Below are 72,089 nucleotides of genomic sequence, written 5' to 3' on the forward strand. Positions count from 1 at the left end.
CAGCAGCACTGAAGGGAGTTCAACTACTACTGCTATCACTGAATCCTTCTTCCAACAAACTCTCAACTTCAACTTTATTGTTCAAATTCTAAATAACAGCAGCATTATCAAGTCCAATCCACAAATGATTCACTGTGTCTGCTGGGGGTTGCACATATCTGGCAGACACCAGCTCGGTTTCACAACTGCTGGATGAGTGAAGTGAGTGTGACATATAGAGGGCAGGTGGTGGCAGTCAAGTGAAGTACACAAGCACAGTCCCAATCTGTAGTTCCTGAGCTCCATAATGAGTTATTTTTCTATAGCAATCTCCAAATAATGTCATCAGGCTTTACGGAGAACTCATTATTCACTGCAACAAACAAGCTGGAAATAACATTCAATCCTATGGAGACCAAAGGACTGCGTTCCTGGGAGGGACTCGAGTCGCCGTGTGAAACCAACAAGAACCAACACGACACCTGGCATTTTGCAGCTAAAGTGGGCTGTTGCACACTGCTGAGCACAATGGAAAGACATGCCTCTTAATTGTGCAGGTTTGAAAGTACTGACGGGGGAAGAAAATCACACATATGGTTGTACAAATAAAGGGTTTTTTTTTCAATAAATGCGTATTTATGAGGAAACAGACATGCTCATTGTTTGGACATCTTAAAGAAATATCTACCATATGTACTGTCTTAGCCTCAGTTCAAGGGTATATACTACACTTGAGTATCACTATGTTGTGTTTTGTTAAACCATACCTGTTCTCAAAAACACTGACTCAATTTTAAATTAATAGTCACCTGAATAACATTTTTTTTTTACTGATAACAGACAAGATAGCTCCTTTGAGTGTTATGTTACAGTTGATAACTACAAATGCAGATCCAACAGTTGTGATTCATAAAAAAGCAAACTGTATTAACTAGGGATAGACCGATTATCGGCGCCAATATTCGGCATTTTGACGCATATCGGCATCGGCCTTTTATTTTTTATTTTTTTTATTTTTTTAATCCGAAGGCCGATAAGAGATCAATTTAAAACGGGGTTATTTTGGCTCTGATGCATATGCTTAAAGGCATTTAAACAAAGTTAAGTGTTGGAGTTTGTATTATTCAAAATTTTGACGCCAATATTTTCACTTTTACTGCAAATGAATATCGGCTTCAAATATCGGTTATCGGCCTCCTTGACTACTAATAATCGGTATCGGTATCGGCCCTGAAAAAAACCATATCGGTCTATCTCTAGTATAAACTTTGTTTTATGCATATGTTGGTGTGATCTTTCTACACTGCCAGTTTGTTTAAAAATATTTTTAAAAAATTGCAACACATCACCTTGCTTACACTATGGCAATATATTGAATCATCGTATTAGTAGTAGAGTATTGCAATATTCTTGCAAACACACACAGCCCAAATATCTCACATGTGAATCATGCCCATTTACAGCAGCCACCTAGTCATTGTATGCAGTCTTAACAGTAATTACTCAATTAAAAAGGCAACGCCCCGCAGCACCGTGTAGCATCAAAACCGTTTCAAAATCAGAAAAAAAGGAACAATTATCCTAAATATCAGATGCTGAGGAGGCGTCAAACTGGAATGCAAACTCAGACGTTAAACCACTTAGTGTAACGATGACATAGAGGGAGGGGAGCTCAAACAATCAGCAGTCCTTTGCAGAATACAAGACATTCAAATATTTTCAACATAAGTTAAATAAAAAAGACTTGTTGAACTTGTTATTTATTCGTGTATTTTATCCTTTATTCTACCAGATATGCCCCACTGAGATAAAAAATAAAGGGGTTTGATATAAATAAATTAAAGGGTTTTATGTAGCAGGTATACCGATGGCACGTTTGACCTCAGTATAGTCATCTTTTTAAGACTGAAACTGACTCAGCAGCACCAACTTATTGTGAAGTTAATGATTTCCTGTTGAATCTATACGCGTCTTTTAAAGTAAGTTGTTTCTCTTACACTAAAAGATCAGAGGTTCAAGCTCACACATTGTGTCTGGCTGAGTCCTAATACTTAAAACAATCTACATTTCTATGTAACTTTAAACAAATATGAGAAGTTTCTTAATGCTAAAGTATTTTAGAATAGAATTTGTTTCAGGCACTTAATGATGATGGAGCTTGTTAAAAATTAAGGTGTAGATGTAGAAGTAAAGCAACGCAGACGTGAGGGTAACCAAGCACAAGTATAGATGTTACATATAGCAGAGGTCTGTGGTTTAGTGACTTCTAATTGCCAGAGTGAAACATTGCTAATGAAGGGTCAGCTATATGAAGCAGCGAAAAGGTTTCATTAGTGCCTGTCTGTAAACACAAGTTAATTAACATTGCTAATTAAATAAAGGGCTATGGAGTGAGCTGTATGAAGATCAGAGGATGTAAACGGACATAAGTTACTCAGGTAAAGCTCTTGGGAACTGGTGCAACACCTCCACTTTGGAAATCATGCAGTGGCCGCACTTCCATAAAAGTGACACAGGCCCTGACTTAAAGTCAGTGCAAACATTTTAAAGAGGGTAATTAGCTCACAGTTAAAGGCAGTAATCACCTAGTGATGGAGATGAAAGGAGCCAGAGGAAAACAAACTGGAAATGGGCTGGGACCATTCACATCACAGTCGGATTCTAGAGGTCATGTGCTAAGTCCTGTTAAGAGCCTCAAAGGGCAAAAGCTGAACGTTGAGCACTTTTGTGTGAGTGTTTAGATACACGGGCAGATTTTAAGCACACAAACATGAAAAATATCAATTTCACATTTGGTTTAACGCTTTCACACTTTGTGTCACTGACACCCAGAGAGAAGGGCTGTGGAAGACAAAACACAGCTCCTGGATAAGGATCATGTTAATGCCTATCAATTAGGATCAAAAAGGGATTAACTGGCATGGTTGCAGCGGTAGGATGGAGGCCCATGCAAAGTCACTGAATACTTGGGGTCACACCCCCGACTTCATTAGGCCTGACCTTTCAACGCCATTGTGTGACAGGAAAGAGACCCAGCAGTCTGTGTTTCCCCTTTACCCATCTTAGATGGCTTATGGAGAGTCAAGTATGAGACATGCAGGAAAGCTGTTAGAGATCAGTGAAAAATGAAATATTCACTTTCAAAGTCCAGAGAGACTTATTAGGTTACTGCAACTTGGTGCAGGTGGGTATTTACTCATCAGCCCCCAAACTCCCTGCAAAGGAAATCAGTTTTTTCACCTTAGAGAGGAGTGAGATTTACTAATTAGTCATGGTACAGCCTCCCTGCGCTATGATGTACCGCGGGGTTGACGAGCTCAAACTCTGGCTTGCCGTCTTAATTCACAAAAAGGTCAAATGGCAAAGTGAAAGCAGGTATTCCAGGTGTGTTAAAAAATAAGCCCCAATTAGGGAAAAATGCATGCACACCCTCAAGTCTCACATATCCAACTTGGAAGGAAAGTTTCAGTAAAGCTCTTGAACTGGGGGAACTTTAAAGGCTGCGTAATGTTAGAGGAGTTACTTTACATAAAGGGAGAGAAATAGCTTTAACATACAAACCCCTTGTGCAGATATCATGTATACACACACGCAAATATTGGTCACATTTACCCTGGGTTGTCAGCATTGACCACCTCTGTAAATTGTAGCTCTTAGTGCAGTATTATTTTTACACCTGAGTCTCAACAAGGCTTGCGGTTAGGCAGAACTGTTAAGTTCTCTTAATGTAATCTATCATCAAGATCATGAAACATGTTTTAGGGGTGTAAAGAGTCAAATCTATAATTGAACAGACTAGACTAGCTGTCTGTCCAGGTGTTTGTACTCACATGTGGTTGGAACCTTTTCTTTATAGTTCATTTGTACCACAGATAACCAAACTTGTTTAATCCTTCATTAAAATGATTTTAAAAAATGATTTAATGTGAGCGTATTTATCACAATCAGGCTCCTAAATCCAGTAGGGGTCACGCTCACTAAAGTGCCTATAGGGTTACAAGGACACGATGTACTTTATGTTCATCCTTTAATACCAAAGCTCAATAGGGTTTGGTCTGTATAAACCGTGGCTAGGAGAAAGGTAGAGCAGGCTGAGATAACTGATCCATTCTCACCAAGAGCAACAACACACATTTTTTATCTGCTTTATCGACAAAAAAATAAAAAAAAATAAAAAATCTTTACATCTTTTAGTCAAAGTCAGAACATGCATGTATTAAATGATTTAGCTTTGGACAGGGGACTTCTAATAATCAGTGCAATCTTAAAAGAAGCACCGCAGTATGTTTAATATGTAACTTGGAAAACGGCAACTTAAACTGCACTCTCCCTCTTCATCTGCAGGCCTCAATCCAGCGGTATGTGCTCAGGACTGAAGACTAAAGTAAAACAGCAGAAGTTCATCTCAGGCCAAAAGTTTCCTTCCAGAAAAGTAAGCACTTGTTCAGGCTGCTGTCGAGTTTAAGCAGGCATGCAGCCTTGCACTGCAGTCAAACAGTGGTCACCCAGGCCTACGGTCTTCTTTGTAGCGTTTATGAGGGTGTTATAGACGAGCACGCTCCATTGAAAAGTCAGTGGTGGATTTACAGTGAAATTAAAACAGGAAGTATTGCTGGAGCTGTCAACTGAGTGGGAACGGACATGCTGCATGTGCACATCTTATGATTGGCTGAGTCACAAACAGTGAAAAACAAATACAACATTCTCACAACACTGCAGCCAAAGAAATCAAGTTATTTACTTACCTTTCACAAAGCGCCAAAACAGTCATTTAAAAAAATGACATTTAAGGTATCACTGTGCAATTTCACGATGGTTACCCTCCTCTAAAGAGGATCTAATATTCACGTGACGTAGGTATTGATGTCGTGGCTGCACCTTAGATTCTAAATCTCTGCTCAGTCAGTGAGAGGTGTGCTGTGGTTGTGTTAATGATAAACAAAGGTTTGCTATCTGCAGGCAAAGATCTCACTGTTCACCCGAGATCAATTTCATCCCTCAGAAATTGTGTTTGAGCAGAAAACAAGATAGTTTGCAAAATCCACCCGATAAACAAGTCACTCATGTCGTTATTGTAATATTAGGGCATTATGAATACGGTAATAAAGGGAACATGCTCAGCTGTAACTGATCGGCACAAGTGCTAGGTCTTAACAAGAATAAACAGCATCTTATCACAGCGTTTGTGGTCGGCTGAAGTTTCAAAATGAATATCTACTTAATGCAATCAGGATGTTAATTGTAAATCAGCTGAAACAGTTTAGTTTAAATCACAGTAAAACGTCCATGCATAGTTATCTTAAGTTATTCTTGTGTGCCATCTACAAAAAGGTCAACAAGTTTAAGTGTGCAAAGAAATCAATTTAATTAAAAAAAACAAAAAAGGTTTTGCAGCTCCATCCTGCCTCTGCAACAGATGGGCAAACTCAAAGTGGCTTTCCTCTATTTTCATGGCAACGGAGCCCAGGCCCAGCTTAATATGTTACTGACAGCCACTGTTGTGTTACGTGGCATCAGAACACAGTCGGGCTTTCACACAAGGCCTGAACAGTAGACGAAAACAAGCATTCAAGAGGGTAAAGGTCACCTAAACCTCTCAATAGGTCAAGTTCTACATCACAATATACACTACTTTTAAATAAAGGTTGTAATGGGCGGCTTTTATATCCTATGTTACTTTATAATTTAGAGACAAAGATCACTTTTAAGTACATGCAGGATAATGACAATTAATACAGCAGTATATACGGCTGTAATTACTTTAATTCTCATTAAGCGTAATAAACAAAAAGAATAAAACATGTTCTTAAATTAATTAGATTTTAATAACATATTTATGTATCGATTTAATCAAAATGGCATTGTGAGTAATTCGGCGTTATATACAAGATGAAATCATTTCAAAATATATATTTAATTTGATCGTACATATCAGAGAAAAATAGCTTCCTTACATTATTATGTCATTTATTACCCTGGTGAAATACCGAAAAATATTGTGGTAAATAATGTTTAAATCTTCAGGCTCACTTTTTATTTAATGTGAATATATTATTTCGATGCGTTTTTCAAAGAAATACTGTAAAACACAATTAAACTACGTTGAGAACTTATGATGTGTAATTTATTCAACTTCTGAAAATTTCAAATTACAAAATAAAACGTATCAAAATGTTATTTCTTTATTGCTACTGAACATATTTCTATTCAAGTACGTGACTGAGTCACTCTTCACATTATGTTTTGGTTTAAGTTTGGATCATTTTTGAGTGAGAAATACAAAATAAAAGCACAAACTGCATTGCAAACGTCCTTTTCACAGTAAATAATTTCACTTCATATAATGTTATTGCACAATATTTTATATGAATGAAATTTAATTATTGCTTTAACGTTTAAATCTTTTTCAATGTGCTTTTTTTTTTACTAAATCGTATTTAATATTCCTTCAAAAGTATTTGTAAGATCTTTTCAAAAATTATAAAAAATTAAATACGAACGCGATAAAATCTAAATGTTCGCCAAAATAAAATTTAATCGCGCTGCGTTTCACAAACACTTTAAAATCATAAACTGCGATTCAATAGGAGTATTTTCACATGAACCCGTGTGTTCGGTTCATTCATTTATCATTTTCAAATCTGCACCTAAAAGTTTGTTTACTCTACAAAAGTCGTGCCGTTTCCTGGCAGGATTTTTCGCTGCGAGTTCAGATTTCCTTTTCTGCATTATAGGTCATCTCTTTCGCCACTGCCTAAACCTAAAATGGACGCTGCTGCCTTTGAGTTATCGATGCTAGGACCGGTTAAGGGTCACAGCTGTGCAGTTGTGCTCTTAGGAGGGAACGGGCAAATGGATCCATGTTTTGGCAGACTGCCAGGAGACTCCTTAAAATACAGTGAAGGCCTTCATTTAAAATATGCCACAGCAATGTCAAAGGAAACTGCGTCATTACGCAGCAGAGGCTGCTGAGATAAACAGCCCACCGTTTACGACAGACAATAGCAGGTGCTGCTGCTGTACAGAACAATGCTTTGAAACATGCTCAAATTTTACTCTGTATGTGCACAGAAATAACCCACAAATCTTTTCATTACAGCTCAAGCAGCATTAGAGCCTAGATGAAAGCCTGTTTTCTCCAGACATCATCATGATGTTAGACCTCGTGACTGCACTGTGGGTGGAGACAATGAGCCAATAGAAACACAGGATGAAGATTCAGAGCCCTTCTTGCATCAGCATTTTCCGGCTAAGCCTCAAGTGAAAGTTACGAGATCCATATCCATGATTATCTTATGAAGAGATCACAAATGTGCGTTAATAAAAAATGATTGCGGCTGACGAGTGAATGACAGCGTTGAATTTGATTAGCCATTTCTCACCATCATATTATGTAGAATTGGCGTTGCAAGCCAGAGCTCAACCTCTGTAAATACTGGTGAGTGCAGAGGGCTGATATTTCCCTCAGGCAATCACATTCTCTCACCGCAGCACCTTAAAGCATTCCTCAAATTGCTTTCCTCAACTTTTAACATGCCCAAATGTGCTTTAATGAACAGGTCAACGCTGATCTTACCATTTGGGCAGACACAATGATGCGTCGAAGACATGAAGGCATGACAGGATGCAAGAATCCAACGATCACCTGTGAGGAAGAGGAGAAAAAAAAACTATGATCAGACTGTGCAGCTTGATAACATATTGTGCTTTCAAAAACAGAAAGAAAACAACAACAAATGTACAATTAAAATGATTTTGGTTTAGTTTATAAAATTGATATTTTTTACGCGATAAAGCTTAATTTTTAGGTTAAAAAGTTAAAACAATATACATAATAAAATATGTTGCTTAGGTAAGTATCGCTGAAACAATTCAAAAGATATTGGTTGTCATAGTAATTGTTCACAGTAGTTTGAATAATACACAAGATGAGCTTGTTTGGTATAAAAATGTATTTTAAACACAATTTGTCTTATTCAAGCAGCATAAATAATAATCCTGATTTGTTTCAAGGTAGTTCTGAAGAAGCTTCACTTAATTTCTAATCTTTCTTCGGCATTCACACTCAGTAATGTGGTCATTGCTACTATAAACAAATGATCACCAACATTAAATAAGCTGCTAAAACTCTGATTTTGTGACAAATAATTATCATTTTATTTTTTGGAATACGATATCGTCCAAAAATGCCGATTAAAAACTACGATTAGAAATTGCAACAAGTTACCCTGAGAATAATCTAAGGTCATGAAACTCTGCTTTCTACTTTTTCTTACCTCTCTGATTGTAATTTTGATCTTTTTTTTCAGGCACTGGATCGGGTTTGGGACGAGCCTGCAAAGACACTTCATGTGTTAAGTTTGGCTGTTGCACTGAAATACTATTACGAAAATAACATAATCAAGCGGCACTAAAAAACAATTAAGCAATATGACAAGACGACACTGAAGGAGCTGCCTGAGAGCAGACAAGTATGCACTAAGTAGGTGATAATGAAGAGATCTGTCCAGGCTGGTCACTGATACAGCAAACAGATAAACATCACAGACTCACTGAGTGAAAGTAACTTGTAAAGTCAGGATGAGGCCAGGGGCACTTTGAGAGGCCAAAGCTAATATTGCCTGTACCCTCCCTCGCTGAAACAGTGGACTAGTGCAGCTTGTTTCACTTTTTAAAAACACATTTTACTGCGCGGTGCAAAACATGATTTTAAAGCTTTAAAAATACTAACATCAACTCTGTGTGTTACTTTTAGTAGTGCTTCAACAACTCCTGAATATCCCATGAAAATAAGACGCTTATTATCTTCCACACCACCATAAAAGTGATGAATGTAAGATAAGTTTCACAGGCCATTTTGCATCACTGAACTGAGTCTAAAGCAACAAGGCCATGATACTTGATAGTCTTAAATGTACTATTGCAATTACGTTCATGCAATTGTGACATAACGTAATGCAACCTCCTAGTTTTTGCAGATTTAATATACGGTAATTCGTCCAAAATCCACGTAACTAGATCATGTATACATATAATACATATAATTAGAAATTTAAAAATACTGCGCAACCCAGGGCGATTTTTTTGTCTTTCAACCTTCCAGCGAAATAGTATAACTATCTCAGAGATATCTTCTGTAAGATACTGTACGTGTATTCAACAGATAAAGTCTAATCTTGACAGGAAGATTACGTACTCTATATAGCAGATATAAAAGGGCAAATATTTCAGAAGCCACAGCTACTACTGACATATATTTAGAGACAGTATGGTTGCTCACAACGATTTTTGGGATAGCCTCAGAGTGATGAATCAGACAAAATGGCTACCAACTGAACAGTAACAAACGGGTACACATCGGCAGACACATGAGTCAGAAATTAACTTCCATCAAGTCAAGAATTACATGATAGCATTGGAAGTTTGCACTTTCTGGGACGCGTTGACCAAACGATGGCAACTATTAAAGTAGTAAATAATTATCACATCATATAAAAACATACATTTAGGCCGAAAAAACAAAACAACAGTTAATACTCCTCGTCCCTTTCATGTGCAATATACGCTTGAGCAGCTGTGGCCTGTTTCATTGAAGTACTATGCATCGCCATGCTTCACATGTTTTTTTCTACCCACATCAACTCATATACGTCATGGGTTACAACAACAATGCTATAGCAGCCATCTTGGCCAAAAAGAGCAGACACTGGGAGGAGGGAGGAAGGCTTCCCCCAAGTCATATGACTGCACTGTCTGCAGACTACTGCAGTGACAGGGCAAAAGCGTCTAGACAGGTCTGAGGCAGCGGCCGATCAGGTAAACATGCACTGTTGAACAGAACTTCCACATTTTTTTAAAGTTAAATTTATATTTAACCTCCTGTTATTTCTGTACAATGAGAAGCAAAAGCTGCGCAAATAGGTTGGGAAATAGAATGTTGATTAAACTCTTAGAAAGTCCGGACAAGCATGATTCGAAATGAAATCTATAAATCGCAGCACTTCAAAATAAATCAAATATGCTCAAACACAGATGAGTAAAAAACAACAATCAAAAGAAATACCTAGGAATTTCCATTTAAGTGATAATGAAGCCGGGTTTTTAAATACCTTAAATTATTTGTAGTAAAGCTTTTCTTTTAAATATAGCGGGAGAAAAAGTACAGACTTTGTTTTGATATCACGTCTTTATAAAAAAAAAGCTTTCCTATGCTATGAAGAATCTTGTGGAACAGTTAGAGTAATTACTGTACATATTTAAAGTCCAAGTGGCTAAAATGTTTAAAATTCTTGTTGAGCAATGAAATCATGAGCAAAGATAAACGCAATGATCTGATAGAGTCTATTGAATACATGCAGCATCCATATACGCTCCTTCCTACATGAGTCTAACCTTTAAAAAATGAAAACACAACCCCTGTCTGAACCTACAAAGTGTACAGCAACTAACCTTTCTGAGCTGGTGCAGGCTGCTTTCTGAATGGTGCACTCCTCCTGAACTCCAGGGCTGATGACTGCTCCCCTGCAGAGCTTTAACAAGGACAGGAAAAGGCACATAAACATATCAGACAGGGTTCATTTTGGCCTACCTCAGGGCCACATACATTTGATTAATTAGCTGCACGTGCGCCTAAAAATATACTGTTCTGTGTTTGTAACAATAAAGTGTTATGGTAAGATTGCTAAAAGGGTTAAACATATAATGTATGAGTCTACAGAAGACAGGTTTCCCCCTCAGGTGTCTGCTGAGTAACAGGTAGCTTTAGCGCGCGTGGGGTTAATCAACAACCTCACGTCAGCAAAGGTGCGTCACCTGCGCAACCTCCTGAAGTAGTGTGAATGAGGTCAAGCCTCCAAAACAAGATGTGTGAAATTCCCATTATGAGAACACACAGGCTCTCGTACGCATTATTTTTACGGCACATATTAACTGAGTAACTTACAGTTTGTCACCTTAGAGCAGCATAATTAAAATTTTAAGCTAGCAAACCGCCTTTTTCAACAAAAAACGCACGGCTAACGTTTAAAAAATACACATCTTTTTTGCTAATCCGTAACGCTGCAGTATCAACTGTATGCTAGCCAACTTGCACTCTGGCGTCTGCCTTACCTACCTGTGCATAAAGAGATGTCTGCTCGCTCACAGACTGCAGAAGAAAAAACTTTCACAGCGTTTATCTAAAAATATTTTTGGCTGAGCCTGGCGACTCGTGGGCGAAGGCGTTTGAGGAGGTGAGCAAAAAAATCCCATTTCCAACCGGCGTTTTTCCCCGTAAACGAGCAAACAGATGTAAAACTCCATCCCCAATTTTATCAATTTCAGACAGACTCCAGACAGTCTCCCAACGGTTACGTGCCTGCTTGTCCTGCGCGTGCACGTCGAATGGCGCGGGAAGCAGCGATAACAGATCATGAGTGACAGCGCGAACAGCCAATGGGGAAGAGGAGCTGAATCTAGCATCCAATCACAGTGGCCGATAAGTCTAATCCCCACCCCTCCTCCTCTTCCTCACCCGTCTGTTGACAGTGCACTGAATAAAACAACAGCCTGAGTTAAGCAGTTCATTGCACTGAGATGTGGGTCACTGACTGCAGACTATTCACTCTGGGAAAATTGTATGGTATCACTTATTACAAGGAAATAGTATTACCTCACACATGTACATATGTTATACAGTTAATTGTACATGAAATTACCTAGATGCATAAAAAAAAAATCTCAACCCCCCTTTTTATATGCATTATAAAAACACAGTTTATAAAATCAAAGTATAATCATATTAATACATTGTATGTTATTAGATTAGCAGAAAGATTTTCCTTTGACTCTGTGATTTGTGCCTTTGATTTACATTAACAGACATAAATTGCAATTGCCAGGGATATGTGCAGAAGCCATTGTGACAATATATGCAATACTTAGTTGCACATGATACAGTTGACTGAAATAGTCCTAGCAATATAGCTGGGCTGCATAATGAAAGTATTATTTATTTATATGCATATTTTTAGTTTATAAGATAGATAGATAGATAGATAGATAGATAGATAGATAGATAAACTTGAAGCACAATCCTGTTAACTGTATTATATATTGAAAATGCACAATCAATAATGCTATACAGTGCACATATGCTGTACAGCATGGTATGGGGTTGTCCTTGGATATTGTTATAGAATAACTGGATTTTCTGCATAAAAGATGTCTAAAATGAAAGCCCAAATCCCTGACCAGCGTCCAGTGTAAGATATGAGATTCAAACCCCAGTCTCCCATGTGGGATTGAAACAGATATCTGCCAAAAGCAAATCTTCCTGTTGGAGTGTATTAAGCTAATAGCCAGGTGGTGACACTTTCCTCATTACTACAACTGCTGAAACACTGACAATTAGTCTCAGGCAGCATAAGTCTGCAGCTAAAGACAATAAGTATTGTTTTAAAAAATGAACTTATTACATTTCCTTCTTTTACAAGTAACATATTGCATGTCTGGACCCTCCCACTTCACATTTCAAGTATCACGTTCTCAAGACAGTTGCTGATCCTCATGAACTGACAGCTAGAACGTATTGTCTCGCACAAAACAACTTCCAAGTTGGATTTAAATTCTGTCAAACAATACACAAGGCATACAGACAAGTTTGTTGTAAAGAACCTCTGTCCTTTGGATGGAAAATAACAAGTCTTGTCTCCTTCGGCTTTGCACCCTTTAATTTGCATTGTTATGGAAAACCGCTGGATTTGGATAGGGCACAGAATCATTGAGGTCACCATAATAGAGTGTGACAGCTCCTCTTTTCACATCTATTTGGAAGTAAAATCAAAATTCCTGGGAAAGTGAATCCAGTGAGACTAGAAATATCTCATACAGCTTTGGAAACAGCTGTTTAGTGTCTAATAGTCTGATATGGTGTGCAATAAATATTGATATGAATCACACACAAATTCAATTCAAGGAGAATAACTGAATGTTTGAGGTTGTGTTTTTTGGTTTTCAAATACAGTAATATATATATTTAACTGATTACCTTGAATGCAGCTTTAACTGCACATGACATACAAGGAAATGTCTGGGAGCTTGTTTTACTGTGGATAAATTGCATTTCATGTTACTTCTAAAGAGAAGAGAAAAACATTTGCCAACTCAACATCTTGTCTGTACAATCCATGCAGTCCATTAGAATTCACAGACTGTCTTCCACCAGGAAAGCCCCTTTACGCTTTCTCAAATTAAAAATCTCAGGGCTGATCCCCTCCATCGCCCTGGCTTTCAGATATTGACCTTGTGGTGCTACAAAATAGCTTCTTCCTCACTGCGGGACCCCATAATGAGCCAATACAATGAGGCTTCAGTTCACTGCTCACCTCTCTTTGGTGTTTCTCGGGGTCTTTGTTGACGTTTGTCAGCCCAGGAGGAATTTGGGGGTTAGAATTCTGCTGTAGTCTAGCTGGAGACTCAGAAAACAACTTTGACTCCCAGACTTAAGCAAGAAAGAGGACAAAACTTGGTCCGAGATAAACCTTACAGGGAAGAAAAATCAAAGGAGGGAAGTGAAAAAAGATTAAGCACCATGTTGAAATTCAGCCAATTTGACCAAGATTTGAAAAGGACAAGTGTTAATACATGTGGCATCTTTCCTGTAGCACTAAATACACCAAGTATGGGCATATTTTTAAACCTGTAACAATTTTCAGGGTCTGCTATGCTTTTAAACTTGCCTCCAATGGTAAAGACAGGCAGGCTGGTTAGAGAGAGTTAAGTTGTGTCCATACAGTTATGTCAAACCCATTGTATACTGTATTTCTCATCTATAAACTGTAGCTATTGCCTGTCAACCCTGCATTGTGATGATTACAACCTCAGACTGTACAATGCTGAATGAAAGAGCTACATGAGTTTGTGCATGTGGGATAAAGATATCTCTCCAAAGATGTGTATGCAGCATGCATCTATAAATGAGGTTATAATATTGTTTTGTATTGGAATAATATCATATTATTTATCATATTAGAATCATTGGTCTGTTTCTGTATGACCCAACTTCTCGGTTTGAATATCTAGTGATTCCATTTATATTCTGTTTTTATAAGAATTGCCATTTAATATTACTTAAAGCAAATCTGACTACCTTTCAACACAAACACACTCTGTAACATTAATGGTGATAAGCATTTATGATTTTTGTCGTCTAAAGTCACTTTACTCACATATACAAGTTACATGCCAGACTTGACTGTGGGGCATTTACTGTAGGCTGTGTATAAAAAAAACAACATTTTATCAAGTTGTTAAAAAATAAACTCATGAGGATATTTATGCATAAGCAACATGTAGATTTAGTAGTACTTATTAGCTTATAAGATCATTTAAAGGTGCCATCTCCTAGGTGTTAATATTGCGAAATCAATTCATAACATACACTTTTGTACAACAAGCATGGTATATTCGGCAAAAGAAACACTGGTTATGTACGGCATGCAGTTGTGGAGGACAAGTACAAGTCATATATATATATATATATAATGCTAAACCAGCCAGTGTGTTTACTTGTCAGGCAACTCGCTTTTGTGCAGCAAACCGATGCAGGGGGAGCTGGTGTTTCCCTCCCACAATGCATCACCGCTGCCATGTTTGTACACTGGTCGTGGATGGAAATCGTTGCTGAATAGACACTGCTCCCTTGAAAGTCTATCGCGTTGTACCATCATTATGGTGAAATACTAAAGATTAAATGCGCTCTCCCGTTTTATAGTCAGAGTCTAAGCGGGACGCGTCTTGCACCATGTCAGCCAACGCTCAGGGTGAGTAACATCAGCGGCTGTTGTCGTCAGTACTCTGTTAGCAATGAAGCTAAGTTAGCTAACTTGCTAGTATAAACGGCAGGCCCCATATTAGGGCTCAACTACGGTTAGCTTGAACCAGTGATTGTTGCTCTTTGTTGTAAATATAAATGAGTCAAAGCGAACCGTAGTAGCAACATTAGCTTGAAGGCTAAGATAGGATCAAGATGTTTCCGAGTTTATGGTCGCCGAATGAAATTAGCAGCAAGCTAAGTGAGTGAATTTAGGTCAAGTCGGAGGCTAACGCTAGCTCGAAGTTGTTAGCTTTGTTGTTATCAGCTGCGTGAGCCATTTAGCTTGTTAGCCAGTTTGCATGTAATTGGTGGCAACGTTTCACATTTGAATAACTGGTAGAGAGTAATGCTAGAGTAATGTTTCTTTTGAATTTCAACGTTTCTTATATGCTTTTAGAGTAGCTAAATAATGGCCCCATAACGTGTTGGGTGTTTGAGCTCAAATGTAAGCTAACGTTAGCCACCACATCATTGCTGATAGGAGCCATCCTTGAAGCGAATTTTGCGCAATCTATACGAGGAAGACGCAGCTGGCCCGTGCTTTAAATGAACCAACTGTTATTTTTACTGGCAGTGTTGTTTTTATTGCTTGGATTTGTGCCTAAGGTTTGGACTGAAATCACGACTGCACGCGGGAAGCAGTATATGACGCAGTTTACGTGGTGTTTGTAATTACACATTTGATTGAATTGGTATTAGGGCTGGAGTAGCTATCAAAATTACTAGGCATGTCAGATATAATCAGTTTCTAAAGTTGACTTTAAGACTAAAATCTATGTTACAGGCATGTGAACATATAAAGCTCCCCGTAGTCACACTGCTGGGCTAGAATTATAAGCATGATTATTTTGAGGACACTCTCACTGAGACAAAAATCTAGTTTTGTATACTGTTGAGTGCTGCCTAACAGATAAACTGAGTCTTGGAAATTCTTCCAACAAAAGGCTGCATTTCTTACACCTTTCTCTAATGCGGAAGCTTTAACAGGAAGAGTACATGGATTACTAAATATATTTCGGATAAGATTTATTTGAGTCATGGATCTGAGTATTTCTTAGGTCTGGAAAAAAAATAGCTATAGGCTTTAGCCATTTGGCTTTCATTACATGTGATGTTCAAGTTCTCCTGCTTGATCCCTAGCATGACTGTCACTGTGCATCTCATGGTGCATCTTCACAACAATGATTTCTCGATGTAGCCCGTCCCCATTTTTCTTTATTACCTTACATGGCTACTATTTCCATCAGTAGTAACAAACGTTTTTAAAACAAAACAAAAATTCTTATCATCTTTGTCGCACATTACAAGAGTGCTGTAATCTACACAAATGATCAAATTACAGCTTTTGCTACATTTAATAGGTAACATATGAGGTTAGTTTGTATAGTGGATATGTGTGTATTTTTGTACTGGCTGCACTTGCTGCATGCGTGTTGTGAGTCTGAGGCAGAATAGAAAATTGAGCTTTCATTTTTTTATTTTATTTTATTTTGTTATTTGCTGAGATCCATTTTACACCCTAAAAGCAATCACTCAAATGCTCTGAAACAAAAAAAAACATTGATATGTGGCTGTTGCAGGCCTGTAATAAATGATTGCATAGCTTACCTGCCTGTCTACGTACCTCTCTACCTGTCCTGCCTAAGAGCCTAAGATCAAGTGTTTTAGGGGAGGGCTTTGATATATCTCTTGTTGCTTACTTTCAAAATCTAATTTACCCTTGCTGGTTTCTCAAAAGTTGCCTACCCCAGCTTTAAGAACAACCAACAGGGGCAGGAGAACTTTATTTGAACATAATAGTTACATTTCGCAATTAACCTTTTTTCACATGCCTGCCCAACCTGGGTTGTGAAGCCGTAAGGATCAAGACAGAAATGTTAGATAAACAATCCTAATCTTAAAAGGCCCAATATGACCATGTTGGAAATTTTGACATGAAACAACAGCAGCAGAAAAGGTTTATGTGTACTAGTATTGTGCATACTGGCTCACTGTTGCACTGTCACAGCTTAAGTTTTCAGCATGCTTCTTGTGGAAACCTGCACAGCAGTTTGCTTGTGTGTTTTGTATTCTTCTTGTCTTCACAACATTAATTATAAGATTATCAATGTGGTTTTGAAGAGGGCATGATTTTAGAGTGTGCAGCAGATTCTTGGAAGAGTCCCATAGAAATGGTAAATAGGAAGTATTGCCTTACTGACCAGCTCATGACTCCTGATATAGTCTCCAATATATTGACATTGGCACATGTTTTTTCAAATATTCCAAACATGTGAATTTTTCACAGGTCATATAATGCAGAAACAATGCCCTGGACACGAATGGTGTCATCACATCGCTTCTCTAGTGTTTACAATTCTTTCAGCACTGTCTGCTGTCACTTGTAGCAGAGTATCACAGAGGGACATTTGTTCACTCACACGAGAACTGGTTGACATTATATAATAATGTTTAATATTCTTTAACAAATTAGCAAATTTGAGAAAGCAGCATTAAGAAACAATTGAATAGTCAGGTCATAACATTATGCACATAGAAAAAGTCTATTTTCTTTCCAGCTCAACAATGTACATTACGAGCCACTTCTTAACCAAGTTGACTATCTCCTCTAGAATCTGTGGTGGTTGAAAGAATATCATATTAATAAGGCTTTGCTCTGCTCTGCGTCTTCGTTGTTTGCTGGAAAATTATGAATTGTGCGTTCTTTTTCCATTATGAGACACTTCAGACATAATTTTGTGTCAACTACTTTATGGCTCCAATATTTTGTATGGACAACTTTTAAATGGGCTGTATCTTTTCTATACTGTTCCCTTTGGTTTCAGCAATGACAGGCCAAAGATGTGTCAAAGATATGTTCACAGGTCACAAATATGTGCTATGCTGTTGGTACATATGGAATTTGTCTAAAGGTTTTGGACTTAGATTAGCTCGAGGGGCATGTGTACTCACTGTGCTGAGTCTCTGTACAGTTCAGATTGTGCACGCCAGTAAGATTGTGAAGATGGTGCATTTATGAACACATCATCCATTGCTATTATTGGAACAAATCTGTAAGCAAACCATCTTTCTGTTGCAGATTATGACTTTGATGAATATGACAAACCCGGTGCCGAACGGTCACGCAGGAGGAGAGGTGAAGACGACCTGGAGAGGTAAATCTTGTCATCTTGTTTCACGTCTCCCTAGGAAGTGTGCTGTAGTGTATTTACTTTACAACCTGCAGTGGTGGCAAAATCAAGACATGTTAAATGCAGAATAATGTTCGTGTATATCTATTAACAAAACACCAATAATCTGCAGAAAAATAAAAACATGTAGCTACAAAACAGCTTCTCATTAGCTTAGTTATAATACATGTTTTTACAATGCATGATTCAATGCATGGTTGGACAGTGTATTTTGGTAATGCTCTCAATGGATAAAGGAAGGAACACTTAACATTCAGTTTATCCCTATAATGAAAAGTAATAATTAGTGGTTTACCTCCTAAAGTCATTTGGTTGTAGAAAAATGTACCCAGATAATCCGTTTACCTTTAGACTTAAAGGAAAAAGCCACTGTCAGTCAAAGCTGGTGTTTCTGTAATCGATAGAAGAAATAATATTTGAAATTGGCGCCGTATCTGTAGAGAAAGTTGTACAACCAGCTCGTGGTTTAGCCCATTCTACATTCTTACAACACCCAGCGTTCATTGGGCCCGTCCTGAAACGAGCGGCCGAGCGAGTGATGCTGGAGTGAAATCCGAGCGGTACAGAATCCGAAATACGCTGAGAATCGGAGGCGGGCGTCCTAGTTTGAGGAAGTGTAGTTTAGCGAGCTCCCTGGCCTCCGCCAGATGACGTGCCCCAGAGCCCATTGGAGAAGCAGATAGCGTCCTCCAAAGGCACAGAGTGAAATAGCTTTTTCCCCCCTACCATAATGGCATTCGCTCCCCATAATAGCATGATAGGACTGAGGTTGAAAATCGTGGAACTGGCCCTTTAAGTGGTCTGTAGGTGTGATGGTCAGATGGAGGGATTTTACAGGCTTGGGACTGCTCACACATAAAGAAAACACTTGACATACCACACTGAGACATGCAATAAAAACAAGCACTTTATTATTGCAGGAGAGCATCATTATTACTCTTTAAATATGGTAATAACTTCTGAATATTATAAATGATTTACCTAAAAAAAATCTCTCAGTGTTTAGACTTGATTAAAGGACTTAACCAGCTTTCAAGAGATATGACCTGATATTCGAACAGGGAAAGTGACAGTATCATAAAAGGCAGCATTCAATCATGTATTGACATTCGACTCTGTAATACTATCTGACTCAGCTTACCTGTTACTGTTTTCTTTTGTCCTTTAAAGTGATTTGGAAGAGGAGCTGTTGGAGGAGGATTGGCTGTCAGGTAAAAAGGTAAGAAAACAAACCTCACCCTGTCTCACTGCTTTGTTTACTTATATTTTCTACTTGGTACCACAAAGCACTTGGCTTGCCAGTATGGCTCCTCTGCTTACAGGCAGGAAATAATATCAAAAACATTAGGTGTTAGTGTTGGTAGAACATTTAGAAAATAGAAGTGGACTTGTAGCAGGTGGCTCCTCCACAGGGGGAAGTGTTGATGTGAACCAGGAGGAAGTACAGTGGACAAAAAAGAGCTGTGTTGACCTGCCCAGATTGCCTTCACCACATGGGAATAGAGCATCCCTTGGGGTTGGAGGTGGTCCCCTGCCCCCACGCCTAACACACTGACAAACAACTGAGGAAGTGTAGTATATGATTTTAAAGCAGCACACCATAATGTTGCTTTATTTTTGTTTTTAGAACCCATCAGAAGTGTCAGATGAGGAGCTGAATGATGACCTTCTGCAAAGTGATGATGAAGACGTACATATGAGGTAAGAAAAGCACAAAGTGTTCCAGTTTTTAATGTTTTTAGTTGTTAAATTGATAAAGTTCAGCACACAGCAACCATATATTTTTAACGTCATGCTAAATACCTGTTTACTGTGTTTATTTTCAGTGCTCAGGATGTGAGCCTCAATGCCACATACAGCTTAGGCGCATCCTATGACCAGCAGGACAACTCGCAGGAAGCAGACTACACAGATGACGTTGTGAACCTGGGTGCAGAGGGCTGTGAAGAAGGGGATGTAGAGGAGGGGGGTTACCAGCAAGAGGGGGAAGAGGAGTACACAGAGGAATACAGCCAGGACGAAAACACAGGGATGCAAGAGGACCAAATGGATTACACTGGAGATCAGGCTGAGGGTGACGACAGTTACCAGGATGAAGTGCTAGACATCCAAATCAATGAGCCAATAGATGGCGAATTTCAAGTGAGTTCTCACGTTTGCTTACCCACACGTAAAAGATGCACACACACACACACGTCCTCCACTCCCTTTCTGTCTGACTCTATTGTGTCCAAGAGATAATGTCAGTTTTCTTGTCTCCGTTAGGGGACAGTCAGGATTGAAAATCTATTCAGGTGAAGGAGATGTTGCTTGGCGTTTTTGGGCAGGCGAGGATTAGATTCATTATCGCCTCCTGCCAGTTAATTTCTCCATCTTGCTGACAAAGTTTGTGTTGACAGCTTGTTTGGCGTGAGGTAATGCTCTTCTGTCGCCTCCACATCCCCGTGCCATTGTGACCTTGGGCCTTGTATCTTTGGGGGAGTAAGAAGCCGCTTTGTGCCGGGGAGATGTGCTGCCAATCGGCGGAGGTTAATGTGGGGGGCTTTTATCTCAGGCTTTCGACTGGATCTGATAAAGTCTCATGCAGGTGAAAAGATTATTGACCTTCCCGAGGACACTCCATACAGTTTTCTAATGATTGATGCGAGTTTTCCTTTTATTCGTTCCCCTTCCCCTCTTAGCCGGGACTAAGAGGATCAAAGATAAGACCAGATCCATGTGCAAATGTCCGTTATGGTCCATTTACCAGGGTGTGATGGTGTTTGGCACCTGACAGAGATATATTAGCCTACCTCCTCTCTCCAAACAAAGATAAGAGGTTGACCTTCTTACTGAGGGCGTGCGGCACAAGTGGGGTGCCTGTTTTGGATTTTGGGTCTGCAGGTGTGTGTGTTAGTAGTGTGTGTAGAAACTGTTTACAAGGTCACTAACCTGCCTGGCCTTGACATTTACCCCGCTATGGTATTCATTGAGTACTATGTGGAACAGTTTAAAGGATTAAGCGGTTGCGTTCCCTTGGGGCTGCCTGTCCATCCGTCTGGTTTGCTGAGTGTTTTTTTTTTTTCCTTTTCTGCATTAATATGTGCTGCTGTTTGGCAGGTTAATGGAGCGCAACACCAAACACTATGGTGTGACCTACAGTCTGACCTTATTCAGCAATGAGTTTCTGTTAGCGGGTGTTTATGCTGAGCTACTGAACGTCAGAGAGTTGGGTTGTATGAAATGACGGCATCATTTCCTTCTGTAGTAGTAAAAACTGATTTGTCATCTCCCAGAATGTGTACGTCTGTGTGATGTATTCGGCACGGAGTCGTGAACGTGCGGCGCCGCCAATAACGGAGTGATTTGCGAGGAGTCAGTCAATGATATTTTCACCATCATTGAACTGGGGAGAAGTGTTTTTATCTGCGCCTGCATTTCTGTATATCATGTCAAACATTTACATCTCATTGAATTTCAAATGCTGTCAGGAATAGTAATGAAGCCCGGCTCCCACTGTTATGGTAATTTAGGCTGGGAGGGGGGGCTTACATGGTGTCTCCCCAAAATCCTCTCCATAACATTTTAATGTTTGTCTTTAAGCTCTTTTGGATTTTAGGTTTTTTAGTAAAAAAGTAAAATTTCTATCCATCTAAACTACAAATACTCAGAAGAATGTGTGCATATGTTTATTTACATCTATATTTTACAGCATTTCCTGTTTGATGTCAGTCAATCTCCACGAATGCCTTGTGCATATATGTATCTACTGTACATACAACAGCATAGCTTTGCATAAAAACATGTTTGTATTTTCAAGACACAAAGTCTTTCCATCAATGGCTGAAATACAGTGATTGAAGCGTTGTTACCACTTTAATTAATCCGTATTTTCCATGTGATCTTTAAAGGATGATGAATATCAAACCTCCTATGATGAGCCTCTGGATGAACATGGAGTCCAACAGGAGGAGGCCCCTGAGGAAGAGGAGGTGGTGGTGGAAAGAGAGCAGCAGGAAGAGGAGGATGAAGACACAGCCGAGGGCTCTCGGGGCTTTGACACAGAGGAGGTATGCTGACACCCTCCGTACAACAGCGTACACTTTTAGTTGCGAGGGATTGATTACAATTTGTTAAAGATTTGCTTTCTTTTATTAATATTTCTGTTTCTTCATTGTAGCCAAATTGGACCTTAATACATATTACATACAAGTGGGCTGCGTCCTATATAAAATATACCAGTATAAAATGCAGAGGTATTTTATTGTGTTACGTATTTTACCCAGGCAATAGCGTTATGATCTAGCTAAAGCTTCGACACAGACATGCACCGTCATGATCGCCAGTGCAGCCGCCATTCTCACAACGATCAACGTTACCGTAGGCTGAGCTCAGCCGACACTCTGGTAGCTAGCAGCATTACAAACTCATGTCGAAAACAGATGGTAGGCTGTCATTTGAATGTGTTTTTAAATGAGGTTTAAATGTAAACAAATTGAAATAGTTTTTATTAATAAATATGGAAAACTATTTTCCCCCTCCCGACCGCGTCTTATATTCCGGTGCGACTTATATTACGGAATTTACGGTAAGATAATCCTTTATTAGTCCCATTGCGGCATTATTTTAAATGTTCGAGCAGACTTGTTTTTCAGTTGAATCGTGCTTTCAAAGCATTGTAGTTTCATGGAAGAATTATTTTTAAGTTAAGTTTTAAATTCAAATTTTGTAGTTTTTATGTTTTGTTTCTTTTTTCTGGAAAATTATTGCAGCACGTTTCTAAAATAGATATTTAGTGTTAAGTGTTGACTATAGAGATAGACCGATTATCGTCCGGGCCGATATTCGGCATTTTGACGCATATCGGCATCAGCCTTTTTTTAAAAACAAAATTAAAAAAAAATTTTTTTTTTATTAGTTTTTTGGTTTTTTTTAGCCGACGGCCGATAAGAGATCAATTTAAAACGGGGTTATTTTGGCTCTGATGCATTTGCTTAAAGGCATTTAAACAAAGTTAAGTGTTGGAGTTTGTATTATTTGAAATTTTGACGCCAATATTTTCAGTTTTACTGCAAATGAATATCGGCTTCAAATATCGGTTATCGGCCTCCTTGACAACTAATAATCGGTATCTGCCCTGAAAAAACCATATCGGTCTATCTCTAGTTGACTACCCCTACGATTATTATCACAATTGACCATCGTCTCGTAATTTATAGGTTTGTTTTTGGTCTGTAAAATTCCTAAAAAGTGATGCAGTGATTCCCTAAAACTCAATATAAAATTTTTCAATGTGTTGTTTTTTTTCTGCAACTCATGGTTTAATGTCATGGAGGCAGAAAGCCAGCAAATATTCACTTGGTAGAAGCTGGAGCCAGAGCATTTAGGCATGGTTACTTTATAAAAATAAGTAGCCTAATAAGCTCTAGACAGCTATACAGGAAATAAAGTATTATAATGCACACAAGGAAGAGAAGTGTGTCACCACGTAGCCTAATTTGCACACAGTTTTTGCATTTTAAAGATGGCGCCTGATATGTGTAAAACTGTGTGTTTATCCTCTGAAATTCAGGTTGAAAAGGAAACTGTGGCAAAAGCCGAAACAAAGGAGGAATCAGACGAGGAGGATGAGGAAGACGAAGAGTCTGGACGCATACGTTTCAAATCAGAGAGGAAGGATGGCGCTGTTGCACGGTTGGCTGATGCAGGAAGTAAAAGGAGGAATATTCCCGAAACACTAGGTTTGAACCTTTTCCTGCTGGGCATCATTTATCTTTTTTTTCGCTAACAGCAAGAAATAATCCTCAGATATTTTCTCTCTAGATCTACTTTTACCATTTTATATTCATTTATTCACAAGTTAAAGTTGTTTGTAGAAGGTTATTGAAGAAGTGCTCTCTGTTCTTAGAGCTGTCTGAGAAGGCCAAACAAGATCTGATGGAGTTTGAGGAACAAGAGCGGCTAAAGAGACAAAACCGTTACGGTGGCCGAGGCAGAGGAGGAGGAGGAGGAGGAGGACGCGGAGGCAGAGGAAGAGGAGGCTACCCATCTTTTGGAATGATGGATTTCAGAGGAGGAAACAGAGGGAGAATGAATGACCAGCGGATCCCCCTGATGGGAAACATGGGCATGCAGGTAAGCCATTGTTGTTATCCACCTGAACAACCCTAAAGGGAAAATCTATGTGTCACTATCTACGGCTCGCCTTTTTTTAGTCGCCACAGTCACAACACGGTTTGTCGTCTTTGTACTCCACATGTTTTGTCTGCTGCTGCTCTCTTTACTATCGAAGACCTCCAAAGCTATGGTCGTTTGCACATGCAAAAAGTCAAAACGCTCTCCCGTATCAATGTTGATATATGGATTATAGCAGCATTTGGCAGAAGTCCATTTAGACAGCGTTATAGAAAATTAGATTTGTTCTTTGCCCAGGATTTAGATCATTGTGGGCTTTTATTATTAGATATCTCTCCAAGCATTTAATCCTTTACGTGGCTCATCAGTTGATACAAGACCTTTTGAAGGACTAAGGGAACATGTAACCTAAAAGTGTTGGTGATCTTCAGTGACATAATGGAGGTTATCAAACTAGAAATTCTGTGTATAAGATGAACTTTTAATATATTTTTTTTCATCTAAAAAGTGGGCTGCGTCCTATATAACAGTGCGACCAATATAGCAGTGTAAAATGCAGAGAAAGGTATGTTATTGTGTTACTGAATGTTACTTAGACGACTGTTTCCTGGTCCAAGCCGCTACAACGATTCCTATTTACACCATGCAGCAGTGCTATTTTCCTCGCTGTTTTAAGTGAGGAAAACTACCGTAAAATCCAGAATACAAGTCCCTCCAGAATATAAAACACAGTCTGTTTTTGGGGGTATCCCAGAGGAAAAAAGGTTTTCTGTAGCTACTTATTAATTAAATACAAGTTATGTCAACTCTATTACAATATGTTTTCATTTAAAACACATTCAAAAACACAAATTACAGCCTACCATGTGTTTTCAACATGTCCAGTTTGCATTCCCGCTAGCTACAGCACAGGTAGCTAGCGGTAACTGGCAGCCTACGATAACATTGATTGTTGTGAGGGTGGCGGCTGCACTGCTGTGACGAAGCGTTAGCAACAATCAAGTCAGCTTGAAACAGCGAGAAAAACACAAAACAGCACTGCAGCATATTGTAAATAGGCGACGTTGTAGCGGCTTGGACCCGGAAACAGTTTAATGCGGAGGTGGGATGTCACCACTTAACAACCGACAACTTTAGCTAGATTAGCGTTACCATAGGCTAAGCTACCACTAGCTACCGCATCGGTAGTTAGCAGAATTGCAAACTCGACAGGCTGAAAAACAGATGGTAGACTGTAATTTGTGTGTTTTTAAATGTGTTTTCAATGAAAATATTAATAAATAGTTATAGGAAACCTTTTTCCCTCTGGGATACCCCCAAAAACAGACTGTCTTATATTCCGGTGCAACATATATTCTGGATTTTACAGTAAATCAAGGTAGCCTTGTGTAAGAGTGCACAAAAACAAAAGAAGTGTGCGTACATGTCGAGATACCAATATACTAATTGTTCTCCAGGCTGAAATCTACTCCAGCTCACCGTGATTTTGTTTTATTCTTTATTAATTTATTTCTAATAGGCTGTAAAATTCAAAACAAACACATCAAAACTGGAACTGAAAATGAAATGGCAGATGGACGACGTGCCAACACCACAAACATTCTGCTGACTGCTGTTAATGAGCTCGTACTTTTTCCAACATACTGCATGTTTAACCACTTGACTAATTTGGTCACTGGCATGTTTGTTTGTTTGTTTGGTAGCTGAAACAGAGACCAGCCAATTATCAAGGATCCATTTGAAACATCACCTGACAGTACAATTATTGTTCATTTACAAGTTGTTGCGTCTCTGGTTGATTTATTCAAATGCGGTCAGACGGCTGACTGTTTCTTCTCAAAAATATATGTTATCCTTCAGTTTTATGCCACTGTATGCCAGCAGATGTACTTTTAATCTTCAGGTGAGCCTTGAATACAATTCCTATAGGATCCCATCTTCATATTCTTGCTGTTGAATTGACTTGTTGGTGTGTCATGGCGTTGCTGCGAGCAGTGATATCAGAATCTTCCAATAAAGAAATGTGTTTTGACAGGTTGTCTTGGTTTTTCCCTCCTCTCCATTTCCCCATCTCTTTCCAATTAGCAGCAATCTTCCCGTATGCCTCATCCTCATCAGCTCCATCAGCAGCAACTGCACTCCCAGCAGCACCACCCTTCACGTCCAAGAGGACCCCCTCCCTTCCAAGACCACGGGCGCCCGCTTGCCCAGCAGCCCCTTCAGCCCCTCATCCCCCCGCACATGTCTCACCGCTCCCCGCCCTTGCGGCCGCAGATGGAGCCACCACCACGGATGATGAGCTCTCCGCCACCCAGCTTCCCCCAGCATCACCAGCAGCAGCCCCCGCAGCCCAAAAACATCCACATTAACCCCCATTTCAGAGGGCCCTCGTCCTCCTCTGTACAAGGTAGGTTCATCCAGTGTTTTTATTAGACTTTATGATATATATGCTTGAGAATTGTTGTGTTAATTTTTTGGGGTTCAAAGGTCATGTCCAATCACAATTTATACCAGTGGTTTTTCATGGTTGCTGCTTATGATTAGAAATACAAGATGTGGTAGAGAGTGTCATAGATTCACTGTAGGTTAGCTCTATTAAAATAATCTATAATGTTATAATTAAAAACTACGTATTGAATATATTTTGGTTTTTAACATTTTAAGTCAGTCAGTTGGCGCCACGCTGTCTTTTTAGGACAATGAGTGTCTCTTGCCTTGTGCATGGTTAATGTGAGCGTCCAACACCGCTTACTTCTGTCTGAATGAAGAAAAATAAAGTATGTATAATGTATATATTTGTATTTCACAATCTTAATTCTGACTATAAAAATCATAAGCTTCATTTGATCCACAATTAAGCAGCCCCAGTTTATCAGCTCGATGCTCCGTTGAGGTGCATGATGCCGTCATGGCTGGCAGTTATCCTCACACTGTCCTGAAAGGTGTCTGGATTAGAATGTCATTTTGTTGTTTGGTTGAATGACAAGTGAATAGCTCTCTCAGCCAGTAATGGGTTTATCCTCCATTTTTCTTCTGGCGGCGTCACCATTTCATTCCCTGAGATGGGTTTATCTGGCCTGTCTGTCCAGGCCAAGATTGAAATTTTGTTAGTAAAGCATGTTAGCGTGTGTGTGTGTGTGTGTGTGTGTGTGTGTGTGTGTGCAAGTTGGTTTTGCTCCTGAGAGGAAGCCTGGAAAATCAGGGATTGCCTGTGGTTATGATTAAGTGTGTGTGTGCGTGTGTTTGTATACTGTTATTTTGTTTACATGTTTATTTAAGAGGCAGATTCCAGTTGAGTGTTTTCCATTTGTAAATGCAATAACAGTAACCCTTATTCTGTAGCCTGCATTATAAAATACGGTTCATTAAATTGCACTGCGCCAAATGTTTTCAGAGCAAACGTCCTGTTTATTTTTATTTGTTGAATCTGGGACGTTTTTCACATGTATTTCATATTTTCTTGAGCTCCCTGGTCTGTGTAAAGATGTGAGGCGCAACTGTGATATAAATTTGAACATGTATGCCTGTGTAACAGCCTTTAGCATGGAGATGTCTAATGGGCTCCTCCCTTTCTGCTATCACCACCCTCTTTCTGCCTACTGCCCCTCATTTTCATTTTTCTCCCCCTCTGCCCCCCTCCCTTCCTCTCGCTCGCCCTCCCTCTCTCTCCCCCCTCTCTATCTCATTGCAGTGCCCTTGATGCCTCCTGCTCAGAGCCAGCCCAGACCTGCTGTGGGTCCTCAGAGATTCCCCGTGAGTAGCAGCTGCTCCTCTCCCTCCCATTCGCCTTACTTTCCTCTCCCTCTCCGCACGGTTCGCGTCCCTTTTTGTGAGGGCAATATCATTACGGCAATTAGACCGCCTGCCCTGGCCAAATACTGTTAAAGCAAATCTGTAAACACTGATACGAGTCTGGCTGCACAACTGGAAATGCGTGATAGGGGCTTTAGGCGGTAGACTTTTGGAGGTCGGGGCTGTAGTGGCGGGACTTAGTTAACAACTCTTCATGGATGGGCTGGGGCTCAGACTAGCCAGCTTGGCACGTAATGGAATTGTGAAACCAGGATATACTTCCAGTTAAAATTCACTTTCCACAAGTTTGTGTCCCAAAGGCACCGAGACCTTTTCTGAACGCTATTTGAAGTAATGAAACATGGTGGTGGTTTGATGGGGCTTGGGGTGAGCCTTCTTGCCTTTTAGCACCACATATTCCAAAGGCTGAATTTCACGTCAGAGAAAAGGGATCTTAAGTCAGTTATTTCCTGTAAGAAAAGGTCCTTTATTTCACTCACAAAGAACCCATCCGAGAGATGACGGAAATGCCTTTCAAGTAATTACTGCATTGAGGGAAAAGGCTCGCCAGCAAGTCAGCCAAAGTGCCTTGAGTTACTCCGTCCCTCTTGTTAATGATGCCCAGGCATCAGGTGCTGCTGCTACTGACTGACATCTTCCTGCAAAGTGCATTTTGTATGGATTTATGCAAATTAGCATTTGGAGAATAGCTGCAACCAATTGCATTCATGTGGATTTACAACCCTGTTGCCAAATGAGCCAGGCTCTCACATCGGAGTCAATCTTTGTCCAAAAAAACCAACAAAACCAGTGTTTTTATTTACTTCTTTTCAACCTTCAGTGTCAGTATTGTGCAGCTTCTGTTCCCTGAGGTCTGTGATTGTGCGAGATATCGATAGCACTGTAGCGGAGAGCAGCTTTTGCCTCTTATCAGACAGTAGAAGGTGGGGTTGGAAAGGGTATGCAGACAACGGGGCTGATGAACGGCATAGTGTTGGATTCCCCAGCTGTCAATCGCGTTTAGGCCGCCGTTGCCAAGGACGCAATTTGAAATGCAGGTGACATACCAGCCGGCAACATTCCATTTAGCAGTGGGCACCTGATTACTCATGATTATCATACATTATCATCCCATCAAATTTAATTGTTAAAAGAGCGGGCGAATGGGGGGTCATAGCCTCTAGTATTGCTGCATTAAATTTTTGCTGGTGGAGACCGGTTTTGAAATATTAATCTCAGTGCCAATTAAAGTTATTAGAATATTTAATCTGTTTTAATAATGACGTTCAGTTTAAGCGCGAAATAGAGATGGCACCAGCCACGCTTTTATGTCAGTTATCGCTGGAAATTTCTAGTTGTCGATAACTTTTGTATTTATTTTCACCCATTTTGATCATTGAATTCTTCCTTAAAGCGGCCGTATCTTTTAAATAGATATTCTCCTATTTTCATGGGTTTCACATTTTTTGCGTGTTTATTGTCCACAGTGAAAAAGTGAAAACGGCATAATTCCGTGTTTTTCCAGAGTTACATTTTTAAAAAGGTCGCCTCTGAAATGAGCCGTTCAGAACAGCTGCAGGTTTCTACATAGAACCTTGCTTCCGCTGAAGTCAACCAATCGTCATTCACCTCAGGCTGCCTTCTTGCACAAGCTTGGAGTTGTTGTCAAGATCAACTTACCATTCTGATACCTCCTGGTGATTTTGGCTCGTACACATGAGGCCAAAGAGCCGATCCTAGAGCAGCCATGTTTTCTACAACTTTGGAGCAGAGTTATTATAGTTTTGAAATTTCCATTAGTTTTTATTTTTATTTAGTCTTTCTGTTTGGTTTTTGAATCAGTCTAGTTTTAGTTTGTTTTACGAGTTCATAAGTAGTTTTATTTTTATGAGAAATTGACTTGTTTTAGTTTATTTAGTTTTAGTGTTAGTTTTGGTTTTTCATGTGTTTTGAGGAAAGCTTTGATTTAAAGAAGCTGAAAACGGTGCCGCTTCCTGTCTGCTACTTTAGCCATTTTGACAAAATCTAGTTTGCACGTAAAGTATCGTCTTCTTTGGCGTTTCTACGAGAGCCGACAAGCGTATGTTGCTTTGCTGCCACCTTCTGGAACTAGTTTGTTTCTGTGTCGTCCTCATTCTAGGTTCTTTTTATTAGGCCAGTGTCTCTCGTCAAACGGAATAGGACAAAGTGGTTTCACAACGAAAACAAAGCAAATTTTACAATTCTGTTGAGCTTTCGTTCGTGTGGTTTTTATTTCAGTTAACAAAATTATTTTTTCACTGCTAGTTTTAGTTTGATTCTTATTTTCGTTAACTATAATAACCCTGCTTTGGAGTGGCAGCGCAGTGCGGCCGCTCCCCCATGTGGGGGGAGGGGCTACGCCATCACTCCAAATACTGTCAGCCAATCGTGGCTGAGGTCTAACCTTTGAAAGGCAAGACGGCTTGTTTGTTTCAGGAGGAAGCAGAGGCTCCGAAAAATAATCAAATTAAAATATGTATACCATTTTTAAACAAACTTTACAACATGATTCAAAAACACATCAGAATAATAGAAAATTGTTTGCCATTAAAGTGGACATATTTTAGCTATGCAGTCGGTAGCAGTTACAGCTCTTTAACTCACTGGTGAAATGAACCATGTCCTGAACACAAAGAAAATTCTTCAATGCCAACAGTCTTTGTGGTTTAGCTGCAAAGAATTAATAAGAAATCCAGAAACAAAAACACTTAAATTTCCTTTCTTTATTGAATAATTTGACATTTGGCCCCTCTCAATTATAAATGTCTTGGTTATCCCCTCACTGCCGAGAACTCTCCTCGCATCACTTACATATCGAGTAGCCCGCAGCCTGTTTATCAAGGATTAAAAGCGAGAGGATGAGCTGTTATTTAAGAGGTATTATATGGACACCAGAGTCCTCATTGTGCAAACCTGCCCGTCTGACCTTTTTAGAACAGTACGATTGCGCCCCCATCGTGATCCCCCTGTCTTTGTAAGCCCCTTTGATTAACTTTCTGTTAAGCAAGTTTTTGGGACTCTGGCCTTCTAGCTTTCCAACGCCTCTCCTCTCTAAATACCGCCACGCAGCAGTGGAATAAAGATGGATTAAGCCTTGATAGCATCTTAAGTAATTTACAATAGGCTTGGAGGAGGCAAGAAGCCCATTTGTGGAAGTGCCACGTGTTGAATAGCAGGTTAATTTTTCAACAGAGATGGATGTTTAAAAGAATAAAGGAGACGGTTATGAGGGGGATTCGAATTCCAAGGAGGGATTAAAGGGTTGTTATCTAGTTTTCCTTGGTAGATAGATTGGGAGGAGCGTGCATGCAATGAGTAGAAAGCTGTAGAACATACGAAGTGGTTGAAACAAAGGTGAGGGCACTCATCCCCTCCTGAAATACTCTTTCCTTGTTAGAGACGGGCTTTTAGAAGGTTTATCAACAAAGCCCTGGGTAGCATTAATGCAGGGTTGCTCATGAATTCAGGCTGAAAGGTTTTCTTTAATACTGCCATGCATATTGATGTTTACAACCCAGGATTCTGCGTCTTTTTAATGACCCCAGCCCTTCAATTAGAAGCGAACCCTGCCCGACGCACAACAAATTCCCATTTTTCATTAGTTTAATTTGTTTGTGATTATTAAGTTCCCTGTATACCTTATAATGTATGAGTTCTGTGTTCTTCCAGGGACCGGGAGACTTCCAGCAGCACATGTCTGGTAATTTTGGCCAGCCCCAGCGGCCCCCTCATCACATGGAGCCCTTTAGGAACCAGCCACCTCAAGGCCCCCAAGACAGAGAGCCCCTCTTTATGGGAGGTGAGTCCCACACCCAGCCTTGACGAGGGTTACAAAGCTCTCTTAGCATATTTAATCCTATTCGACATCACCTCTGGCAGTATACCTACAGGGTATGCTGCTAGCTTTCTGCTGCTCTATTAGCAGCTCTCATGTTAAATGCATGTGTATATATATACATCTGAATGAGCCTTGGAAAACTGCATTAAACATCTACATTCTGATTCACTGATTTCACTCACAGTGTGAACACTGAATGAAATAAGCCCCACTTGGTTGTTTACCCTTTAACCTTGATAGAGTTGTCTGTTTTCCCCTGCTATAACATTTTTACACTATACATCTGGAGAGGGAGTTACTGATGGATTGAAATTGGCTCAAAGGCAGAAAACTGACATCTCTGTTGTTGTTTTGGTCTTTCTCTCGTGTGTGCACAGAGCGCACTGAGTCAACACGGTTTCCAGGGCAGCACATGTTTGATCATCAGGGCCCCAGCCCTCTCATGAACAACAGCCACAACCTCCACCATCAGCAGCAGCTGCCCGGCCAGGGCCACATGGGCTTCGGCCCGCCCGGACCAACCTTCAACCAGCAGGGCCAGGCTCCGCTAGGACTTTTTCCGAGAGAACCCCCAAGACCCAACCTCCCTCCCCACCAGGGTCACCAGGGGATGGTCGGCTTGAATCAACAAGGCGGCCCCCCCAACCAGCCAAGACCGTTCATGAGCCCTCGTCAGCCGTTCGGTCAGCAGGGGAACCTTTTCCCCCCTCCGCAAGTCCAGTTCGGGATGCAGGTACGACTAAGAGTAAGTGATTTTTAAAACCAATAGATGTCTGTGTTTTACATGTTGTGTCTTGAGTTCTTCCGTTATTGCTTCTTAATTCTGTTTCCTTAATTTTGTCATTTGTTTAGAGTATCATTTTTTCAGCCTCATCTCTTACCTGGGACATGCAAACAATTCACATTAGTTCTCTGACGTAAATGTATTCATTTTGTCGGCTTTGCTGTAGATGATTAAAACTGGCGTGGCGGGAGCATTGACTAGACTTAGAGTACTGTACACATGAATAAACTAGACTAGATATCACATTCACTGGTGCTGAAGCGTGAAGGAAAAAGACTCATGTCTGTTTGGCACCGCTGCATTTTGTCAAGAGACATAGACAAGAGCTCCCTCTAGTGGACAAACCGCTTTTGTTTTACTACTTTCACTTGAGGACACCAGTTGGAGTTTAATTGTATGCAGGGATTGCTTGAATCAGTGCTGAGAGTATGATTTATATTATTGATGTTGTAAATAAAGGAATAAAATTGACATAACTAAAAGGAAGCTCTGACTTGTGTTTGTCTTCTCTTTGATATTTCAGGGCTTAATGCACGGGCCTCCCGTCTCCCAGCTTTCGCATCACGACCCCATGCCTTCCCATCAGAACATGCATCAGCACCAGCAACACCATAGGCAGGAGCTACCCCATCATCAGCAGCAGCTAAATGTCAATGAGCCTCGCCCCATGATGCACCATGGCCAGAATCCCTTCCACCAACAGCAGGCGCACGGTGGCCCCAGGCAGATGACTCCGCGCCCTCAGAACCCCCAACAGCGAAACATGTCCAACAGGCAGAGGATGGTGAGACATTAACATATTAGCTCGACTGTTTTCTTCTCTCATGAAAGGAAGTAAAATTCAGCCCGTATTTAATCATCGTGTTATTCTTATTCCTGTACATAATTCTGTCAACATCTTCCCCTAAATAAATAACAGCATGTTTAATATATCACGATCACATTGATTTATACTTTGCCCTTTCTTCAGAACACGCCTGTCTCCAAGCAAATGCAGCAGCGCAACAGCAACCTACGGGAGCTCCCCGTAGCACCTGGCAACACAAACATGAACAGTGCCCGCCCCGCCGCCAACGTTAGGCCTGTTGCCAAGGCAACGCAGGGGGTGCGTCCTGGGCCGAACACTCAGCCGGTGCCTGGCAGTGGCAGAGGAAGAGGCCAAGTTGCTGCCAAGATTGAATCTCTGCCTGGGGGAGATGGCAGGACAGTGGTTCGGAAGGAAATCCCAAGAACGCCGCTCAGCAAGGCACCCCTGGTCAGCTCATTAACACTCAAAGCAACAGAAAAACACTCAGTTTGCTCGCAAAATACACAAATTATTTTAGATAATGAGCATTATAGGTTTTCCTTTGTAATGGTACTGTAACATGTTTTTTCCGCTATATACAGTGACCCAGAAATTGTCGGCTCAGTCAAGCTTATTAGTGTGCTAAGAGGCACTCCCATTTATTAAAAGCCCAATCATAAGGCTGTTAATGACTGCAGTCTGATTCCATTGGAGAGAACAGATCAATACTGTTGCATTTTCCTCCTGGGTTTTGCCTTTGATTACATCTGAGTGTCAGGCCAAGTAATATGGTTCAAAACAGGACGCGGTGGCCTTAACTGGAGGCAGGCAGTCATATTGTCAGTTTGTGTTTTGTGCCACAGGACCCTAACGAGGACGAGGAGACGAGGCAGTACCGTCTGAAGATCGAGGAGCAGAAGCGTCTCAGAGAGGAGATCCTGAAGAGAAAGGAGATTCGGCGGCAGATGCAGGCCGGCGTCAGGAAGAAGGAGCTCCTGGACAGGCTCAATTCCGCTCCGAGCCAAGGCCCGGCTCCTTCACAGACTCAACCTCCGCAACAAAATCAGCAAATGCCGCATCCAGCACAACAACAACAACAAACACCACCACAAGCACAGCAGCAGCAGCAGGAACAAAGACAACAGCAGCCACTGCTCCAGCCACAGCAGCAGCAGCAGAGACAGTTTCCCCAGAGAACGCCACAATCATTAAATCAATCATTAAAGAATCCTAATCAAGGCGCCCCCATCCCTCCCAATGGCGCCGCTCAGACACTTTCACCTCGTGCAAACGTCAAGACGCGCCTGCAGATGTTGAAAGGTGGAACCCAGCAGCCACAAACCCCCGGGCCCCGACAGAATCTGCAACAGCTGCAGCAACAGCGAAGGCCTGGCACTCCGATCCAGGCTAATCAGGGCCCCATAAAGAACATACCTGTAACGCCCTCTGTGGGCGCTGGCCAGGCTCCGGCTCCGGCTCAGGCTCCGGCTCCGGCTCAAGGACCTAAACCTGGAGCTAAAAGAACTGTGATGCAGCGAGCCAAGAACGCTGGTGTTCTAGAGCAGCAGGTGCCGCAAAAAGTCAGAGTCGTCAAACTTTCCGGAGCGGTGAGCTTGCGATTTCCTTCTTACCCTCTTTTGTGTTTTGCTCCGACATTTATTTGATACTCTTCAGCAGATTTTACTCACAAGGGAAACGACAGGTTTGAAATGAAATGCCACTGATGTCTATTTTGTAATCTAAAAGATGTCTAACCTATGGGAATGACAGCGTGATGTCTGTGTCATTTCGGCGGAAATTGATCTGTTAAGAGTTTCCCCTCTTAAGCTTTGAGAACTGGTATTTAAGCCACAATGCCTCACGCACATTCTACCTTTAAGAACACAGAAAGGCATTAAAGCGAGCAGGGTGACATTTATCTGTAGAGTTAGGGACGCCTCATCACTGCTCTTAAAGGTTGATATCCTCTTTTAAGGGCAGAAGGGTATTCTTTACGAGAGTGACACCAACAAAGTCTAGAATTGACACTTCCGGCTACTTTATACTCACTCGATAAGTTACTACAGCGGCCTTAATTACACATTAATCTTTATTGAAAAACCACAAAGGCATGCATGTTAAACATTCATACTTGTCACTGATGAGGCATGTTGGTGGGATGTGATAGTATTCGAAATAAGCCGCTTTCCGGCTCCATCCCGGAGGATCAAGCCGCAGAGCCAAAATCGCTGTCTGGCTGCAGATGAAGATAACTGGGTGTCAGTGCGTTAATGGAAACCTGCGCAGAGCTATCTGATGTACCGCATCTTAGAGAGGAAAGGGGGAGTGGGATGTGAGGTGGAGAAAGAGAGATGGAAACAGCCTATAGCTGAGGTGAAAAGAAGATTGCCTAGATGCTCCCTCTTCCACATTGTTCTGCTGTCATCAACGGGCGCTTGACAATGTTATCTCCCCTCCTCTCTTTTTTTTCTTCTTCTTGCTCTCCCTTTCCCTCTCCGTCATCCCTCGGTTGCTTTTCTTCCCCATCATCCCCATCTCTCAGGTGCGAGGCAACAAAAGAATGCCAATCCAAGTCTCTTGTAATTAATCTTTCGTGGTTGAACGAGGGGTGGCGGGGGGGAGAGCATAATACCTGTGTAAGAAAGTTGCCACTTTTGAGGATTTGGATTTGTATGGCTTAGGCGCACAGATAAGAGGCAAATTATATTTTCATCAGGGATAATACAAAGAAATGCAAGACACAAAAGCAGGGGAGGGAGGGAGGGGGTGTGAGGGGGATGGGGTACACATCGAGCTGCTGTCGTTCCAGTGTAATGCAGCTTAGCATTTGATGGGTGCAATCAGGAGCTGTGATTTCTATAGGAGGGATTAATCCATTTACTCTCGACTGGGGACAGGTCAGAGATATCGCCTCTTTTCTTCCCCTGTATTGATCTGTCACATCTCTCCGCAGAGTCGGGGAAAAGACGACCTTCAATTCCTCCCCGCATGTCAACAGAGTTGAGCTGTGACTTTATTTGATAATGAGACCATCACCTTGTTGGGTTGATCTTTATTCCCCGCTGCACGTGCGATAGGGATCCGGCTCCGATGCTGGCACCTTTTCCCTTTGCTCTGTAGATACGGCCTCGCATTTCTTCCTGTTGCACGTGAAACACTTAGGCTAACTGCTTCCTGCTAATGATTTGATTTGACTGTGTCTTGCATTAATTATATTCCCAGCTCTAAACATTATTCTGGAAAGAGACCAGAACAAACACAAATAAACCCAAAAAAAATCATCATTTTTTCTAAGTTTTCCAAGCTTTTAAAACAAAAGAGGAATACTTATACACATTAACATTAAACAACATTTTTGCACCAAGCATCTCAAGATTTCAAGTCTGTGATGCCTTCAAATGTTGGAAGTTTGCCTTACATGCTAAATTAGTGCTCTCCTCCGTCTTTCCCTTCCAGATTGGAAAGGGGCCTGTTCCCACTGACGCCTCAGTGCAGCAACAAGGCACCTGGCCGGCAACCCCGCTCAACCAGGGCGTCCAAAGGAAGGTCACGGTGGCAGGACAGCAGCAGCAGGGACCAGGCGGAACACCGCAGGCTAGCCGAGGGGGAATGGGCAACCCGCAGCAAAACAGGGTACGTCATAATGAACCCTCGCCTTCTTCTGTGCTTTTAGAAAGCAGCAACCGTTTCCCCTAAAAGATGTATATTAAGAGTGCACACTGAAATAAGAGGCTGAAATGTCTCCTGTAAAGTTGTCCTGCGCCTCTGGCGCCAACCTGGCACTCAGTAGACATACCAATCGAGCAGTGGTGGTAATAAGACAGGACAGTATGCCAGGTGCAGGAGTATTGACAAGCTGAAAGCAGTGTAACACGGGGGGCTACACAAGGTCCCCTGGCCTCTCTGCACGCCTGTCACCACCAGGCTGCTGTCACACTTCCCATACTCACTGACGCTGACAGGGTAAGGCAGTCACCATAACGCTTGCATGGCTCCTCTCCCTTTCATGCTCCCCCGCCCCCGACACACACTCACACATACACACACATACATACCCCCTCTGCCTCCTCTCCTATCTTTCCGGGGTCTCCCCCTCCTCCTCCTCCTCCTCCTCCTCCTTCTCCTCCTCTTCCTCCGCAGCTGAAGAAGCATACCTCTCACTCTCAAGCTCAAATGAAGATATGCCACCCTACATGCATCACGTTCTGACGTTGATGCTCTATGTAGAAATATGATAACTCAATCATGTGAATGCTTGGCGTGTCAGAGAGGAAAACACATAGCGTCTTCACATTTTCCTGTGTGCTGAGGAGCAGTATAGCTCCTCTGCACACGCCTGAATGCAGGATTAAAACATCAACATGCCTGTTTGAGGAGCGAAAGCTTCAGTGTGTGTTTTCAAACCCCTTCCCCGCTGTATGTATATTATTTTTTTTACCACATGTGGGCAATTTTTCTCACACCTGGCGTTGGTGTAGGTGGTCGTGTCGGGCCGGGGCCGAGGTAGAGGGGGTGGTCAGATGGGTCGAGGTCGTCCGGTGTCCACCAGACAGAGCCAAAGAGGTGCAGAGAGTGAAGCTTGCACTGTGTCCATAGAGGGGCTCTCCTCATCCACGACGGACATGCAACTGAAGAATCTCCTCAGGTCCATCGGGCCCATAGAGGTAGGTCCTGCTTTCTTTCCAGCTTTAGGGCATGTGTAGTGTATTCTAGTTGCTTTCTTAACACTTAATTTGTTAAGTGTGTAGTTTGTTGTAAAACTAACTCAGAAGTTGAACCTGTTACTAATGATGTGCATGTTTTTGTCATTTTTAAAGTTATGGAATTTATGATAAATACTTTAATGATAGATATTTACAAGTGGAAATTGTTACATTTTTCCTAGTGTGATCCTGTAGCGCCCTCTGTCGTAGTAACTAGGTAGGTAGAGAAAGTATTGATCAATCTCCCTCCACCACCCTCACTCCCTCTGGTGGACGCCGGGAGAATATACTTGTACTCAAACTGTAATTGACTCTCTGTATTGCAGATGTTCAAAATGATGCCCCAGCAGAGAAAAGCAGTCGCCAAATTTTCCAGCCCCGAGCACGCGGCCAGTTTTCAAACGAGCTTCCACCGGTAATCAATACTTCCTTTATCTTCATCTTAAACTAGATACTAATTAATTGTTTACATATTAGCTGCTGTTACATCTTGGTGTTAAACTAATTAGTAACTTTGCCCCTGAGTAAAATGCCTCAAACAATATTATCACAATTACTACGCAGGCACATGATTGATTTGTCCCACATTGATGTATCGCTGATTGACGGATGAGGAGCGCGAGGGGATCCTGTCACACGATGTCACTTCCTCCCAACGAGGGAGCCTCTCGTGCACAGGAATGCTCCTGCAGCCCTCGATGGGGGGTCAAACGCAGTCTCCATCTCTGCTCAGCATCTCTGCATCATTCGAACAGTGACTTCAAAGACCTCGGCTGCGAGCACGCCATCATTTGACTTCGTCTACCACCTGTCCATTGTTGTAAAATGGCACTGGAGAGACGCTGGACTGTTAATCCTACTTTGATGAAGTTTAAGAATGTTTTAAGCATCTTACACGGACACTTAGTAGAGCTTAAAATGGGATAATGGTTGCTCCCCTCTTCAGTTAGATTAATTATTTTAAAGGAACAGTACACAAATTTTGTGACTCTAATGTGAAAACCTCCATTGTAGTTTTTTTTTTATTATTTGTGCTTCGCCGTTTGGTTCGGATGCCGGAGATGTTTGCAGCAGACGGTTCACATTGCAGTGTTTCTCGCCCCCCTGTAGATGGCGGTATTTCATCACTAATGGTGCTTTATTTTCTCCAACTGAAGCCGGCTTTCGGGTACAGATGGCAGTTCATGGGTGAAGGGCACCACCTAGTGGAGAACGTGCGTACAGGCACAGAGGTGCAGGTTTTTATATCTGACATGCAGCAGTGGCTGGGACCAAATTAGCACAGGATTTCACATGAATATAGTTTGCTTTCTAGATTCCCGGTGGTTCGGGGAGTTGTAAATATTGTGAATGTTGTGTAGACTTTGAGGTGCTTCTGGGAACGCTCGTTCAGATTTCATTTAGGTTAGACAGTTTTGGCGTTGCTCCTTGTTCTAACTGTTGTTTGGTCTTTTTAACTATTACCTGGAGTCCATTGTGGATTTTCCCTTCATGCCTTTTGGATGTATTTTTTTAAGTTGTGTGTGAGATTATGGAGTAGTTACATTTAGGTTTCGGTTTGAGTGTGCTTTGAGGAAATGCATGTTAAGTTTTTTAGATATTTTACATTTAAATGTCAATTACTGGATTTATTATTCATCACACGGTTTCTTTGTTAGATCAGAGAGGATCGCTACAATTCTCCTTATGATAAATACACATTATGTAGGCTAACTACACTCTACAATTAAAACGAAGCTGGGTGATTATGAGCTGATCATTTGATGCCTTAGTTGCATTGTTTTCCTGGAATAGCACTACAGTGATATCCTACTCGTACTTTACATTACTTCAGACGTGTGAGAAAATGTTCTCCGACCGTGCTCCCTTGTTTCAGGAGCATCAATGAAAACTCTCTGAATACTTAATTTCTGTGTCTGGCTCCGATTCGGCTTCATATGACATCATTATTAAAGTGAAAATAGCAACATAGGCTGATTTGATTTCTCCACATCCACGTAGTTTTTTTCCTTCATTAAACAGCATTTCTCTTTCTTCGGGGTTTAAAGCAGAAAGCAGTTCTTCTTTTAAACATCCAGACATCGCTACGCAGGTTTGCCCATAATGTGAACGTACACTATCCACAAGAATGTAAAACAGTTATCTGAGGGGGCAACCATTATCGCTGTAGTCATCATGTACATTCGTAGACCAGAACCTTTTGTCAATATTTATCTTGTTAATTTCTTTGAGTTCTTCTTTACTTCCGTTGTATCAAGTTAAACACTTTTATATGTATAGTTAAGCTGATGTGTCCAGACTTAGATCATTTTACGAGTGTTTTGTTTCTAATTTAGATCCAAAATGAAAACTGTCTGGACCACACTTCTGTTTATATGAGACATTTGACAAAAACGTTTAAGGGAAAACAAGAAAATAATAAAAACATGGCCAATATACCGTGAGCATGCAGGTATGTGAAGCCGGTTCAACTTTAGCCCAAAGATGTGTGCTTTGTGTTTGATGTCCATGAGTCTGCTGCCTTTATGACGAATCATCTTTCTTATTTGTGCTGCATTTGATTCAGTTATACTTTAAGTATTCTGTAAGGTCCGGGTATTTAACATGCAACATATCACACATGCTTTAAACCTAGTTTACACACCTTGCACGGCAAGAAAAGCTACCTCTTATAGAGTTTAAGGGGATGCCACTGAATTTTGGTATTTAAATAATTTGTTCCTGAGAATTTTTGTCCCGCCCATTGAACTGTGATGTCATACTGATGTTCAGCTCCCTGACATGTTAGTGGTGACAATAGGCAAAGTAAATGATCAAGCTTTGGTTGAAATAAGCCATTAATCAAAGATGAATTGGAGTGTTGACATTTAGACATCTTTCATCACTGTTGGTAAATCCGCTCCCGGCTGTGCATCTGGATGACGTCACAGATTACGTTCTTGGTTCTCTGGTTTTAAGACTTGAGAAAAAAGGGTTTCAAGCGCCTGTTGGCCTCTCTTGACAGCATGTGTCAATTAAATTCATAAATTTAGTGGTATTACCCTTTAATTAGCCTTCACTTGAAAAACTTCCACAGTCTAATTTTTAAAATAAGATGCACAAACGTGATCTTTGCCAGAAATGGTCACCAGATTTTGAACATGCTTTGAGTATCAAAGGTTTTGCAAATGTCTAAACTTCTAAAATTAATCTTCCGTCTTGTAACACTTGAAGTTTTTTTTGTATGTTGTACGGTTGTTCTTAACTGACCTCTTTATGTTTGATTCCTTTTGTTTTAGTTGAACTTCTGTAGAAGTTTTTGTTCCACAACTCTGTGAATTGAATGTCTTTCATGTCGTGCGTTCGATTGATTTTTAGTGCTGTGGTGAATCCTGTGGATTTGATAAAGTATCAGCAGTGCTGATGGTTGTTATATTGTTATGAGACATCAGGTCTTGTACAGACAGAACAGATTCATATTGAATCTAGTTGTACCTTAATTTTAAGATGTTCTTTGAACTTTTAGAGATGTTCTACTTCTTAAAGTAATTCCCTTGAGGAAAAATGTGCTCTATTACCACCTGCTTTAGAGTAAGCTGTTTAACTAGCAGGGTGTTTTCACCTCATATGGTGTCACTTTGGTATTTAATGTTAATGGGGCTTTCTTGTGTTTTCATAAGAGACCTTCATTATGGCCGCTAATGGCTGGTATCAGACTGTCTGTATTAGCTCCATGCACTTACCAGGTTTGGTTCTATACAACTTAACTTACTTTTCCAACAGGTCCTTTGGGTGATCGATGGTGCGGAAGTTTTTGGCTGAAATAACTATTCCACTTTCTCTCTCTTCAGGTCTTTGCCTACTTTAAGACAATCTGTCGTCAGTGTGTTTGCGAGACCCCAAAAGCAGTCGAAGTATAAGGACCACTCCAAAGGTTTTGCATGTTTCAGCATTGAACAAATTGGGTCGTAAACGGGTTTAATTTACCTCTGGTTTGCTGTATGTTATATTTGCATGATAAAGCAGTTGGATGTTATTGTTTCCTTGATGTGTTCAAAGTTGCAACCTCTGATTTGATCTGATTTAAGTTGTTAGTTTCTTCCTCTTATTTATTAATTTAAAGCTACTTTTAGAAACCCAGCAGGTCATTTGAAACCACTTGCTACTGTTTTGAATATTCTCCTATTTCTTAAAGGCTTTGCTTCCATGCTGGTATGAAAAATAACAACATATCCTTAAAGTGTACTTAAGTTTTGCTAAAGATGATCAGCATCATTTCCCGTTTTTGTCTTTGGTTGATTAGTGAATGAACCGTGTTTATTTAACTTGACTACGTACCAGATGGATACTTTTTTTGTACCAGCAAAAAGCGGCCTTAAGTGTTGTCAAACGACCTGTATTTTTTTAAATCACATTAAGTATTTTATCTTATTTAAAAGCAGAAGTATTGATTGCATACGAGGTACGTCTAGTTTGAGCTAAAGCATGCAAACCCTTTGGCGTGGTCCAACACTTGTGGTGCTTCTGGTTTAAACCCACTGGGCTGCATTTGTTTGGGGTAGCACACTCGAGATTTGTCCTTTGAAAACACACCTGGTGTGACCACCAGTCCTGACAGGAGTCCCAACAACGACCTCTCCTGTTAACATGTTCATTTTCTACAGCGTACCAGTGGAGCGGCGCCAACAACAAAACCCCACTGTGACACTTTTCCTGCCTTAACTCACTCACTTAACGCTTCAGGTTCTTTTACAGCGTCCGGCCGACGGGGTGAAGACTCACTCCCCTCACTGAATAGATTGGCTTCACCACATTTTCTTCCATCACTGCTTTTTCTGCCACCGCTGTTCTTCCAGCCTGCATAACTTGACAGTTTCTCATCCTTTCCGCGATGCTGCCGTTGTTGAATGAACTTTAAGACTTCTGTATCAAGCAGGGGGGGCCGACCCGGATGTTTGTTAGCCCAGTGGATGGAGGTTTCCATCTCTGTGACGGCAGCCGGGTTCACAGAGCAGACTCGTAACTCTAAAGCCGCTTTATGGCTTTCGCTGCACCAAAAGGTCGTCCGAGCTTTCAATTGTTTTGGTTGGATTTTGAGAAAGACACTACGGTGGTTTCCTGATCTCGAACATTACGGTGCAGCGAATTCTGACTGAAAATCCAACCTTGAGTTTTGACTGAAACTGTCGACGGTTCATGCTGTCATGTGTGTTCACATTTCGATGTATGACACGAAGGAATCATGTTTTGTGTTGGAAAATTCTGAACTCACTGTAACTTGAAAAATGTGAAATGTGTGATTTTCTGAAGAGATTCAAAGAGAGAATATTCATCTTCAAAGATGGAGTATGTTAAATTTGATACTAGAAGCTACAGAGAAATAAACTTTTTGATACAAACAGCAGAGGCTTTGAGTTTGTTTATTCTGTGTAACTGGAGGCGTTACTTCTTCCTTATGTCTTAACAAACACACTTTTAGTCAGAGGCAGACGCACTGCCATGGTGTCCTCTTTTTCCAGTCGGTGATCCCATGAAATGAAGCTATGTTGTTCTCTGGTAACCTGCTTAAAACCTTTTTGGTTGCGACTGTTTTAACTCTTCAGGCCTTTAGTTAGTGTTATGAAAAAAAGAGAGCAACGATTAGAGAGGTCAGGGAAAAAGGAAACTCCTGAGTGTTCCTTCTTTCCTGTCCCGCTGATTATTGTGTGACCCCCTCAGATTAATCTGCTGAACCTTTCAAGGTGATACCACTGATCTATTTATTCTGAAACCACTGCCAGTGACAATAATGTCATGGCTTTGACTGCATGTCGTCTTCACGTGAAAGTCAAGACGAATATTTGGCCTGTGGCCTTTAAACTCTTCAACTCCTCCTTCTGACTGTCTGACACTCAGACACCTATTTTAAACTGTAACATTAAGTGTATATACACAATTCATTGTATATATAATATTTACTTGTATATATAAGTCACAACTTTTACATGTTCTGTATTTTGTAATCTGTATATATATATTTCTGTTTATGATTAGAATATTTTACATGTTTTTACTATATAATTTCTATATTTCTTCATACTTCTAGTCTGCATTGAGCAACTGCAACATACAAATTTCCCCGGGGGATAAATAAAGGCTTTCTGATTAAAGATAAAGTTTGATAAGGACTAAAATATTGAGCTTTTGAACGCAGCAGTTTGATAGAATTGACACCGTGTCACTTACTCAACCATCTCGTCTTCTTCATTGGCAGCGCCAGCAGTGAAGGTCGGGAGAAGTCTCCTTAATATTACTAATTAATTTGAATTGAAGAGGTGTTGCTATTGCATACAGTGTATTAAGATCTATCCATGTTGACGACTGTCCATCTACACTATAATCTAGCTAGCTACTTGTCCTTTATCTACCATGCTTTATATTCATAGTTTACTTGTTAGTCATCCTAAATAGCTCAGCCGTCTGTTTCAGACAACTGGGAAGAGGCGGTAGTAAAGGTGTGTTAACAACATTTCCCTTCTCGCCTGTCCCTTTAATTATCTTGCAAACCCCTCAAGGTTCTCCATATTTTAGAGCCAGCAACAACACCGATAATGCTCCCAGCTTTGGTTGGCTGTTGCCTTTATGGATTAAAAGACCAATATCTAAGACATCATTTTCGAGGGTTGTAATGTTCAACTTAACACAGTGCTGCAGGTGAAGACACTGAACACCATTTACACCTGAGCAACCACCAAGTTTTCTTCATTGACTGCCACGACATTGAAGATCATGAGAACTCTGAAATAGAACTTATTTATTGAAATCTAAGAGTGTAATTGTAATTTATTGTTAGCTCATCTCGAAACCCTGAGATTATTTTTATGGGAGGTGAAAAATATAACTGCTATCTATGTATTATGCATTTTAATCAAGGTTAATCGTGTGTAATTACTCTCTCTTTAATAGTGCTAGTATTGGAGGAGGCAGTAGTAAAGGTGTGTTCCATGTTTAGGACCAAAATGTCTTTCCCCAAACTTACCACTTACGTCCTCTCTGCTGGTTTCTGACACAGGAGTAAATGTTGCCGCCATGGAAAGACCAGAGCGCTGCCATTTGCAGAACTCTCTTAGAAACGGGGAGTTTTGTTTTCCAGAATGCCAGACTGTTCATGTTTGCAAATGTCAACATTTGTAAAAGCCGTTGTTGAGCTCCAGCAGACTGAGGGCCCCCGGAGGGATTAGAGGAGGCTCTGTTTACCTGCTCTGAGGAATGCTGCCCTGCACGGACGCTTTTGTATCTGACAGGGACCCAAGGTCACAGCGCCGGCAGAGATGGGCCGCTTTGTCCCTCTCCAAATTTTCCACCTCGCAGTATCAACAACAAAACACAATGTGGGCGACCTGGGAGGAGGAAGTGGAATTCCTGCTCGTGTTGCTACAGTGTTCAGAGACTCAGGTTCAGTGGCCCCTTTTACCTTTGATACGTCTGGGTGATGGATGGGATCATCTTTGTGAATTTGATTTGAAAAATATAGTAAATTCACATTATTTGTATTTTGTATAGCTGATGTATTTTGGTGATGAAGTAACACATTTACTACTAACTACAATCACTTTTTCTTTTAGCTCTTGAATGCTAAAAAGAAAATCAAATGAAACCTACTTCAGTTTGTCTTTCCAGCCGATAAATCTGCCCACAATTCAATTTATTTTGTACATAACTCATAAGTAGCAGTTAATGGCCTTTTTTGCCTGGGATGAGGGTGAGCACTTCCATGCATTGCCACTTTGTCTGCACTACCTGTGTTTGGCCACATGGTGTCGCACTTGCATAACTTAAAACCAGCGGTTACTGGGAGAAACCGATGCTGTAATCAGTTCAGGAAGATGTGTAGCCTTCTCATACCTCAGCAAACCCTAAGAGGACAACTCTAAAATCCCAGTATTAACTTCTACATGCTCACTTTAAGTCCTTGTGGAAATATTGAAGGATTATAGCGATTTGTTAAGATTTACAAATGTTTTACTAAGCTGTTTTTTAAGGCAATGGCTGCGTTTCTTGATTTTTCGACCGTTGTGTCCGTCAGAAAACTGATGAATGTGACCCCAACCCACCAGCAGACACTGAGAAGCACATTCAGGGCCAACAAACACTCTTGTGTTTAATTTGTCTGCAAGTTAGGAGTTATTTGCTGTGGGCAAACCTCGTTAAATTTGACATGGGCTCTCAACATTTCGCAAGCATGCAAAAGGTAGTTCAAAGCGCTATATTTTCTCCATTTTGTAGAAGCTAGCAAACAGGGCGAAATTGTTTGCTAGCTCTCCAAGTATGGGTCAATTACGTTCAATTAAAATGTACAACAAATGTTTTATGTTATTTTTTTACAGCCAAAAATCAACTTTATGTTCATTATGAAGTTTTACTGTAACAAATAAAAAATATAAAGCATCAAGAAGCAGTTCCAATAACTAATTTAAGACGTTAATTTGGCCGGAAGTAGCCTCAGGAAACGTTCAAATGTCCCCCTTTCTGTTTCCGGTTGGGCTCATTCACACAAAGACATGTAACAACTGCAAGTTTGAAGATTTTCTTTATCTCATTTTGTAATAAACATATAAATAATAAACTCTAGACATTTTTGACGCATCGCCCTGTTATGAAAGTTAACTGGTATGGTCTGGCTATATAGACTATCCAAACTTTGCATCTGCCGCAGGTCATTTCTATAAAACTATTTCCCTATTACAAAATATGAAAAGAAAAATACATTTTAGTACATTTACAGGAGTTACTTATTAATTTATTTAACGAAACTGTTTCAGTACTACTTTAACTGTTACTGAATTGTCAGAATCTGCATTTAATATTTTTCTCAGAAGAAAACAAGAAACGACAAAATAAAAGCAGAGAATGCAGACACGAGGCAGAATATCTGTCCCTCTCCGACAACTTAAACGAACAGTTTCCAAAATAATAAAATTCTTAATAAACCAAGCAGTACAAGATTTTCCAATACTTTCCCAACTACTGTATTTAAATTAAAATATATTCTCATATCTTACACTATTTCAAATAACGAAATGTGATTCGGTAGCGATCTGTCAAAATCTAATTTACAATTCTGTGTATAAAAATATAATTTATGGAACCCCGCGAAGTTTGTTCTCCCCAAAATATAACAGTCAGTTGCACATATATGCACATATGAACATTACAACCTGTCAGAGTTAGCTCCTTTCTACATGGTCTTCTTTCTCTTTGCGATATTTTTTCTTTTTCGTTTTTTTTCTTCATTTTTTTCTTTTCTTTTTTTGCATTTAAGATATACAAAAATAGATTATGCACAATTTGCCGCTCACACCGTTTTCAGAATCCATGTGTGTGACAAGCAGCGAGTTCACATGAGAATAAATTATTCAAAGAGAAACTTTTTAAGGCTCCATTCATTCTTTGAAAGGGGACACATGGAAAAGTCAGTGAAATAAATATCCCAACTCCGCTGGGGCCTTTGTCTTGTCTGTTTGTTCGTTCGTTTTTTAATTATTATTATTATTTATTTTTTAATCTACTGAATAGTCCGTGTGTCCTACATTTCAGTCTCAATCTGCTCCTGTAGAAGAGGTTTCAACTTGGGCATACTGACATCCCCAGTGGGTGGATCGAGTGGCTGTCCAAGAGCCATGTTCCTAATTGATAAAGGATCTTGGAGTACCAGTGCACCCCGTCGTTCTGCGCAGTGGCACGAGGCTGGGAACTGAAAAGCAACGAGGACACCCAGTGGGCGAGCCTGACAGGTGCCAGGGCCCAGTGCGCCAGCTCGTGGTCTTCAATCACTGCGTAACAGGACGCAAGGACCTGGTCCACCACGACGGTGCCCTGCGCGGTCACGGGCGCAAAGGAGCCCTCGTGCTCTTGCGTGTAAATCCGTTTTACGGTCACAGGCTCGAGCCGGTCGGCGTCGAACACGAACACCTTGTGTCCGGGTTGGACTTGGCTCGCGAACACCGCAGACATCCGCTCCCCTTCCGTGCTGTTGCGGCCGACGAAGAGGAGGTGCGCGGCGGTGAGGGTGATTTTGTGGCCCGAGTCGGTTTCGATGACGTAGAAGAGCCTCCTGGTCGCCGAGTCTTGGTCTATGAACATGATGAAGTCGGTGTAAATCGGGTTTCCGTCGTCATCCGCAGCCAGGACCCTGTCCCCGGTTTGGAGGTCTTTGACCGCCTTCTTGGTGCCATCCTGCAGGGTGACCGCGGAGGATCCTGGGAAGCAGCCGCCTGACTTTGCTGCCACTGAGTTTTCTGTCAAAATAAAAGATTATGTGGTTAAAATATAATCACACATTAAGTTAACTGCAGAATAATTTCCTTAACACGCTGCACTTTTTAAACCTTTGACAGACTTTAAAACAAAATCAGTCACAGGTGCTTTGAGCCGCTCTTGAGCCCCATTCAAAAGCCCATTCACAAACCTCCCTTTTTTACTCGTGTTTGTATTTTTCCTGCCTACACACATCATGGTGGGCCATATGCATTTTGCATAATGATGCCTGTCTGCCAAATGCGTATTGGCTTGGCCCACGTAGTCTGAGACGAGGAAAAGTGAAAGCCTTGGCTCATCTATTCTTAATTAAAAAACCCAATAAAGGGCAGCCATTGTTATTCTAAATCAGCTTGTGGATCGAGCGACTCTCGGTAAAGAACACTTACGCCTTTCCCAGCTCCTCTTCCCATATTTACTCAGGTGCAGAAACCTCTATGTGACAATTCACACAAATAGGCGACTCACAACTACTATTTACCCAGCGGAGCCACTTTTCCAAGCCTCTCGAGTTGTAGATTTGAATTTAAATGAGGGCCCGGACTCTTAAATGCTTTCTGTTGTGCAACATCAATGTCCCCTCTTTCCACCACCTCTCCCTGCTTTGTTGTCGGGCTTGATGACAATAATTTTGGCCTTGGTGGAGCTCTTCACATACCAGTCTCTAGGATCACACTGTCCCTACACACACAGGGGAAAAAAGGGGGTTTCCTACTCACTATTTGGGGGCTTTTAATCTTCTTTTAAGATTCCCGAGCATGAAATAAGGTGACAACTGAAAACCAGATTTAGCCCGACCAATTCAACATTGTTCGAGCCAAATCCTTTTGGTAAAGTCGCATGACCCCTAATGACACGTCGGCCTGGCCCATACTGTGATCTCAAAACGTGTGTGCTGAATGATAAGTAAGGGATTTATCAATAAAGTCTGCGCTAAGAAGCTAAGAGAGAGAGTGCCATCAGTCAGCGTGAAGGACTATTTTCTAAGCGCCGTAGGTGTCCTTTAGCCTGCGAGGCTTCTTTTAACCAAAAAAAGGAGGTTTTGTTGAAATTAAAAACAGCTGAGATGAATAAAATCTGCAAAAACAAGCAGTTTGTTCGTTCCCTTCATAGAATCAAATCCAAAGTAATACCGTATTACCTAAATACCTGCGCGTAAAAAAAAATCCAGAGAACAAACTGATTAGCTTTTCTAGGTCACAGCGAGCAGCCTCGTTAGATTGCGGTCGTGGTTCCCACCAGGAGACGGTGTGGGGCGATGTAAGATCAAGAAATAAGCTGCATGGGAAATGTTCAGTCAGAACCCCGCGTGCTGAGATGCGCCAATACATCATTCATATGAGCTCATAATACACACATCTCTCGCTCTCCAATTAGCGGTGATAATGAGAGTTTTTGCTTAAATTCTGATCATAATATTTATAGTTTTGGAATATATAAACTGATATGAGGAGATTTTTTTATGCGTTTCTGCTGATTTTCTTGGAGCGTAAAGACGCTGATTCGAGTTTTTCTGCACCCTTTTTTGAGTTTTGTCACTACTTTCTCCCCTTTTGGACTCTCACACCTTCATTACATGTTACCTAATCTTTTTCCAACTCATACAGCTGAGGGAACTCTAAACTAGCACCAAACTTTCCGATAAAGCAGCTTCCCATAACTGCACCTGCTGTTTCAGACGGCTATAACCGTGCGCACTGGTGGATCTGGTTCTTTCCTCCTCGCAGTGCGCATGACAGTTGGCACAGTATCTTACCTGCTTTCACAGAGCAGTGGATGTGCGCTTTGGACTCATAGTAGACCCAGTCGAATCCGGCTTCCACCGCCAGCCTGGACAGGGTGCCGTACTTGCTCTTGTCTCTGTCCGAGGTGGTGATGTCCACGGCTCTGCCCTCGTAGTGGAGAGACTCCTCGAAGTGGTGTCCGTCCTCGTCCCAGCCCTCGGTGACCCGCAGCTTCACCCCGGGCCACTGATTCATCACAGAGATGGCCAAAGAGTTCAGCTTGTCTTTGCATCTCTGCAGGAAGGAGAAATGAGCCAATTAGTCACCTGTTGTGCGTCATAGATTGGAGAAATCCTTATGCGTAAATGCGTAAAAATCGGAATCTAGAGCCTGATTTGCAATCAGAGCCTTGTCATACTGACAGAATTTCTGTTGGGAAGAGCAGCAGGTGCTTTTAATTGTTTGAAATATATTCTATTATGGTCCGAGACACAAAGCTTTACAGAGCATGCGCCACAAATGGAAGTTTTCCTTCAATTCCCCTCCTAGAAATCACTTTCAAATGGATATCTTGTTTGTAACAGCGAATAAAACTCAAACAGAGGCCTCTCCATCCCCACCTGCCGCCCCTGGTTCCTCCCAAAGCTGAGGTGAAACCCCGAGCCACGAGCTGCCTTCTCTGATCCTGGATGTGAGCGCACATTTGTCAGCGTGAGCAGCAGCGTCAGAGGGCACATCTCGGATAAGAAAGCTGCTGATGAAATATTGATAAGGCACCGCATTCGCTTCACTGGCCTATAACATATGGGTCTTTGGAAAGGTGCGAGCAGCATCCCCTTCCTTTCCTCTCCAAAAGAGTTGCACTGAACACAACATGCATACATTATAAATTCATGAGTTTGTATTAGGGCCACGGAATGAGCGCGTCCTTTTGTTGGTTGCAACTTGTCTGTTTTCTTTCAATCAATAATTGATATGCAGATGATATGAAGATGATCTTCAGGAGCAGCTGCTGCCTTCAAATATCTGGAGGTTGCCCTATAAATAAATCGTCGCACCCCAACCTCTCTCTCTCCCTCTCGCGCTCTCAATGAAGATGTTTGGCCTTCTCCAAGACAACTATTCTCGACACTCAAGCAATATGTCAAATAAAACATCACAAAGAGTCTTTTCAGAGCAGCCGCGGAGGGAAACTTTCATTCTTCCTCTCCTGCAAAGTCTTGGAGACGTGACATGCCTCCTTAAGTCGAGGTGTTTTGGCTGCTGACTGACAGACTTGTGAAATATCCAGGGGTTGTGAGGGCGCACAGAGAAGCGTCTGTGTGTGTGACCCACTGTCCTTTCTCTCTTCTGGACAGCCTGTGCGCGTCCTGAAGCGAGAATGTTCACACAAAAACGAGCTTCCACATATATCACTTAGTGTTTTATGAGGATATCACACTTGTAGAATGTGTTGTATAAAAAAAACCGTTCCCTTAAAAAAAAAAAAAAAAACCCTCCCACATTCAGAGTGGGATTGTCGGAGTCAAGAGCCGTAAAGCTTAACCTATTTATTAATTCATTAGGTCGTGTGCCGCAAATCAAGCCAAATTCTGCTCAGCCACCGTGAAGCGCAGCAGGGCGCCCCAGACCGGCGCTTTGTGCTCGGGGTAAAGTTGTTCAACAGCCTCCCTGTTAATCTTTTCACAAATGATTTGGTTAGAGGAAACACTTATCAGCTACCTGTCAGTGCAAACAAGCCGCCTGCTCATCTCTTTGCCGTCGCGTTTGCACTGTGGGCAGAGTCCGCAGGAGCCTAACAGTGCCAAATCACAAACCTGCTTTGAAAACCCCTTTAATCCATAATGGATCTTATCTTAAGCGTTTAAAGAAAATTAGCCAGTGTGGACGACATGTTTCACAAAGAAAAGTCACAAAATCTCTTTAAAAGTTGTGCCTGGAAATTCTTGAACCAAACCTCACTGAAAAAACTTTGAATTTCTGCTGCTTCTCAAGCGAAAATCCCGCTTATACTGAGACAAATAAATTCTTTACGACTAAACATGAAGCAATACTTTCTGGATTAGATGGCGAGAGTGACGCTCCTGTTCATTTCAGGCCCCGTCAGTCAAGAGAACATCATCTCTAAATGTCTGTAAAACGCCTCTTTTGGCAGCTTTCCTTTGAGTGAGCTGTAACTTAAACTATTATAGTCTCGTCTAGACTCCACTTACTTTATTAATGTATTGCGCACACACGGGGAGCTGCAGCAAGCTCAAGCCTAGTCTCGTGTATAAATACAACATATATTTCGTAAAACGCGAGAGAACAAGAAAAGAGCACTATATTTGTGCGTAAAACCCCGTGCGTAAAAACCCACTCTTTTCATGCGTAAAGCCTTGGAACAGCCCAAAGACCGTTGGCACAGCCTGACCCCCCATGTGATAATGCTTATGCCCCTGGCAGTTGCCAGCAGAACAGCTACAGTCCTCCTTTTTCTGATAAACATTCACTAATTTGATGTTTTTTGCAGCTCCATGTTGGGTACGAACAGTTTCACCTGTTTTAACTTACTCTGACCTCCCGCTGACCAAAGGTCATAAGTTCAAATTGCGTTTCAGGGCCCGGCAAGGGGTGACTAAAAAGCACTTTCCTGCAAATGTCTCACTCAGAAGCTGTTGTCGTGTTTTCTGTAATGGATGGAAAGTGGATGACAAACCAGGAGACGCAAATATTGACCTTTTTTTAACAAATATGTAAGACAGAGAGGAGCTCCCAAACATTTAATTTTAGGGGAACTAAAAATGCACCAACTTCAGCCACAGAGTCTATAAATAACCGCATATCTTCTGAGGGACTCACTTCGTTTGTCTGATTTTATTCAGGCGTGTAAACAAACAGCAGGTGGGGTGTTTTACTTAGATTGGAAGCCTTGCAGACACATGTCAGTAAATCTCATCAGAAATGAAGTCAAATAACTGGAGATGTAAATGTTCCCCTTTTCTCTCTTCTTCTTGGAACCTCCTCGAGGATCTGCCGGGGCTCCCTGAACCCCACTTTGTGCATCACATCCCCACGCGCCTGTAATTTCACGCTCCGCGTGTATGAGACCTATAGGTGTCTCGCAGAGGAGATGTGGGGAGGGCTGAGAGGGACGCCGAGCCCGCACGCACAGTGAATATTTCATCGCAGCTCGTGCTCATGCATGGTGCGAGGCACGGGTTCAGGGACTCCGGCGCGCGCCTGGCTTCATCGCCACCAGCAACAACCACCTCCACCATCACCACCACCGGCATTTTATTATTACTGAGCCGATATCACCCAAGCGCCTTTAATAATTCACCAGCATCTGAGTGCTAAAAGTCATGCTGGAGAGACGCGGCATCCTGCAGCCTGGAGAGAAATCAAGGCTACATCTCTGCCATGTATTCTGAGCATCGTCTTATCTGCACAGCGCGAGCTTTGATAACTAACTGCCTACATGAGGATGGAGAATTTAAATAAAGATGTCATCATCCATGCAAGTCAGACACCATCACCCCTGCGCGCCTTGCTCCTACATCTGACCGAGTCCCACCCAGAAATGAAGTCCTGATAGTGTTCAGGACACTCTCAAAGAAATGTCACTGTCTTCATGCGCTGCTGCACACCATGCGAAAGGCTAAATTACAGCAGCCTGTGCGAGAAAATGTCTGAATGAGCCACGCCATGCCTGAATAAGCCCGGCTGTTTGAAGCGGTGCGCATCACTAGCTCCCTGTGTTCAAGGCTGGAATAAAAGAAAAAGGCGCTTAAAACAATGTGCAATGTTGAGCTTTAATAAGCAACAAACACTGGATGCGTTCAAGGAGCGCGGATGTGCGCCTGTAAGACAACAAATAGAGCCTCACAAAGATACAAATATAGATATGAGGAGAGGGGCACATTAATATTTTAAATCCACTGTCACAATCATGAAGGCCGAGTGTCCTGACTGTCCGCCTGCACATCACTTCTCCAGCTGGATTTCTACATTCGCTTCCAGCCTGCAGCCTCTGAAAACTCCCATGCTGCTGCAGAAAGCGCATCTGCTTTTACAGTGAAGTTAAAAGGCTCGGGCTGAGAGTTCAGCAGCGGGTAAAACAGACTTCACTTAACGTGCGCAATCAGTCTGACAAGGAGGTTGTTGCAGTGCGCAGTGATGGTGCGTTAGGAGGAAAAAAGAGAATTCAGTCTCCTTACCTGAGTCATTAGCCGGTCGGCACCGGTGTTCTCCTCATCCTTGAATATGATGTCTGTGTTATAATTGGGAGTCAGTTCTTTAAATCGCTCGGAGTTTCTTGTGATCTTGCCTTCGTATCTGCCGCTTGCCCCGAGGGTCTTCTCCGCCACGTTGGGGATGAACTGCTTGTACGCAAGAGGTGTCAGCTTCTTCGGGTGTCTTCTCCTGCCGTAGCCCCTGCCCGGCCCGCATCCCATCCCAGAGGACACCAAGGACAAGCAGATGAGACCGACCAATACGATTCTGGTCCAGAGCAGCATTTTTGTCCTTTAAGATCTCAAACGAGTCGCCGCTGCTATCTCTACCGTCTGCCTCTCCCGGCTCTCGCAATGTCCTTGTCTCCTCCTCTACCTCGCCTTCGCCTGGTCTCTACTGTGGCAGGTGCGGAAATGAACGCCTCAGACAAATGCTAATAACGGGGCACATCGAAGGAGGGTTTAAAAAAAAAAGTAGTGAGGGAATTAAAAGCCACGGGATCTCTGGTCGAGCTGCAGCCGCTTGTGTGAGGCGACCGCTTTTACTGCTTTGTATTATAGCACCGATCTATAGCAGGGGAGGGATTTGATTGGCTCGCCTAGACAAACCCTCCTGATGTTATCCCACAAAAAAATCTTAAAAGATTTCTTCCACCTGAGGGTGAGCCTGTGTCGCGGGGAGGAGGGGCTGTTCCATGGGAAAACATCAATTATAAACCGTCTTTTTTTTTTTTTTTTTTTTTTTCACCCTCCCATTTTCCAATTCTCACAGGGGGAGGCAGGACAGACGCAGAGCCACAGTGCGAATCCAGCGCAGTGTAGTTAGTAGTTCAGTGTGTGTGCGGGAATCGAACTTTCCGCACACATTCATTCCCTTGGAGGATGAAACAGCTCGTGCACTGCGCACGCCTCGCTCTGGATGATTTTGCCGTGACCCCCTTCTGCTGAAAATAAAAGTACATGCACAGCGAGGAGTTCACTCACAGTACAAATGAATGCTTTGATGGATTCGAAATCGCTTCTTACGTTGTTGCCTTGTAAGATAACCGGATGCCAGCGTGGGTATACGCACGAGAATGTTCTTGGAGATGATGCGGCCATTTAGTTTTATAAAAGTCGACAGAAATTGAGTCACCCTGAATAAAATGTACGTTTTTTTTGTTTCAAACTTTAGTAAAACCTGCGCGTGCATCTGTGCAGCGCGCGCACTGCGCGCCCTGGATGCGCCAAACTTTTTACGCATCAAAGCGTGCGTTTTTTTATTCTTTAACTACTTCTATGATGCGATTCTCTTATTCTAGTCGCATATTCATCTTATTATAGAACACATTCACATCCGATTCGCTTCATGAAGTAGATCCCTTAAGATTTATGGCAACAGGACACGCATAGTACAACATATTAAGGCCTGTCCGACTCATCCAAGACCCTATCCTTTTGCTTTAGCGCTGAAGATGTAGTAGAGATCACCCAAAGGCTGTACTACACACTGCCTCCCTTCCAAAGTCCACTTCAGGGACAGAATAAGCCTTGGAAACGCCAGTACTAACAGGCCACTTTGGTGTTATTTTCTCTTGTACTCCTTTAAAGCAGGAGAGTAGAGGGGGGCTCTCATTGGAAGCAGTAACACCAGGCACCTTTGTAATGAATCCTCCTTGTGTATTATAAACTTGGGTGTTAAGATAAACTTCAATCACCAACCTTTTTTAGTTGTTTCAAGCCCAACACACGAAAAGTTCTATTCCTTTGATTATTGTTGATTAAATAGAGCCATAAAACAGCTGTGGATCCACATTCAAAGCACATCAGTTAAAAGAAATCACAAATGTTTCATGACCGCAAATTATTCGCGTGATAATTACAGGAAGAGGAGCTGTTTTGGGGGCAACTTGGGCTCTCATCGCACCGACGGTGTGGCACAAGTGCTCCGAGGTGAGGACAGACATGCCAGCCTTTGGTGTGGCTTCAGTCTCATTAAAGCTTGCTCTGGCTGACCTCCAGTCTGCTTCAGTCTGCGCCAGCTTTGCAACCAGGGCAGGTGAGACTACCTGCTGCTCACTCACACTGTGAACATCAAGTCTTGGCCAAAAGATGGCTTGTGCACTTGGCACGCTGCTATGTAACCCCCGACCAAGATACTCTACTACCAGTGATGGCTTCCAGTCAATATATTGTTGAATTTGCTCTGTTTTTGCTAAATGTCACCGAGATGTCTTTACTCGATGTATTTCAGGTGATGTCTCCGCAGAGGTGTACTGCTCAAACAGAGCTGACAGCGCTCATGGCGCCCTAAGGGACACCGGAGGCTCTGTTTGGCCCCGGGTCAGAGTCCTGGTTCAGGTGTCACAGCTCCGAGATCAAACTTGGCATGCCGCACAAACACCCCAAAACCGCAGAGACGGAGGAGGCGCAGCAGCAGCAGCAGGAGCCCAAATAAGGATGAGAGTATAATCACAATAATTATAGAGACTTTAAGGGTTTTCTTGTAAGAGAACCAAGTGACAAAATGTGATGCTAAGTGAAATGAATAATGCAGACGTTGCCATGAATAATGCAGCCTAAAGAGCAAGGTGTGCTGATGTGAGAGACTTGATTTGAACTTGCGTTTCTCCCACAGAGGAAACCAACCGTGTATCAGCTCGACCCGGGGCAAATACTATTTGCAAACATTACACTTCATTGTTTGGTTTTGGCCTCCTCCGGTGCCAGATGGGTGGAGTTTGCGACTTAAGGCGAATGGAAATCACAGCAGACAGTTTGGACGATTAATCAAAGTATCTGAGGTCGATTTAGCGTAGGAACTTTTTAATGAGAACTTATCTTTAAGCTGCCTAGAAATAGTTGCATGAAGCGCTCCGGGCTGCTCCTTTTGCTGGGATGTAAACACTATCTACTATCACAGTGTTGCTACACGCGAGTGTGCACTTTAACTTCAAAACAGACAGTTTGAGTTAGCTCATTTGGGTTTGAAAAGGAATTTAAAAGAGCACAAGAGCGCCTAATCCTGCATTTTAACTTACAGCTAGCTAAGTGAATATTTTTTGGGAAGCATCTCGGCTGTAAAACAAAGGCCTTTACACATTTGCTTTGAAGTTGCATGTGGAGGTGACGCAGCAAAACAGCGGCTGATTTTATGAAACAATTCTGCAGGGATTGGGGGCATTACACAATTCATATTAAGAAGCCTATTGCATGTGATGGCTAATCCGGCGTAAAAACGGCCAATGAGTCATCAGGTTTGGCTCCTTCTGTGTCACATCAATACCTGACCCCCCCCTCCACAAACCTCACTTCCCCTCACATATCCTGTCTGAGACACCCACACCTGCGTTCTTTAAAAAGAGCTCCCTCTTCAGCCTGACATTCAAGGGAATTAAAAGATATGCTTCGAATCAGACTAAATCCACACCCATGTTTGATTTCTTGTCCCGCAGTCTCGATCAAGCACGAGCGAGATGCAACGAGGAGTGTGTGAGTGGAGTTTTACCAGAGTAAGTCCCCCCAATTACTGCTTTAAAGCCTCCTCCTGTCTGAATGTTTTGTAACATTGTTAGACGGATTAGAACTACAGAATAATCACGCACAAACATATAAGTAGTGTCAGGCTTTCTGTGTTGTTTTTCCTCTGCTGCAAAGAGGGTTTCCTTTCTTCCGAGGCCCGCAGAAAAGCCAGCGATACCACAAGTCATTGTGGGCTTTCTCTCTCGCAGGTGGGGTCGCCATTCAAACCTTTATCCCGCTCTGAACTTTTGACAAACACTTAATAGCACGGACACGTTGCCCTCTGTCCCGGGAACATGTGTACCCTTTTGTCTGCATAATAAAGTTATGAATAATCTTCCTTTAAACGGTTTATCTTAGCCGCACGCATCCAGCATTATGAAGAAGCAGAATTCAGCTGAACAGATTCTTGTGCCCCGAGGCTGCGCCGTCAAGCACAATGGAAATTTCACAATACAGTATCTGGAATCACAGCCCTCAGCGTGCCCCGGAGTCTGTAAAGGCATTTTATTTGCACTCTCCAGCCGCTCCCAATACTTAAACATTAAACGCCAAGGCTAGACAGGCAAAACCACTTTGAACTGCAGTGCAGGGTGAACACACAGGGAGGGGAAGGAGGTGAGTGAGTGGTGAGCAGGGGGCTGGTGTGTGTGTTTGTGTGTGTGTGTGCGATACTCCACCAGGTGAGTCAGCTTGAAACACCATCACAATCTTAGGCAACAGTGACGGAGAAGGGAAGGGCTCCGGCTCACTGACAGTGTGCATGTATACTTTTAAGCTGAAGCTGTAACTACACTGCAAAAAAAAATACATGTAAAAATCTTCTGTCTTTTTAAAACTACAACTTTTGTTTAATTTCCCTTGTAAGGAGGCTGCTGAAAATACTTGACAGTATATGTGACTGTTTATAGTTCACATCTATCAGTAACAGTACAAAAATGTCTGAAGATACATGTCAGGATTCTACATCTTAAAGGTACAGTATCATATTTAGGAAATATGTTGATTAGAGTTCAATAAGAAGATGGAAACCAGAAAACAATCTGTACGCTACATATGAACTTTCAGCCTTAAGGTGATGTAGTTAGCTTAGCTTAGCTTAGCTTAGCATAGCATAGCATAAAGAGTCTGTTTTAAGTCTGGTAAGCCTTTAAACACTGCTGTAACGAAGCTCCGCCATTATGCCAGAGTGTGTCTCTACATTGCGTTCTGGCATCACGGAAGCAAAAGAGGAGCAACATGTAACACACACCGCGTGCTTCACATACACTCACTGCGCTGTTCCGTCCTGCTAGCTCCGCCGTTACACCGATGCCATTACTACCTGGCTCAGTGGCACAATGACGATGCGATTTACATTAAAGACGAGACATAACAGAGGTGTAACAATCCTGCCTTGAACTGATGATCTAAAAGGGGAAGTTACTACCTCAGGCCAAGGAATGATCTTACAAAAAACATCCCCTAAGAACATCGTTTTTTCTCTTCTGCTTGGTACAGATCAGATATAAAGTATTAGAATTTGTTAGCTTTCAAGGTGCTGGATTTGCTACCTTTGAAGAAAGCCAGGCTAGCTTTTCCGTTTCCAGTCTTTGTTCTAAGCTAAGCTAAGTTACGCTAAGCTAACATCTCCTGGCTGCAGATTCATATTCAAAGCACAGAGTGGTATTGACCTTCTCATGTAGTTCTTGGCAAGAGAGAACATAAGTGCCCCCCCCAAAAGAAAAATATTTGGAGAGTCTAAAAAGTCACGACTTCTGGCAAAGAAATAGTCCTTAAAAACCACAGCATTTTTGCTCCTCGGCTCCGTACTGATTAGATATAAAGTATTATAAGTTATTAGTTTTCAAGCTGCTGGATTTGGAACCATTGCGGACAACAAGGCTAGCTTTTTCAACCTGTTTCCAGTCTTTGTGCTAAGCTAAGCTAAGCTAATACCTCCTGACTGCAGTTTCTTAGTCAATCCACACATATAAGAGTGGTTTCTAACTTCTCATCTAACTCTTGGCAAAAGAGTAAATAAGTGCGTTTCCCCCTTAAAAAAACATCAATAATTGGAGAGTCTAGAAAGTCACAACTTCAGGCCAAGAAATAGTCCCTAAAAACCGCAGCAATTTATGTTTATTAAGTATTTTAATTTATTAGTTTTCAAGCTGTTGGATTTGCTTCCTTTGCGGACAACAAGGCTAGCTTTTTCCCCTGTTTCCAGTCTTTGTGTTAAGCTAAGCTAAGCTAAGCTAAGCTAACATCTCCTGGCTGCAGTTTCATATTCAAAGCACAGATATAACAGTGGTATCTTCTCATTTAAAACCTTTCCATTTTAAAATGAATTGTGTGGTATTTAGTCCTTGAATTTCTTGCACTTCCTTAAAACAAGAGACAAAAAAACTAATTTACTTTCTTCTTACTTTTAATAGTTTATTTTCCTGACTTCTTAAACATTAAAGAATGAGCCACACACCTAAAACTTCCCATGCTGCCTCTCGTCTTTGGCGAGACCCCTCTTGTCTGTTAACCTCCCACTCCTTTTAATCGTCACTCTCCGTGTTTGTAACACAGGTTCTATTAAAAACTTTAATTCACGCCTAATCTCAGATAACCCGATGACATCATCAGGATTTACGTCTCAGACTTCAGAAAGCTCCCTTCAGAGAAAGCGTTATTGTTTAAACAGGTTGAATCTGCATGACTTGAGATGTGAAAGTGGTAGATTTAGAGTCTCAGCTGCTTTTAATAGATTTTAGAGTGTTCTGTTCGTAAGTCATTAAGTACCGATTATTATAATAATGTGTTGATCAACAAGTTCACAGGAAGTAGTTGCAATCAAAACACCGCCAGTGACTCAAAGACGTGAAGTTGTGAAACAGTCTACTACCTGACTGATGTACCAACCTTAACCACACTGCTGAGAGGGTATCGGCGCTGCAGATGTAGCTCTTTGTGATGAGCAATCTGCTTCAACATGATCTCTAGCGTTGGCTTTCATTAAATAAGGACACTGATTCTATCTCTCTAATGAGCCCTGAGTGCTTTTAGCGTGCGCCATTACACCCGGGGCCGCGAAAAATGGTGGTTATAATTCCCCCCTCTGACTAGGAACACAACAAACAGCAGGAAAACATAATCACACCCCGTTAGCAGGCTACTACACTACCTATGCCGACCACAGTAACCACCTGTGTGTCTGAGAGTCAATTATGATCTGCTAACACGCCGCTCAGGCATTCCTCTCCTCAATCTGCCTTAAAGATATCTGCTAAATATTGCATCTGCCTTAAAACACCCTGCTGGTGAATTATAGTTACATGTAGATTAAGTGCATATTTCACATTCTCTAAGTGAGCTCGACTACATCTCTGAACGTCATTTCCTTGACACCTGTTTCAAGCTGATCTGCAGCAGATACCCTCGTTTATCAGGAGGAGGAAGTGCTGGCATCCTCCTGCTATCAAAGTTTGTGTTAAATCAAACTTGATAGTGATCATTTCCACAGCAGCCTGGATCCTTCCCGATCTGTGTGGTCATTCAAACTTTGCTAATCCAGGAAATTGCCGCCACCGATCAAAGTTATTGCCTGGATGGAACAAGGAAGCTGAAACAAAGTGGCTCTGCCTCATATCTAATTGTGAGTTATGGCTTTCGGACGGACACAGATCTTTGTCAGCCGGGTATTTGATGGCCTTTCAAAGTGAAAGCAGGAATTCATTTGCGTCCAATCCTGCGGTCTGCATAATGATCAGTGCTCTCTGTGGAATGATGAGAAACACAATCATAGAAATACCTTTTTAATTTGTATTTGTTGCTTTATTGGAATGTGCTGACCGTTCACATCCAGCTACTCGAAGCAAAGTGTTTACTGTAAACGCTGCTGATTCGGCTATTTAATATCGAGGCTTCAGTTAGGGACCGGACAAAAATTATATTTTATTATTACTGAAATGAAAGAGCCAATTTAGCAATGAATAAACAGAAAGCCGTATAAAGGATTGTAATTGTTTATTTCAATCTAAACTTAAAGATTTTAATTCAAATAAATGTCTGTTAAGTCACTTTCTATCCCAGAATGAGGTAACACAATGGTGACTGAGCCTGTGGCCAAATGATGAAAGCCTTTGCATTCACAGTATTACAGACTGGGTGTCTGGTGCGACTTTTGCGGAAAAAATCGCAAGCGGCGCCCAGCTAGTGACACGTTTTCCACCAGCCAGCAGTGGTTGGTCTGCCAGAGAGGGTAGGCGGAGCTAAGCGGCTGCTTTTCTGGTCTCTGCAAGTGTTGCGAGTAAACAGTAATCTACTATGGCTGAACAAACAAACAAAAGATCGATGACTACAGATACAACTTCAAAAATAAGTGAAAATCCAAAGAAAAAGAAACAAATTCGACGCTCAGATGAAGGCAAACAGTCTGAAAAGGAAAGCGACCGTCAGCGAGGAAAATCAAGAGTTAGCTAGAAGGTTCCTAGTTCGAATCCCGGTTCAGATATAGCGGGCCTTTCACTGTGGGGTTTGCACACGTGGGTTCCCTCCAGGTACTCCGGCTTCCTCCCACAGTCCTAACACATGCTCATTAGGTTCATTGGTGACTCCAAATTGCCAGTAGGGGGGAATGTGAGCGTGAAAGGTTGTCTATCTCTATGTGTCAGCCTTGTGATTGACTGGTGATCAATGCAGGTGTAACCACGCCTCTCGCCCAATGACAGCTGGGATTGGATCCAGCCCCCCCGCCACTCTGAACAGGATAAGCGGTATAGATGATGGATGGAGGTCTGCGTACTTTATGCTAGTAGCGGCTAATATAGCCATTAGCAACTAGCCTCAAGCAGAGATCAGGAGCTGGCTACACAGGGCTTTTTAGCTCCGACACGCCTGGAATATTTTCATTTTCTAACTTGTAGTCTTCAGCCTTAAACGATTCTGACTTAAGTGACATCACCTTTTTAACCTATTCAGTCGTACTTTGCAAGACCTGAACTGTGACGTGTTTCCCTTTAAAACCATACAAAGAAAAAATTATCTGCCCTCTCCCCTGATAATTTCCCACTGTCCCTTATCTATGCGAGAGGGAAATGTATCAACTGAGCTCTAATCCAAACAGACAGGGAAAAAAACTACACACTTATCCTGTCAGCACTCTCCAAAATCAATCCCTGTGATCAGAGGGTAACAGACAGACAGTGACTCCTGCAGCTGTAGTATTTCACACAAGCGGTGCAGACGTCAAAACATGTCAGAATGTGCAAACTGACTCGCCTAGCCTCCGAGTGGGAAACTTTGACTCGGTGGATGTATGCGAGTGTGTATATGCATGTACAGCTATAGCGGGAGGGAATAACAGCCCAACAGGAGCTAATGAGGCGAGTGACTGACGGAGCAGCCCGTCTGTGTCAACAGTACGGAAGACGGTCTGGTTGGGAGTGTGAGAGAGCCCAGGTGAGGCGAGCGAGCGAGCTGGGAGCCGCTGTTGATGGGAAATGTCAGACGCTGCTCTCCGGAGGACGAGTCTGATTTGCACCCAGGCTGCGCTGCACCTCAGTGATGACCCCTTCCTCCGCTGAATAACAAAACCCACCACCAGACATCTTCATACATTTTATTTTACAAGCAGAAACTCCCTATGAAACTTCAAATGAATCAAGTAAGGACCAAATCCCTTTATGGCAGCTCCATAAAAAAGCTGCCAAACAACGAGCCGCTGGGCTGTCATACCTATTTTTTATGATTTGTTTAGCCGGCATGGTTTTGTCGGCTCTGGGTTAATTATCTTACGTGGCAGAGGCTTCTGTTTGTGTCGCCTGAGAGAAAACGTGGAGCACTGACCTGCAATTAAAACGCCTTTGATGTCTGATCAGTAACAGACAGATAGATAGACAGCCGGATAGATTGATAGAAGGATTCAGACATCAAAACGGACTCACTTCTGGGTGTGTCTGTTTACAAAACAGACTCCAAAACATGGCTCATAATCACCTCATAAAATGGCACATCTACCTTTGGGTTGGGCTATGTGACAATACATTGTTATGATAAGTCTTTTATTTGATAGATTAGGGTTTGTTGGAGGCTCAGTGCTTCTGTCACACATAAAAGGACCAGTCTGATGTGACATACGTTGGAACATGTTGGAAATGGTGAACGAACAGCGTTAAAGATAGATGTTTTTTATGCTCTCATCATAATTCCTATTGCCGCTACAGAGCTTAGCTTCTTGGCTAAGCAACTGTTTGTTGTTCTTCTTTGTGAAGACCGTCTCCATTCAGTGAAACCTTTGAGGTGTTGTTGAACTTTCCCGTAAATAATATGCAGAAGAACAAAAAACTCCCTTTTGTGTTGTGTAGGATTACCCACATTGTGTGTGTCCTGTTGATGCAGTGCGTTGTTGTGCGCTTTTTCTCGGTGTGTTCGCATTTGACTTCTTTGCAAGATTTTTTAAGGGGACATGTTGTTTGTTAAAGGTGAATTCCTTTTTTCCTTTTTACAGTGTTTTCTTTGTTTTTTTCTCAAATATATCCCATTGGATTTTGAACACTATATATAATATACATAAGATATCCAAAAACTTTTGGAGTCGGGTGTCCGGCTACTAAACGAATAAATCTCTTCTTTTGGCTCTGCTTTGGTCTCCACCACCTCCTGAGGAATACATCTGGCTCTTGAGCGGCTAAATGCGCCACTAAGCTCACCAGCTAGTCGCTAATTTAGCCTGTCTGCCATGTGTCGCTTGGTAGGTATCGTACAGTGATGAGAGGGTGAGGGCGAACCATAACAATGACCTGAAAGACGCGTAAGAGCCTGTGTCCAGCTAAGGTGGTTTTTGCGCTGGTAGCGCCGATGAACTCAATTTCAGAGCACTTCTCACTGTCGTCTTCTGTTGCTAGGTTACGAAAGTTGTCCGGCGGCACTTCTGCTTCCCTTGGTAAGTCTGTTTTAAATTGTTCTATATGTTTAATGTTTTCTTTTATTCAAGGACATTTTACAAAGAAAACAAAAACAATGTAAATGAATTCTGTCCTGACATTAGCAGCAGCTCTACACCTGGAAATTGAAGTTGTTAACAAAGTTGATATCGTAAGTCCCGCCCCTTCTTGATTTTGATTGGTCGGTAAGGGAGAAGTGACATTGACGAGCGCGGCCGTGTTCCAAAAGTTTTAACTATAAACTATTTTCAACTGAGAGCGCTGTGAGCGCTCGACAAAAAACACAGCTGACACCGAGTGCGTTTTTGCGCTTAGGACGCTGAGCGCTGAAAACACAGCGCCACCAGCACATGGCACGATGCTGTTAGTGGACACAGGCCCTTGCCGTGCGTTTAGCTTTCGCGTCCATCGTTATATCAGGAAATATATATTACATAATCGTCATCTTTGTCATTAGTTCTCTCCCGTGTGTACAAACTGAAGCCGGTTACATTCTTTCACGCTCCAACAGGGTTCACACAGTCCAAAGAGCTGACTGCTTCTCTTTCTCGATGCGTCTGTGTACGGCTTGGTAAGCTGGGACTAATCCCGTCCTGACACTGCAAATAAAACCTCGAGAACTAAATACATTTCAAGAATCCAAACAAGAAGGAGCATTGCTGGAGGTGGGACGTATGGAGAAGAAGGGGCTGCGTGGGCATGTCAGGACACGTCCCAGGCGTCGTATTTCTTTGTGCTATCAGAGAAGGTCAGAGTTTATTATTAGTGGATGTTGGTTTTATTCTAAAGAGGACGGGATAAATATCTAAGAGGTGAAAGTACAAATGAGTGTGTGTGTCTGGCAGGCCCGGGCTGTAAGTGAACTTCACCCCCACTTCCTGTCTGCAGGTGGGAAACTCCTCATCCTTTATCTTTACTGCCTCGGAGAACGGCTGTCCCGTCAGGAGAAAGATGGGTGGAGTTTACGGGTTTAAAGTTTTTCGACTGTAGGGTGGAGAGGTTTATAAAAGGCTTAGATCACAGGTGAGGGGATCACAGAGGAGACTGTGCAGGTGTTTGAGGAGTGCACTGAAGGCCGTTTTAGTACCGTGTACCTACGAGCATAATATCATATTGTACGTTATCTTTCAGCTTTGTGATGACGTGTTCTGTCTGCACATCAAAAGCACAGGAAACGGACTCGCTCTGTCTGGGGATGACGGCTACACCTCGCAGTGCAGCCAATCTCACAGAGATTATCTCACTCAAGGCTTCTATTATTTAATAGTAGCACACATTGATTATTGTTTAGCGCTGCTCAAATTGGTGTTTATGCTCTGTTCTTGCACAAGAGGTGTTTTCCCATCTCTTTTGTGTCTCGTATAACCTCACCTCACGCCACTTCTCGTAAGAAAACTCCACGTTATCATCATATTCTCCGGCAGCTTCTGGAATCTGTTGCTGTTTTTCGCCTCCTTTAAAGTGTTTTTGTTCCTCTTTTCTTCCCGCATAATCTCACCAAACTATCAGAGGCCGACTTGCACCGCAGACTTTTTTTCGGGAAGGTCGGGGCCGGTGTGAGACTTCGCCACATCCTCCGCTTGCGTAGCTCCCTGAAAACTGACACGCCGGTGTGTAAAAGCTCACCCGCCTGCTACATTGTGGAGTAAGATGCCGAAAAGGCTGGAGGTTGGCGTTCAAAAATGTGTTGAATGTACTGCTCTGAATGCTTTTTTTTCAAATACAGAAAGTAGGAGACAGAGAGAGAGAAGGGATAGCGTCCAGATAGGCGGTAAAACGTTGACGTGATTGATGTTTTAATGCAGTCAAAGCTCAGTGGTTTGTCATCATCTAGTTCTTTTACGTCAAATTAGACGACCTGATAGAAGGAGTAAAAACTGATTTGTCCCCTGCTCTTGTCCCTGTCAGAGTGTTTGTCTGGCTGGACGTCTGGGTCAGAGTTGAAACAACGTGGCGCGTGACGCATAGCAGGCCGAGAAAGGGAGCCGCGCCGCAGACAGGCTGAGCGGAGGTGTCTTGAAGATATCTGGCCTCGTAGCGTTGGTCGTGACCTGTTGGAGGTCTGCGGTCGTTTGCGTCCTTTGATGTGGAACGAGAAGCACCTTGGCATCCTCCTGAATCTCATTAAAGTGACGGTGGCTTTTTACGCCGAAATCTGACGGCGGATTTTTATAAGCTGGTCTTCTCTTTGTGCACTCTGCGTCTAATCTGTGGTTGTAAAAACCGTAAAACACAAGTGTCATCGTCTTAAATCAGATTATTCTGAAGGGGAATAATAATTTAACAGGCATTATAAGAGTCTGGGAACAAATGGGGCCTGTTTTGAAGATTTAATTTACAGTCTGGGAATTAAATTTGATAAAAAGTGACCTTTGTCTTAGCGGAAAAAGGAAGTAGTTTGTATTTGAATGACTGAAAATGCATCTTTATGAAGTTATCTAAGTACACAGGCTTGTAAAAGTGATGAAAGTCAAACAGGAACAATAAAAAGTTGAGAACCAGGAGAGCTGGACTTGTGCTGCTTTCACACGACTGCGATGAATAATAATAACGTGGAGATCAGCGCTGTTCTGATCCCTAAGCTATGTTAAGAGCCTTATTTTGCATTGAAAAGGCATTTAAGGCACTAATATAAAAGTAGCAAGTGAATAAAAGCGGAGGTAATGGAGGTGGATCGATCTGCGGAGGAAGTTTGCATAAAATCATCGTCTGATAGTCCTGACATTGTTGAAAAGGTGGTTGTTAACAGCTCGGAGACAGACTTTCAGAGAGGCGCCTGCCGCGGCGCTCAGAGCACTTAAAGAGGAGCGAGTGCATCAAAGGAAAAAAATCAGAGTGAAAAAGGAGAAAGTGAAGAACTTTAATGACGGTATGATCAGTGTGCAGGCGGCGTTCTTGTCGTGCAGCGAGAGAGGAAGCTGGCAAGGCGAGAATATGGACTTCTCCTCCTGCTGCTGCTCGCCATTATGTCCTCCCATCAGAGCACCTGAGCTCAATCTTGCACCTGCAAAAAAAGACATTTAAAAAGAGGTTAGAAAGACCAACAAGAATACATAAAAGCATTATATTCTTAGTTTGGAGGCATGCGCATGTTATGTTATATAATTTTTCACAGTTCTTTCACACACTTTCTCAGTGCCGCCTTGTTTTTCCTCATGAATGCAGAGGATCAGAGCGTGTGAGAGGATCAACAGATGATTTGGGGGCCAATAGGGGGCACTGGGGGCCTAATCCACAAGTTTGGGAGCAAGCAGCAGTTCAAGTAGCACACAAAGCCTTTTCCTTTCCCTCTAATACACCGTGAACTGGTAAACTGAGAAAGGTAAGAATTTGATGACTCTTATGTCATTTGCAAAGAGATTAATCTGGGGCAAGGCGGCTTCGTGCAATCAATCTTGTGTGCTCGGCGAGACCGCGGACACGACTGAAGCGTCATCAGCGAGTCAGTGATGTCTAATCAGGGCTTGATTGGCACCCTGGGTAGAAACGGCCTGTAAATCAATCAGATGTGAAGTGCTGTTTCGAGGGCTCACTCGGCTCCCTGTGAGAACACACGCTGCTGTTTTGCTTCTCACATGAATTTAATACGGCTCATTTTTCTACATTTCTGCACTTTGAAGAAGAAAATCTGCCATTCAACAACTTTGCGAAGCCTTCCCACTAATTATAACTCTCCTCTGCTGCTGTGAGGTGTTTGCTGAATTATGATAAAGCTCATTGTTGTCACCAATTATCCTGCAGAGAGAGACTGACCTGCATGAGCTGCGGTTACCAATGGAAACAGTGCAAGGCTAACATTTACCCTCACTCCTTTGTGTGATGTGTTGCAGTAAAAGAGGAAAAAAAAAAAAGATGAACAAAGCACAGTAGCTGCTGTGCGAGAGAAAAAAAGAGACAAGGCTCTGCAGAACTTTAGCAACTAATGTACTTTGCGAGTCTGGCGGTGACAAAGATAAATTAGCTAAAGAAAGAGCGGGGGACGCTTCAACAGCAACCGACCCTCCGACACCAATTAGCAGATTGATTACGCGCCTGAGAGAAGCGGACGCTTGTCAATCAGCGCCACACAAGGGGAGCGACAGGAAGGAGCTGGCGTGGATGTACCTGGAATGTTAAAGGAACAAGAGGCTGCTCCGGGGGATCCATACAGAGGCACTGATCCATACGACTGTGCAGCGCTCAACACCGACACACTGAAACAGCAAAGGTGCAAATACCACCATGCCTCATGGAAGCAGGAATACCTTCACAGGCTGCAAATACCTGTATGACTGGAGGCACACAGGCCTGTTTGTGATGGCTGGCCGTGCACCCGGCTTCCTGTGCTGTATGATCTGCAAACTGTAATCCTGCAGAAGGAGCATGCATAGATTGTTTGCACGCATGCATGTTCTCGTTCAGGTTATCCATCACATCCCGAGGGGCTGGGCAGTGCCGTCCTCTAGATGGTGACAGTCCCGTTCGCCTTCATTTAGCAAGGACACACGAGCAAGGACAGAAGGTAAATAAACGCCTGCGGCTAAATTTAGAGCTGCCCGACAGATCCAAAAGAAGAAGAGTTTGTTTAAGCTGATATTAGAAGGCTGCAGCTACTGCTTATTGAGGAGAAACATCCAATAATGGCGGCAGCTCAGTTTGATATAACTTCACGTATTAAAAAACACACATAGGGAAGTCAACAGTTAAAGTCCAGCCAGCTCATCCTCTTCAATGGGGCAGTTAAACTTGGAGCAGATAAGGGCACAATTAGATTTGGCTGCAGGAGGGAACACCATTAGGTCCTGATTCTCTGCCTCCCACTCAGAATATATGGTGCACAGTCACTCTTAAAAGGATGAGACGATGACATCACCTCCATATTCAGAATACCTCCCGCATGAAAGAACGAAAAGAAAGGGGAGAGAAACAGAAACCAATTTGTTAGATTAAACATTTCTCATGCAGCCGCATGATTTAGAAGGTCTGCTGACCGCAGTCGCACAAGGTTTTACCTCCCCTAAGACACAGCATTCTGTCAATCTGGCCCAGCCACAGTTTCTAATTATAGGCTGCAGACGCAAGAAGGTCAAAAGCTTATTAAAAGTCAAGATTAAAATTCCCAATGCATATTATAAGCCACCTCCTCCCCTGACTAGCAATTATTTGCTAACTCATGCCAGTGTAGTTAGCAATATTTCTCAGGAGGAGCAGGTTACGTGTGAGCAGAATGTGTGTGCGTGCAGGGGGTGATGGTGTTATAGGGGATAGGTCAGTATCATGAGGTCGTACTCCCTGACCTCTCCTGGTCAGAAAAACTACAGTATGGGTGAAAATTAGAAATATGTTTAGCTGTTATTTAGGCTGTTTCTTTTTTTGTTGTTCGTCCAAATCTAATTATATGAGTCCCTCTGTTCCCCTTTTATAGTGCTCGCTCAATGCAGTATGTAAATGGTAACACAGTGTTTACCTTGTAGGTTGTAGCTTGAGTGTAAGAAAGTGAAAATATCTACAAAAAATATCTCAAGACTTGATGGGGAGTAACTAGTATTCAAACCACTCAAGCGTTCTTTATTTGTTTTTCTATTGCTGTAAATTATTAATCAATAAATATGAAACAGTCTGAGATAAAGTTCAGCGGAAAACAGTTGAATCCTAAATCTGCTTCATCAGAACAGTGTAGGTGTGATTTGATTGAAATTGTCGACCAAATAAGCAAACAACCGGCAACTTTTATCACGTTTTGATCTAGTATGATGTCACCTTTTTCCCAGTGAAGCTCCACCCACTTCAGTCAAACAAGAAAATGGCAAGTGGTATCCTGTCACTAAGGGCCTGTGTCCACTAACAGCATTTTTCGTGCTGGCAGTGCCCACGACATCAATGTCAAAGCGCTTGTCACCGGTGCTTACTGTTGCTTAGTTCCGAAAGTTGACTGGTCACACTTCCGCTTCTCTTGGTAGCGACCTTGGCGTTTGTTCTAAATTGGACTTTATGCTTAATATTTGCTTTTATTTAAGGAAATAAAACGTAAAAACAATGTAAAGGAATCGTGTCCCAGCATTAGCAGCAGCTCTACACCTGGAAATTGTAGCCTCGAAAAAAGCAAAACAAAGCGCTTCTCCTCCGCCATTGATAAAGATAAAGATAAAGATAAAAATGTATTGTCTGTTCGCATGGAAATTTGTCATGTATGACATGCTCTGAACAATCAGACAGAACAACATGAAAAACAAAAAAAAAAGACATCTGTAAGGTCACCTTACAGCAGGCATCACAAGTCATGATACAATATTATCAAGCTCCCGTCCCACATCATGCACTTACACACACATCATACACCCAAAATGTCAATGTCACCCCCAAAAAAACAGTCCCTTGGTGGGTGGTTTCATTTGTTGTCGACAAAGTTGATATCGTAAGTCCCGCCCCTTCTTGATTTTGATTGGTTGGTGAGGGAGAAGTGACATTGACAAACACAGTGGTGTTCCAAAAGTTGAACTATTTTCAGCTGAGAGCACTGTGAGACAAAAAATAGCTGACGGCGAGTGCGTTTTTGCACTGAGGACGCTGAACTGTGTAGGTTTTGTATATAGGCGCTGCCAGCGCAAAAAATGCCGTTAGTGGACACAGGCCCTTATAGTAGGAATCTGATTTTGAAAGTACATTTCAGGGGTCATTAAGGTGTTATTCCAGTTTATTACAAAAAGAGTCTGACGAAAATAGTTTGGTAAAACGTTATAACTGACTGAATCAGCTTCAAAATACCATCGGTTTCTGCTTATAAAAAAGGATTATCCTTTTTCACGTTATTCAAGTGACACATCTGTTCAGTTCTGATATGTGATAAAAGAAGTAGCCTGGCAACAGAAAAGCAACAGCATCTTAGTGATGTACATATTTTGTCCTCTCAAAGAATGACTTTATAGATATCCTCCCTGTAAATGTTGTAAAGCAGGAAGCACTTTGGTTCAAGGCAAAGGGGCGGTAATAAAGGAAATTCCTCTTAAGACTTTCTTCTACGAGTTCGAATAAAGAAATCATGAATGGAATGGAATCCGGTGATCTGCTTCATGGCTTGTCAATATACATTCAGAAGTCTTTTAGTTTGAAAGTCTAGCCCTGGAGTAGCATGTTTTTGCACCGTGAAGGCAGCCTCACCGTGTCAAGCGGGGTCATCACAATAAACATCTTTTTCTCCTTCTTTCGAGAAGACACTGCTTTACTCACCGTCTTTAAAGAACACCCCCAAAAGACGTGCGGACAGATGCCTCAGTGGACCAGCTAAGCTGTTGCTAGCAGACATGCTCTGTTATGAACCAAGGCCGTTTCAGTCAACAGGATCGATCTGACGCAGAAAAAAAAAAAAGCCTCTCCCTGTTTTGTTTTTTTCTCTCTGGAGAGCTTCCAGCGACGGTATAG

The 72,089-nt window shown here is 42.0% G+C and overlaps 2 protein-coding genes across 5 annotated transcripts; one reads left to right on the forward strand and one right to left on the reverse strand.

Moving 5' to 3' along the window:
- The first annotated feature begins 14,614 nt into the window (after nt 1-14,614).
- Nucleotides 14,615-45,180, forward strand: rbm33a (RNA binding motif protein 33a). 4 transcript variants are annotated; one of them, XM_069667163.1, is made up of 19 exons: nt 14,615-14,780; nt 17,913-17,988; nt 19,195-19,243; nt 19,652-19,725; nt 19,851-20,166; nt 21,915-22,073; nt 23,576-23,744; nt 23,912-24,138; nt 26,224-26,545; nt 27,830-27,891; nt 31,621-31,750; nt 32,167-32,534; nt 33,097-33,357; nt 33,544-33,828; nt 34,224-34,967; nt 36,817-36,993; nt 37,839-38,024; nt 38,390-38,478; nt 38,628-43,438. In XM_069667163.1, the coding sequence occupies exons 1-19, from the start codon at nt 14,762-14,764 to the stop codon at nt 38,674-38,676; spliced, it is 3,762 nt and encodes a 1,253-aa protein (XP_069523264.1). In that variant the 5' UTR covers nt 14,615-14,761; the 3' UTR covers nt 38,677-43,438. The 4 variants fall into 4 exon arrangements, with proteins under 4 accessions (XP_069523264.1, XP_069523266.1, XP_069523265.1 ...); XM_069667165.1 differs by having other exon boundaries at nt 32,167-32,522; XM_069667164.1 differs by having other exon boundaries at nt 26,227-26,545.
- Nucleotides 45,181-46,485: 1,305 nt separating this feature from the next.
- shha (sonic hedgehog signaling molecule a) lies at nt 46,486-54,777 on the reverse strand. The gene is made up of 3 exons (XM_069667196.1): nt 54,262-54,777; nt 50,095-50,356; nt 46,486-48,319 (listed from the first exon to the last, which is right to left on the reverse strand). The coding sequence occupies exons 1-3, from the start codon at nt 54,559-54,561 to the stop codon at nt 47,646-47,648; spliced, it is 1,236 nt and encodes a 411-aa protein (XP_069523297.1). The 5' UTR covers nt 54,562-54,777; the 3' UTR covers nt 46,486-47,645.
- Between the last annotated feature and the right edge of the window lie 17,312 nt (nt 54,778-72,089).

Source organism: Semicossyphus pulcher, unplaced genomic scaffold (genome assembly GCF_022749685.1).
Source record: "Semicossyphus pulcher isolate SPU_LCO1_2020_fin unplaced genomic scaffold, fSemPul1.0.p SCAF_18, whole genome shotgun sequence".
Classification (NCBI taxonomy): domain Eukaryota; kingdom Metazoa; phylum Chordata; class Actinopteri; order Labriformes; family Labridae; genus Semicossyphus; species Semicossyphus pulcher.

Bases quoted from the DNA above. Each gene is read 5' to 3' on its own strand.
- shha (XM_069667196.1), bottom strand. From the start codon at position 54,561: ATGCTGCTCTGGACCAGAATCGTATTGGTCGGTCTCATCTGCTTGTCC. The intron at 50,357-54,261 runs GTAAGGAGACTG...TCCTTCCTGCAG, and splicing joins CCGACCGGCTAATGACTCAG to AGATGCAAAGACAAGCTGAA. The intron at 48,320-50,094 runs GTAAGATACTGT...TTATTTTGACAG, and splicing joins CCACTGCTCTGTGAAAGCAG to AAAACTCAGTGGCAGCAAAG.
- rbm33a (XM_069667163.1), top strand. The intron at 33,829-34,223 runs GTCAGCTCATTA...TTTGTGCCACAG, and splicing joins CGCTCAGCAAGGCACCCCTG to GACCCTAACGAGGACGAGGA. The intron at 36,994-37,838 runs GTACGTCATAAT...GCGTTGGTGTAG, and splicing joins GCAACCCGCAGCAAAACAGG to GTGGTCGTGTCGGGCCGGGG.